The following is a 67,634-nucleotide window of genomic DNA, read 5'->3' as shown; positions in this document are numbered from 1 at the left end:
TTTTATAAGGTCTTAAACAAGAATAAATTCGCGCTTTTGTGAGGCTCGTAGGTGCGGAGTGGCAGGAGAAGCGCGCGTCTCGGCGCTTTTGTCAAAGAGCTGCGCCAAACGTCATTTTAAAACTTCAACAGCTGAAAAACACCCACTTTTGCTTTCGGTTTCGTTTATGGGTGGATTGGTGGATCGCGGTATATTTTATTTTATCGGGTCTGAAACAAGAATAAATTCGGTTGTTGTGAGCTCGTAGTGCGACTGCTAAAACGGAAGTCCGAAGCGGCGGGCTCGCCTGTCCAAAGAGTCTGTACGCAAATCGTTCAATCTTTCAAACTTCAACAGCTGAAAAACACCCACTTTTAGCTCCTTGGTTTGTTTCTAATAGGGTGGATTGTGTGCAATCGGCTGTATCTCAGTTTATTGATAAGAGGCTCTTAACCAAGAAAGAAAGCCGTCTGTTGTGACCCTAGTTTTGGGAGACCACTCGACTGAACGTGAGCGGAGAATTCTCTCTCGTCGTTCTCCTCTCTCTGTTCTTTGTGCCCAGATATACATTTTTAATAAGCCCTGACTCGACATGTAATATTTCAAATAGTGGTTAAGGCTTGGATTCCGAGAGCATAGATACAATATCATCTCGTTATTTATATGTAGTTTGTTAGAAACCGATTTTTCAAAAGTGAAATAAGGCGACTCCTCCGCTCCCTCAGTCCGGCAATTGGCGCAAGAAAAAAAAGAAATGTAGAGGCGCAATTTTTCCCGATGTAAGTGGGATCCTGTCTATGGGACTATTTCTGAATTATAAAAATTATGAAATAAATAAACTGTAGTCTGATCAGTATAAAAAAGATATAGCAACCAGCACATCGCCCTATCATCTCCCGCAGGTGTCTTGCCTGAGTTTGGGGCTTGTGGCTTAAAAGCCCTAGGTAGGAGGATACTGTTGGAATTCCTGTCTCAGAAGACGAATAATTAATAAAATAAATAAGAATCAACATAATAAAAATCAGTTTAAATAGTAGATAACAGTATGTTTGCTTGTGCCAGCCACAGACAAACAGAACTAGAATGTACAAGTTAGTGACTTAATCTTGATGTTGGCTTGCCGTGGGCCAAAAAGAGCCACTGTACTTGTGTGTCCAACCTTCCTGAGCTGCCTTTGGTGGTGGAAAAAAAAACTTCCAACAGTATTTTTCAATGGACCCTTGCTGTTTTTCTGTTCCAATAAAAAAGCCTTGGTATGACAACATTAGTTTCAACAGCTTTGGCTAGCTGTATGCGAAATAAGTCCATGGCCTTTTTCCCCCTGTTTGCTATTTTCCCAGTCCTCTAACTGAAGTGTTTGTAGGCAACCAACACAGAAGGTAAAAGAACAATGTGGGTTTAAGTCAAGGTGAAAAAGATATGAAAATAGATAAAGTAATATAGTTTCTTTTCTTTCACTTTTGTGTGATTTTAACTTGATGATAATATGTTGTCACATAAGTTTATTAAAATAAGAAAAAAAACGTAATGGGTACTTAGGGAGGATTTTTTGAAACAGTTTTTGCATAATACTATATTGGGCTTTATTAAAAGTTTATGAAAATTAGAATGCATGTATATTGGCCATTTTATATTTATGCACATAAAAAGTAACATAAAATGGGGGGAACATATTTAAAATCTTGTTTGAAACATTGAAATTACTTGAAAGTAAAATTTTCTATCCGGTGGCCCGCCATCGTGTGGAAACAAAAAAAAAAAAAAAAAACATTAGCATTGTGGCCTTCATTTTCTGAACAACATCATTACGAAAAGGGGGCCAAAATATTTTATGAATGATTACAAAATGGGAAAAAATGAATTAATGAGTTAAAAGTTCCACTGAAATAATATACCCCCCACATTAAAAAATCGAATGGGGCACTTTACTGAGCTTTTGAACTGTATCTTATTTCCTGCTTTAAGAGTTTATTTTTCAACTTACATTTTTAAGGAGTGATGAATGATAACTACGTGAGTTGCTAAATTGTACTTTTGGCAATATAATACATAAACTATATAAATGATGACATAAATTTACAACAGTTATTGTTTTCAGGAATAATATTTACTATTGACAATACAAAAAATAGAATATTACCAAAAAAAGCTGCCAAGACGAATGAAACGGCCCGGTCGTGCAGCTTTGAAGCCAAAATAGATTGACGAAATCGCGTTCATTTCATTCCTGGTCCACACTTCAACAGCTGAAAAACAGTCCCATTGTTTTAGGCTCTTAGTTTGTTCCTAATGGGTGGATTGTGTGCAATCGCCAGGTAATATTTTATTTTTAAAAAGGTCTGGGCAAATCATTCATTGCACAAAACCAAGAATAAATTCGTTTCTTGCGGAGCTAATTGTGTCAAAAAATACAGTCGTTTGTTGTGGGGCTCGTTGTGAAAGCCGCTGGCCGTCTCGGCGCTGTCACTTCAAAAAGAGCTGAGTTTCTCAAGTCACTCGCTGGAATATGTTAGTGGTGGTAAAAGGGCTGAACCCAAATAAACTTCAAAGCCCGCGCGGTCTCGGGGTCAAATAGATGAACGCAACAGCTGAAAAAACACCCACTTTTAGCTCTTTGGTTTGTTCTAATGGGTGGTTTGTGTGCAATCGCTGTAATATTTTTATTTTTATAAAGGTCTAAAAACAAGAATAAAATTCGTTTCTTGTTGAGCTCGTAGTAGTGCGAGTGCCAGGAGAAGCCGCGCCGTTCGCGCTGTCAAAAGTAGCTGACGACGCAAAATCCTTCATTTTCCACACTTCAACAGCTGAAAAACACCCACTTTTAGCTCTTAGTTTGTTCTAAATGGGTGGATTGTGTGCAATCGCTGTAATATTTTACTTTTAAAAGGTCTTAAACAGAATAAATTCGGTTTGTTGTGAGCTGTGTAGTGCGACTGCACGAGAAGCCGCGCGGGCTCGCGCTGTCAAAAAGAGCTGACGCAAATCGTTCATTTTCAAACTTCAACAGCTGAAAAACACCCACTTTTAGCTCTTGGTTTGTTCTAATGGGTGGAGTGTGTGCAATCGCTGTAATATTTTATTTTTAAAAGGTCTTAAACAAGAATAAATTCGGTTGTTGTGAGCTCGTATTGCGACTGCACGAGAAGCCGCGCCGTCTCGCGCTGTCAAAAGAGCTGACGCAAAATCCTTCATTTTCCACACTTCAGCAGCTGAAAAACACCCACTTTTAGCTCTTGGTTTGTTCTAATGGGTGGATTGTGTGCAATCGCTGTAATATTTTATTTTTAAATGGTCTTAAACAAGAATAAATTCGTTTCTTTGCGAGCTCGTTTTGTCATTGCACGAGAAGCCGCGCCGTCTCGCGCTGTCAAAAGAGCTGATGCAAATCGTTCATTTTCCACACTTCAACAGCTGAAAAACACCCACTTTTAGCTCTTGGTTTGTTCTAATGGGGTGGATTGTGTGCAATCGCTGTAATATTTTACTTTTAAAAGGTCTTAAACAAGAATAAATTCGGGTTGTTGTGAGCTCGTAGTGCGACTGCGAGTGCAGGAGAAGCCGCGCGGGCTCGCGCTGTCAAAAGAGGTGACGCAAATCGTTCATTTTCAAACTTCAACAGCTGAAAAACACCCACTTTTAGCTCTTGGTTTGTTCTAATGGGTGGATTGTGTGCAATCGCTGTAATATTTTATTTTTAAAGGACTTAAACAAGAATAAATTCGTTTGTTGTGAGCTTCGCTGTGAGACCACTCGCTGAACGGAGCGGTGAATTCTCTCTCGTCTTTCTCTCTGTTCTGTGGCCAGATATACATTTTTAATAAGCCCTGACCCCTGTAATATTCAAATATGTTGGTTTAGCTTGTCAGAGTGAAATAAATTCATGTATTTATATGTATTTTTAACCGATTTAAAAGTGAAACTAAGGCAGACTCCTCCCTCAGTCCCGGGAATTGCTCCTGTAGAGGCGCAATTTTTCTCAGATAATGGGAGTCTATGGGGAGATTTCTGATTTATAAAAATTAATAATAAATAAACTGTAAGTCTGATCAGTCTAAAAAGATATAGCAACCAGCACCGCTATATCCCGCAGGTGTCTGCCGAGTTTGGGGCTTGTGGCTTAAAAGCCCTAGGAGGAGATACGTTTGGAATTCTGTGTCAGAAGAATAATAATAATAAAAATAAAAATAAAAATAAAAATAAAAATAAGTTTAAATAGCATAACAGTATGTTGGCTTGTTGCCAAGCCAACATAACTAGAATGTAAAGTTAGTGAACTAACTTTGATGTTGGCTTGGCCTTGGGCCAAAAGAGCCACTGTACTTGTGTGTCCAACCTTCTTGAGCTGCCTTGGTGGAAAAAAAAAAAACTTCCAACTGTATTTTTCTATGGACCCTTGCTGTTTTCTGTTCCAATAAAAAGCCTAGGCTATGACAACAGCTTCAACAGGTTTGGCTAGCTGTATGCGAAAGAAGTCATGCCTTTTTTCCCCTGTTTGCTATTTCCCAGTCCTCTAACTGAAGTGTTGTAGGAAACAACACAGAAGGTAAAAGAAACAATGTGGTTTAAGTCAAGGTGAAAATAGATATGAAAATAGGTAAGTAATATAGTTTCTTTTCTTCACTTTATGTGTGATAACTTGAGAAATATGTTGTCAATACTATTAAAATAAGAAAAAAACGTAATGGTACTTTGGGGATTTAGAGTTTTTGCATAAATACTATATTGGGCTTTATTAAAGTTTATGAAAATAGAATGCATGTATATGCATTTTATATGTATGCACATAAATGGAACATTTTAAAATCTTTGAACAGATATTGAAGTATTTTCCATCCTGTGGCGCCATCGTGTGGACAACATTAGCATTGTGGCCTTTATTTCTGAACAACATCATTATGAAAGGGGCCAATATTTTATGAATGATTACAAATATTTAATGATTAGTTCACTGATAATATACCCACGTTAAAATCGAATTGACTGATTCTGTATCTTATTTCATGCTTTAAGAGTTTATTTTTCAATTTACATTTTTAAGCAGTGATGAATGATAACTATGTGAGTTGCTAAATTGTATTTTGTAATAATAATACATATACTATATAATGATGACAAAATTACAACAGTTATTGTTTTCATAATATTTACTATTGACAATACAAAATATAGACATACAAAAAAAAAAAAAGCAGCCAAGACGAATGATTTGTCCGTTCTTGCAGCGAAAAGCCAGAATCAGCGTCCTCTCTGTAACTCGAGAGATCGATGCAATGTCTTTTTTCTGGCCTAAGACAAAAAAAATATCTCACAAGCACTCATTTTTAATCTCTATAATATATTCTTCTAATTCTTTTGTACTGATTCGCTGGAGTGTTTTAATGTAAAAGGCTGTAGTTTCAGTATGTAGACCTTTTTCCCCATGCCAGTGTTGAAGTCTCGAGCCGTCAGAGAGTCTGCTGCAAATCATTCAATTTCACCATTTACCAGCTCACAAAAATCTGAATTTAGCCGATGGTGTGTTCTAATGGGTGGATTGTGTGCAATCGCTGTAATATTTTATTTTTAAAAGGTCTTAAACAGGAATGAACTCGTTTGTTGTGAGGTCGTTGTGAAGCCCCGCGGTCTCGCGTTGTCAAAATAGATGACGCAAATCCTTCATTTTCCACACTTCAAGAGCTGAAAAACACCCACTTTTAGCTCTTGGTTTGTTCTAATGGGTGGATTGTGTGCAATCGCTTTAATATTTTATTTTTATAAGGTCTTAAACAAGAATAAATTCGCTTGTTGTGAGCTCGTATTGCGACTGCACGAGAAGCCGCGCCGTCTCGCGCTGTCAAAAGAGCTGATGCAAAATCCTTCATTTTCCACATTTCAACAGCTGAAAAAAACACCCACTTTTAGCTCTTGGTTTGTTCTAATGGGTGGATTGTGTGCAATCGCTGTAATATTTTATTTTTAAATGGTCTTAAACAAGAATAAATTCGTTTCTTGCGAGCTCGTTGTGTCACTGCACGAGAAGCCGCTCCGTCTCGCGCTGTCAAAAGAGCTGACGCAAATCCTTCATTTTCCACGCTTCAACAGCTGAAAAACACCCACTTTTAGCTCTTGGTTTGTTCTAAGGGGGTGGTGGATTGTGTGCAATCGCTGTAATATTTTATTTTTATAAGGTCTTAAACAAGAATAAATTCGTTTCTTGTGAGCTCGTAGAGCGAGTGCAGGAGAAGCCGCGCCATCTCGCGCTGTCAAAAGAGCTGACGCAAATCGTTCATTTTCAAACTTCAACAGCTGAAAAACACCCACTTTTAGCTCTTGGTTTGTTCTAATGGGTTGATTGTGTTCAATCGCTGTAATATTTTATTTTTAAAGGTCTTAAACAAGAATAAATTTTGCTTCTTGTGAGCTCGTAGTGCGCGTGCAAGAGAAGCCGCGCCGTCTCGCGCTGTCAAAAGAGCTGACGCAAATCGTTCTTTTTCAAACTTCAACAGCTGAAAAACACCCACTTTTAGCTCTTGGTTTGTTCTAATGGGTTGATTGTGTGCAATCGCTGTAATATTTTATTTTTAAAGGTCTTAAACAAGAATAAATTTGCTTCTTGTGAGCTCGTAGTGCGAGTGCAGGAGAAGCCGCGCGGGCCTCGCGCTGTCAAAAGAGCTGACGCAAATCGTTCATTTTCAAACTTCAGCAGCTGAAAAACACCCTCTTTTACCTATTGGTTTGTTCTAATGGGTGGATTGTGTGCAATCGCTGTAATATTTTATTTTTAAAAGGTCTTAAACAAGAATATATTCGTTTGTTGTGAGCCCGCTGTTGAGACCACTCGCTGAACGGAGCGGTGAATTCTCTCTCGTCTTTCTCTCTGTTCTGTTGTCAGATATACATTTTTAATAAGCCCTGACCCCTGTAATACTCAAATATGTTGGTTTAGCTTGTCAGAGTGAAATAAATTCATGTATTTATATGTATTTTTAACCGATTTAAAAGTGAAACTAAGGCAGACTCCTCTCTCAGTCCCCGGGAATTGCTCCTGTAGAGGCGCAATTTTTCTCAGATAAATGGGAGTCTATGGGAGATTTCTGATTTATAAAAATTAATAATAAATAAACTGTAAGTCTGATCAGTCTAAAAAGATATAGCAACCAGCACCGCTATATCCCGCAGGTTTATGCCTAGTTTGGGGCTTGTGGCTTAAAAGCCCTAGGAGGAGATACGTTTGGAATTCTGTGTCAGAAGAATAATAATAATAAAAATAAAAATAAAAATAAAAATAAAAATAAAAATAAAAATAAGTTTAAATAGCATAACAGTATGTTGGCTTGTTGCCAAGCCAACATAAAAAAATAAAAATAAGTTTAAATAGCATAACAGTATGTTGGCTTGTTGCCAAGCCAACATAATAATAATCATAATCATAATCATAATATATAGAAAATAATTAATGATTAAAGAAAAATAGTTTTAGATTAACATGAGGTCAGTACTGTCACGGTCACACTTCATGTCACCCATTTACTGTAGTTTCTTATTTATTTGTATTTTTAACATAGCACTTTGCTCATGTTGTGCTTGTGCTTTAAGTGTATTTGGAGTTGGTGACGGCGTAAGAACAGTGAACTCAACATCGCAACAAGCTCCACCACTCTCAATATTAATTTAGAAACAGGAAATTGAATCATTACAGGCAGCATCATCTCTATTTATGCGGCTGTAATGTGTTTTCATCTTGACAGCCGCTGACAACCCATCTGCAAGCAGATGGTGAGACATAAGTGAGGACAACTGTAGTGTGAGCTCAGAAACAATCAAGACCACACAATAACACACACACACACACACACACACACACACACACACACACACACACACACACAGAGACAAACTCGCTCTGCTCAGCAACCACTCCTCAAGCTTCATTGGACGAGAACCAAATCAGGCAATAGAAGTTATTATTAGATCTCTTGATGTCAGTATTTTGATCAATTTTCCTAGGACAAACATCAATCAAAATCAGTTTCCCTGTAAGATTTGGCACTCCAGAGGCAAATTTGTGTAACATTTATTTTTTTATGTATCATCTTCAGCCCATAACTGTGACATGATTAAAGGGAGGGGGAAAAGCGCTTGAGTGCAACCACATATTTACTTAACCTGGCATTAATGAGAAGCTAAGGGAATTGAAGGAGCCGGCTGTTGCATTTTTCTTGATCGCGCTGTAGAGCTCACACGATTACCTTTCAAGTCTCTGAGACCTCCTACCTTCTCTCTGCACCCACACATGCTTGCAAGACACTCTCCACAGCTTGATTCTTTCCACCCTCTCCTCCTGGGCTTCTATCAGGTGAGTGTTTTAATCCTGAGGTAATTATGAGAGAAAGGAGAGGGAGAAAAAAACAAGAGTGCTAAAAGACAGATGGAGGAGGGCCTACGTCGAGCATACAGGCTGCTGCCTCCAACTCTGACATTTGTCGTGTTAGTGAAGGATGCAGTCGCTTGGGCTTTTCTAGAACTTAGCGCATTAATGAAATGATGACAAGAGAAGAAGAGGGCCGTGGAGGAGAGAAAGTCTAATCTCTGATGTGTTAATGCTGCTTATTCAAAGAAGCCTTCCATGTCCCAGATGTGGGATTTACATACGATAATTGGTGCTGTAACTAAGTCATATATTATCAGGAGAATTATTTTGTAGTGTTCTGAGTTGCGGCACATTTCTCTCTGCATTTGATAGATGTGATTGTTCTTCCTTTCACTCCAAACTAGTGTGGGAACTGTGCATTGTCAAACTCAAGGTTGTTGTTCCTCACCTTCATGTCCTCTGTTGTCACTGTTGCTATGGTTGTAGTGTGCCGCATATGCTGTCAAGATCACTTTTAGCCTAGTGCTGTGCTAATGAGAGTTTGGCTCTCTTCCGTAGAGATCCTTGGCGCTAGAGATGTTCACGCTGGCTCAAGGCCGAGGAGGTGTCGGCCAGAGACGTTCCAGTTCGAAGAGGGCTACCAGGTCTCAGAGCACATCAAAAAGACCCAGAGGACCTCGTAAAAGTCTGTGTAAAGCCAGGATGAACAGTGCTGCTCATAGCCTGGTAACAGTGGCAGGGGACCAGGAATGCACAACGCAGCAGGTAAACTTTTTATATACAGTATGTGACAAGACAAACATACCCTTTTTTTACAGCGATGCCATAGAAGAATCATTTTTGGTTCCCTAAAGAACCTATCAGTGAACAGTTCTTAAAAGAACCATTTTTTTCTTAGTGTGAACATTTAAAAAAATCTAAAGAAAATTTTTCCACCATGAAAAACCTTTTGTGGAATGGAAAGATTCCATGGATGTTAAGATTCTTAATGGAACCATCAATGGCAAGATAAGAACTTTTTATTTTTAAGAGTGTTATAACTCTTAAAAATAGTATAACCGGGGGTTTATAATAAGGAAAAACAAGCTTTAAAATAAGCAAGAATATTCTTATTGAATCAACTCCCAAACAATTTAATTATTTAATCAGTGTACACTTTCAATTCTTTATTTATATTGTTGTGGACAGTGTGATGCCTTGGAGTCAAAAAGGTAGAGAGCCACTATATTAGTGAGTTTTGTCCCAGAGCTCTGCATTGTTTCTACACTGAAATAAAAAAAATAAAAAAAGGAATATATTTTTGAAAATATATTTCTAAAAAGATAACAATAGTACATTGGTATGAATTTATTCACTATATTAATATTAATAATAATTGACATTGATGAAATGCTCTAGTCCTGATGTGCTTTTCATCACGATTCCTTTTAATGTCCATTTCAAACATGTCTGTTATACAGTCCAAAACACATTTGTTCCTGTGCACACAGCTCTATTGCTTGCCTTTTAAGGGATAAACCAGAAGATGTAAATCAAAAGAGATAACTGTTGTCTTGGAAACAGCTCCTTTAACCCCTTTTGTTAGAGAACAAATTAGATGCAGCAGCCCACATAACTGATTGTACAGTATTCGGTTTAACAAGTTCACTGTTGGCTCACATTCATATTTGCTGATTTAGTCTGCATGCTGATGTTGTGACATCACTGCATCCATTACCTGTCATCAAAGTGGCAGTGTTTCATAACTTTGATTTTACTGTTCATTTCTGTAATCTTGGTTTGGTTAATCTTAGCAGGTCTGTGCACGACCCGATGCTTCTGAGATGATCCCAGGACATATAAGCACTCACACTGCATCCTCTCTGACCACCTACAAGTCTGAACCAGGTTAAGAGGCCAATTATGATTTCCAAATAAGCTTCTTTCATGTTCAACTTGCAATAGAAATACACATAATGAGGACATTTCGTTGCAGATTAATCAGTCTAAATGACATTTTTCCTGGTTTCAGATAACGTTTATGCATATGCCTATGAAAACAGAAAACAGAAAAGCAGAAAGAAGAACAGATTGTCTCGAGAGGATCCGGACACCAGGTAGAATTTAAAAATGAAACATGAAAAAGCTAAAGGTTTACTGTGCTTGTTTGTAGGGCTGCACAATTTAGGCAAAAATGTTGTGATTAAATATCAATATGACTATAAATAATGATAATAATAGTCATTATTAATATTTTATTATTATTATTATGAAATTATTGATTATTATTATTGTTATTATTATTTTATTGTTTTTATTAATATGAAACAATAAGAGAAATAATACTAATGTTATATTATACTGTAAAATAAAAGTATTAAGAAAATATAATAATAATAATAATAATGATAAACATTTTCCATACTAATATTTATGGCTTAATATCTTCATTTTAAAACTCAATATCTATTAATATATTTTCAAACATTAAACCATTTGAGCATATATTTTGGTCAAAACTGCAGAGTGTGGTATCCTTTGTTGACAACAGCCGGTTTATAAATGGTTATGATTAAGTATGGTAAGATATAAGTGACCCAAACTCATATGCAACAGCATTTACTGTGAACTGAGCAGCTCTGAGAAACTCCTGTGTAAAAGAACACAGCACCACACTAAGCCATACACAATTTTGGTTTTATTTATATTAATTGTGCAGCCCTACAAGTAACATTTGAAATGTGCCTTTAAGGTTAAAAGGTAGATTTATTTTTTCCTACAGTGACAAAGAAGCCCCCGATGGTTCAAAGGTTCCAGTTGTGTGTCTTGAGCGACTCAAGATCCTAGTTTCACGACATCCACCACAGAACCATCAGGGCACAGACCTTACTTCTCATTCTGAGCCTGGACTCAAACCTGAAGAAACTGTCTTCAGGGTGCTAGAGAGAATGGTCACTTCTCAGGTATCATTTTAAAGTTGTTGAAATGCTTTTCTAGGTTTTATATAATCTCACAGTTAATAATATTAATGTCCTTTAAGGGAACTTTGGATAAGGAGTCAGTTCAGACAGAGGACAGTGTGTCGCCCACAGAGCAGCTATCACCAGAACATCTGCATAGCAGCGAGTCATCTAGCTCCCTTGAGGTTTCTCAGCCTCCTGCACAAGAATTTTGCAACATAAACCAAGAGTCCGTGGTACTAGCCATCTCCAATGATTCAGATCCCGTCTTACATCCAGACACTGAAGAAATACACTCCCCATCAGAACTCAGATCGGTGACAGGTTCTGATTTCCAAACTGAATTCATAAGAGAGGCTGAGCCGGGCTCGGATGCAGACGTGGAATCAGAACTCCTGCAGGAATCAGATCCGAGCTCTCAATCTGAACTGCAGGTCGAATTTGAATCGGATGTGGTTTCGGAGCAGCCTTCTGAATCGGTGCTCTCAGCTTCGGAACAAGAATTTGAATCAGATCCAGATTCCACAGCCGAAGTGACTCTGAATCTTGAACCGGAGTCTGAATGGGAAGCGGAGCAGCCGGTTCTTCCACCTGCTGCTGACTCCGAGACTGTATCAGAACCTGCCCTTGAACATCAATCTGCAGAGGAATGCCCTGAGATAGAGAATGAGGACTTCTGTGCGGTCTGTCTCATCGGAGGAGACCTTCTCTGCTGTGACCATTGCCCCAAGGTCTTTCACCTGTCATGCCATGTCCCTCCTCTCCATAGTTTCCCTATGTAAGCCATTCTCCCTCCTACTTCACATATCCACCTGTGTCTTTACTCACTGCTAAAACTAACCTTTATCATCTTGGGCTTCCACAGAGGTGACTGGATTTGCACCCTGTGCAGGGATGTGGAGCAGCCAGAGGTGGAATATGACTGTGAGAGTGACCAGATGTCCACAGCTTCGCTGGCATATGGGCTGTCGGCGTGTGACCAGAGGGTAAGTGAAGGGGATGCCCAGTCTCATCTGGCCTAGCTCTGACTAATCCTGTGACCTCAAAGGTCTGGGAGTCTAAATCCCAAAAAAAATCCTCCCTCAAGAGATTTACAATCTGTCTAATAGAAGTCAAATATCTGTTTTGATGGATGGCTTGTCTGTTTGATCACAGAAATGCGAGAAGCTGACGCTGCTGATCCTCAGCAACATTCTCAGTGCTCCGTTCCATGAGCCTGTCAGCCCTCTGGTAATTTTAAAATGAATGTCTTGTGATTTTATATTTGTAGATGATACTTTTATCTATCTTTCCATCTGTTCATTTTTTATCTTTATCTATTTATAGGCCCGTCATTATTATCAGATCATCAAGAAACCCATGGATTTGTCTGTCATTCGGAACAGGCTCAGCAGAACCGGCAACACACACTATTGTTCCCCGCAAGAGTTTGTTGCTGATGTCCTGCTCATGTTCAAAAACTGTGCCAAGTTCAACTACGTGAGTGAAATGCATTATTTTCTTAATCTACCTCCTCCTAGCCATTAGTGGTGAATATTTAATTTCATAACTGATTCACATTCAACCCACGTGCTGATGTAATGATTATGCATTACTTTTTTAATATCCTGTTTAATTTAGCTGAAATTAATTTTTTAATAGATAAGGTAAAAAAAAAAAAAACTAAACTCATTTGTGTTCATTTTGTGTATTTGCATTGTATAATAAATGATGTTCTGAATGTAAGTTTGGGAGGAGTTTGTTAATCTAATCCTGTCAATCAAATTACAAGAATATAAAGTGGCTACTCCTCCAAATCCATCTTTGTTTCTTGTACACTACATTACCAAAAGTGTGTGGCAGTGTAGCAGTGTCACATGACCCTTCAGAAATCATTCTAATATTCTGATCTGGTGCTCAATTATTTAACAATTATCATTGGTGTTCAATCAATCATTGTTTTTATTAAGCTGCTTAATATTTTTGTGGAAACTGATAAATTTTTTTGTTCTTCATGTTTTTAGCATGGACCTCACTATATTTAGTTAAATTTATGCTTATAAAATTAAAGCACATTTAAGATGTACTCTCTACATTTAATAACTTAATCTTGTGGAAAACAAGACAAAATTACTGATTAAGAATTTATTTTGTAGATACAGATGGACTTATCATCAAGATGGTAGGCCATTATCGGCATGTAGCAGGATCATGTACTTTAGTTAGATATACTATTAAATATGTATAGGAATATGCTCGGGCATATGGATGTCTCTAGATCTTAAGAGGTCAGAAATTGCAGATGCTGACAATGCTGCTTTTTCTCTCCAGTCGGACTCAGAGGTTGCTCAGGCAGGCCATAGTCTACAATCCTTTTTTACATCCAAACTGAAGGAGGTTTTCCCAGATCTGACCTGCCCTGTCCAGGAGGAGGAGGATTCAGACAATGAGGATTATGAGGAGCTGGAGAGAGCCATGGTGACTGGATTTCCCTGGCCTGAGAGAAAAGACCAGAGCCACAGGAAGAGGAAGAGGAGACACTCCCTCAACTGGAGGAGAAATCACTATTAGTTGTGCCTCTATATATATGTACAGAGACATTTGACCCACTTGCTCTGAGTTTTCCATCCTGGATGACTTGCTGTTAGTTTGTTTTTTTAAAGATTCATGTTGAAATACAGTATATGCTTTTTCTGAGGACTAATCTCACACATTATATCCTGTTAATGTGTCATGCTGTTATCTGTAGCTGTGGGTAGGTGTTGATATAAGCCTATATCTCCAGACTTCGCCTAAGGTCTTGCACAAGTATTTATTCCAATGCTTATACTTACATGAAACTGTACAATCAATTTGATAGCCGACTGGTTGCTGGCAACTGCTGTTTAGTAAATATATAGATAAGCAACATTCACTGGGAATATTATAAGATATAATTGCTTTAAATTTCCTTCCTCTTTTTATCCAAATATCCCTTGTAATGAGGTACCTTTTCCAGCTGTTTTACTGTGATGATTTTATTGACCTGTAGAGGGAGCACTTCATATAGCCTGTGGCAACAAATTAGTTCATATTGGACTTTTTCAGTGGCAGGAGGATGTGCGTAATGTGACTGAAACCCACAAACCCTTTTTAGAATTAAAGGGGGATAATATTAGGCTGTTGCTACACAACTGTGATGTTTTAAATTCATCTTTTAAATGCTCATTGACTAATGAGACAAAAAAGTCTTTTCACAGATGTATGGAACACTTTTTAGTCCAGCATGTTCCTCCATGTGGTTCACAAACAGGTTTGATATTTGTATGTTTTCTGAATTTTTTAATACTGGTCTTAATTGCTGAAATTGCTGTGCAGATCATGTTAGGTCGTCTTCTAATGCTATTAACTATCTTTAGCTGGATTGTATTTAGTCTTAAATATATATATATACTGTATGGTGTAAATATGCAATTCATACTTTGATGTTTCCTTCTGCTACACAAACAACATTGCTTGTCCCTAATGTTTTTAAAATCAGACTTGAAACGCACCTCATTTAAATATATAGTCAGTTATGGATGGAATGTTGCCGGTTGGACCTTCAAGACTTTGCAGAATTTAAATCAGAGCCTTACATATTGGTGCACTGAAGTCACTAAAGAAATATCTGAGTGATTTTTTTTTTCTGAAGGCCTTTCTAGCATTATCACCAATGGCCTGCCAGAAGTAAACTAATTTTATCGCAAATGAATCATGCAAGTAATTGCTTTTCCAAAAACAACTGTTAACTTCTAGCTTTGATTGAAATGTACAAAATAAGAGGTTAAAACTACATCTGGAAATTTTCAATATAATTCGCTGTGTCAACAAACCCTTCCTACTGCATCATTAATTTTCTTGTGACATTTACAATTTAAGGAAATTGGTATTAGCTCAGGTAGACATGCAACTTTTAAGCACTTAAAACCCTAAAGGCACATAGACAAAGCCATATGTACACAAAGCATATTTGTTGTAAAATAGATTTTTCAGAGTATGTTACTGATTTTTATAAGAGTTTGATGGGTTAACAGACTGAAACATTTCTAAAACCTTAGATAGGCATATAAACACATACTCATTTAACTTTTCAACAAGTTCAGCATCAAATAGCCTTAGAATTTGTGTAATTCTGTTACACAAAATGGTCCATTTATGGGTTCAGACAGCTCTGACACACTTATGACTCAACCTGGCAAGTTGTACACAAACATTAGGCCTCATTTGAAAACAGGTCTGTTCCAACTACATTTTCTAATTCAATTTTACTTGCAGGGCACTGATTAAAAATCCTTTTAACTTTTAAAGCATTACTTGTGGAAATAGAGTTTTAAAAACAAGAGAGTTACAGAACTGCAGTGTTGGTGTTGGTCTGAGTGGAGTATGTGACTCACTGGTGTTTCTTTTGTGAGCATGTGAACACTATAATAAGTATTGTGAGGGCTTTTTCCCACAGAGCAGAGACTTGCTAGAACTCCCTGAGATTCTTAAGGCTGTATTGTTGCATGTGGAGTTCTGACAGATTAATAAAGTCTGGCCATCCAACAGCACGGAGGCCATAAGCCAAGAAGAGGGCCCTGGATAATTTCGTTACAAGTGAAAACCTAGGATGACATCTCCACCGGCCAGGCTAAATCAAAATGAGGTTTTTCCACTTTGTGTTTGATATATGAAAACAAAATGCATATGTCTTCTGCTTGAGGGAAACAGGACACTTTTTAGTTCAATATTTGCAAGATAAAGATTCTGCAATCAAGGATGTTGCTTATGACATCAGTTTGATTAATGATTTGCTTTTTTTAAGATAGCAGTAGTTCAATTTCTAGACATTTTCTTTAGCGATATCTTCAATCAACACAGCATACAACATAATTTAAGTAAAAAAAAAAAAAAAAATTTAAATTCAAGCCCAAACTTAATAATTAAAATAATTCTGAGAATTGCACGGTAAGACAGTTTACAATGTGCTATGTTTGTCAGAAATACTAAATTATGAATAATTTGTTTCTTGCTGTAGTCTCACAGGCTCACATATGGGACAATCTTTCTCTAACCATTCCTTAAAATAAAAAGATATTAAGTGAGCTTTGATGCTATCTAAAAGGGTGATTATTTTCTTCAGTTTTCCTTTACAAATTGAGTTTCCCTGGAAAGGTACTGTGAATCTTAACCCCAGCAGACATTTCCTGGCTCATCTTAACTGACAGCTTCCTGATGACACTTAAATCAGATCAGTGTCTGGTCTGGGTCTCGGAGAATTCCCCCAATACCTGCAGGATTACACCCCTGATTGCCTTCTTAAAGATGGGGGATAAGAGCAGAGCCCCCACAAGGCCACACTAAACACAGACATGATGCAATAACTCTACTGGCAGCTTTTAAATCCCCCTTTCCTCTTCTTCTCATGAGATACTGTACAGCTGGCCTCATTCCCCCCGACCCCTTCAGCTTTGAGTACACATTTATAATGACTCCTAAAGGAGGTCATGATTTCTTGTAGTTTAATGTGCAATTTTTGCCCATTTTGTGTGCCTTTTGAAATAATTGATTGTGATTGGACATGGAACTGCATTTGAAATATGTAGATAATTACAAAAATCCATGCAAGTAAATAAGCGAAATGTTTCATAACATGTTGCAGTCTAATAGAATCAATATTTAGGCCTTTGCAAATGAGAAAGTTTATAGCCCTAACAAATGTTTTAAAACAGATAAAATATTGTGAAGTCTGATAGAACTTTAAATTGCATTCATCATGATTGATTCACATCTGTGTGCAACTTCCTTCTGTTTCATAATCATAATTGGTATACTTCCATTTCATAATCACATTTTTTTTTTCTTTCCTGTCAGTGATTGCTTGTTTTCAGGTCTTTGCAAGCTTTTTAACTTGAGCGACTTGAGTGATATTCTGTTTTTAAGCCTCACTGATTCCACAAAATTTGTTTATAGCTGTAATTTAATGAAATTCCACTCTGTCTAAATTGATATACTCAGTAGTGAAATGGACTAAGCCTGATATGTGGCACATATTTGTAGTGCCATACACATTTTGAGCTTTTGTATTTCCAAAGTGTCTGTGAGTCCTCAGATGACAAAAATCAAATGAAACATAACAGAATAATAATGGGACACTGCTGTGAACTCAGCTGAAGAATGAAAAGACCGAGAGAGAAAAAAAAGGTCTGCGGAAAAAAGACTCCCTGACCAGTGTAGCAGCCCATGAAATTGAAGTTTGGATGGCTGAACGTCTTTCAATTTTTGGAACTGTTCTGGAAAAGAGGGAAAATTGATTGCTGCTCTCCACTTTAAAAGGAATTGATCCCTGCAATCAAAATATGGATGACATTCTTGGCCCAGCTGTATGCTGGCACTGAGAACTTTGCTGTCGGGGCTAACATGTTCGCCCAGATAATTGAGAGACAGCATACTTGATACAAGACAGATTTGCCAACCACTTTAAATAAATGACCCAAACTTCAGTTTCAGTAAGACTACAGGTATGTATAATTTTATACTTCAAATGGGGACTTGCCTGAGAGGTTATACACCATCAGAAAAAAGGTACAAAAGCTGTCCTGTCACTGGCACAGTACCCTTTCAAAAGGTACACCTTTACCCCTAAATGGAGCATATTAGTACTTAAATAGTACATATTAGTACCTTTTAAAAAGGTACCACCCCAATGATGGCTTTTGTACCTTTATTTCTGAGAGCAACAAGCAACCAGAAGAGTAGGCTATGTACAGTAAGTGGAATGATCCAGAATCTCAGCATGATTTGATTCCTGATTATTTTACACTATATAAATAATCAAGTGAGTATTCTATTTAAGCTGAATTATTTTGTTTTGTTTTATAACTGTCAGTTGCTGCGGTGGGGGTTTTCACTGACCCTTTTAGTAGGTGGTGACAAGAGACCTTTTATTAGGTCTTTATTAGTCAATAAATAAATCAGAAAGTCATTCAGAAATGAAATATTATAATTGACAGAGTAAAATAAATGATATTGGCAGCTAGATTGTCTATGTTTGCTCCCCTATATTTAATTGTTTCATTAGAGATAAAGTCACAGTAGAGCAATTGCGTGTCTCTGAGCAACATTTGATGAGTCAAAGATTCAAAGACTCATTCATAAAGACAATTTCTTTCACCACCTACCGTCGCAATGATGTCTCTTGCAAAACGAGTCATTGAATAGTTCCACCAGTCCATTTGGACTGTGAACAGTGTTTCATTTAGTTTAATATTGCTTAAATCTAAATCAGAGTTTCTGATCAAAATCCGATCACAGAGCACTTTGGTTTAAATTCACAAAAGTAAAGTTCTTCACTTATCTGAACAACTTTTCAGTATCGAAGGGATGTTGAATTGACCTTGTGGCAGCTCAGCACTCTGTGAGTAGTGGGAGGGGAGATGGAAGAGAGGAACATCTGCGAGTACAACAGAAAGAGAGTAAGAGAGAGAGAGAGAGAGAGAGAGAGAAGGAGCGAGAGCGTGGCACCACTTTACCGAGAAGAGTAAATAATAAAGAGTTGTAGCTGGGACTGTCCAACTACTTGGACACAGAGAAGCACAGCAAACACCGGGCACCATCTACAACAATGAATGACATCAAACTAGCTCTGCTGGGCAGTGAGGGAGCAGGCAAATCTGGTGAGCACTCATCTTATACTCTATGCAGTGTGTACATTTTATATGCATATCTAAATATGTGTCTTTCATATTAACTTAAACCTTACAGCAACATGTGCCTGTTGCATGGTCCTCACATTTTGAGTTGGAAATGATCCATGTGTGAGCTGTACAGTAATATGTGTGAGTGCTTCACAATGCACTAAGACATTATGTCTGCCCTCTACAAACACTCAAAGCACTTTGTATATTGGAACAGATCAGTAGTGAGGTCATGGTTATACAAGTCATCTGAGAGGGAAATTGAAAGAGATGGTTGTGAGAGGCAAGTAATTGCTGAAATTGGGGAAAGATTATTTTTTGTTCCACTCAGCAGCATGGGAACATTTAGCCCTTGAGGCTGCATACCTGTGCTAATGATTATTAAGTGTTTGGGAAATGATGATTCTACGTCCCCTGAGACCAAAACTAGTTTAGTGAGGGTCCTAAATCAAGGTTCTGATCTGAATGGCCAGGGTGAAGACAGAACAGAACAACAAGGAAGGTCTATTGTTGTAAATTTGAGGGGTTTGTGAGGAATATTAAATCCTGACTGCTTAATGGTTTATAATTGGTTGGGGGAACTGAAAGTGGCTTTCACGAGGCTGCCGCGGAGTGTGTATTTATACACGGAAACTCAAGCCTTGACTACAATGAGCCAGCATAGCTTCATGGCTCAAATATTTAATATAGAACAGGTAGTGTGCTCATGGGGAAATTGTAACAGTTTTTCCTGTGCTAAATAAGCACCAGCATTCGCTGTAGACTGGCCAAGTTTTGATAAGGGGCTGTTCTTTGACCTTGTTCTCTCTCTTGCTATTTTAAATGGTCATACGAGTCATTTACCTCAAGGCTTAGGATGATCAATCTCAATAACTGACTGATCAATCATTTCCTCTCTCTTGTCATCAGCGGTTTTGGTGAGATTCTTGACCAAGCGATTCATAGGAGAATATGCGTCAAATACCAGTAAGTATAGTCTCACATACAGTCTCACATGTATTTTATTGATGCAAGAGTACTTCCTTTATATGCAATTGGACAGAAGTATGCATCTGAGTGCAAAAATGTATGAGTGAAATGAGTAAAAGGATTAAAATAACTAAAAAAAAAAAGAATACATTGAAACACAGCTTATTGCAAAAAAGTGAGAATCTCTTAGAGTACACTGCAAAATAGTTTTGCCATTTTATTATTTTTTTTTAAAAATATATTTACGATTGCTGTTTACAATTAACTGATTTATCATATGGCTTTCTCTTTAAAAACCTGTATTATTGTGGTGGTTTTCAGCACATTTTAAGGTACAAAGCAGATTTTGGTACTTCTAGCAGTTTAGTAAATTAACATAACTTGAAATAAAGTTGTAAATATACTGGCACCATTATGCCATCCTGTAATACCTGAAACATTGTCACTGTATATTTTACAGTGAATTTCTGGCAACCACAGATCCTTTTTTTTAACATAAATTTCGACAGTGTATTTTTTTGATTTGATGAGCTCTACAGAGATAGTGAAAATGCTGTCATGATTTACTTACCTCATGTCGTTCCAAACCTTTATGAGTTTATTTCTTACAATATTTATTTCATACAGTATAAGTCAATGGGATTCTGTTTTTACTCCTTTAGCTTTCATTATATGGACAAAAACATTCAAACGTTCTTCATAATACCTACTTTTGTAATCCACAGAAGAAAGTCATACAGGAAAGACATTTGGTGGAGTAAATGATTACACAATTTTCATCCCTAAATAATGATTTTTAAGATTGATTGTAAAAGGCTCAACTCTGTGTACATGCAGGGCTGGTCGTGTATGTTTCCTGTTGTCTAGTTCCTAAAAGTCTATTCCATCTAATCATGCCATGGATTTTTTGAGGCTCCCGGTAATCTCTGCACCTCTGATACAACTGCATGTGTATCACATCACATGCACTCAGTGTCTACTTTTATTCCCTTGAATTTTATACGAGCCTCTAAAAGTCTACCTTGATTTCAGGGGTCTGATTTTATGATGTGCACGTTTGTTTTAATACAAGGATTTTATCCAACATTGTTTGTTACAGACTCCTTATACCATAAAAGGCTCTCCATTGATGGAAGACAGTTGAACTTGGAAGTCTTTGATCCGTGCTCACAGGTATGTGTTTATTCTTTTTATAATGGCTACCCTGAGCTCATGGCTAGCGTTCATACAAACACTGCCATAGGCAAACATGCTCAGATATACCTGCTTCTTATGGGAAATGCATATTGTGTTCTGATGGGATTTATGGTCTTTCCCTGAAGCAGAGTATACAGTGCAGAGCCTTTGAAAACTGAGCCTCACATCTTACAGCTGCTGCATCTGGGAACTTTTACTTTGCCAGTTGTTGTTTTACTTTGATTTCCAAAATGGAAGTCATGAGATGGGCACCTTTCTACACTGTAACTAAACCCCTGTGTATATACAGTCAACCCATGTATGGCAGTCAATCACTGCATCCAAAACAAAAACTTCTGGTAGAGATATAGTCAGCTCTAAACAAATGAAATAACAATCCACTTTTCCATTTTGTCAGACGGGATTTTACATGAGCATGTTTTTTTTTGACTGGACCTCTGTGTGTCCCCACCCCCGCAGAGTGGAGAAAGCAGATGTATCCTAGAGGAACCACAGGACTGGGCTGATGGCTTTGTGGTGGTATACACCATCAGTGACCGTACGTCCTTCCTAAATGCCAAAAACATCCTGGCGCAGATCAAAGAGAGTCGTCGAGAGACCTGTAAAGGGTGAGTCAGAGTATCTCCAGTGACCTTTTGACCTTTGTCTGATGTTGACTGGAATAGGACGATGGAGTTTTAATGAATTAACGAGGACCATTTGCAGAACAGAGTGGAGGCTTCCTGCTTGGATCTGTGCACATCTGTAAAGGACAGACAGGGTCACATCAAATAATCAAAAGAACTGTAAGATTTCCAATGGTTTTGAAAACTGTATTATGACCAGCAGGCCAAAGCTTTCCATTTTAGTCCATCACATTTAAAGAGAAATGTAAAAGTCTGGATGGTTTAGGTTTCACTGGTTATTTGTCATTTGAAAGTCCTTTGAAACGATAATAAGTGAGCATGAAACTGGGCATCTGGAGCCTATTAGAACTCTGAAATGGGCAAGGAGATCACTCATGGGTGGTCAAAATCCAACATCCAAAATTCAAATCCAGCTTAAAATTTTGACACTTCAAAAATAGCAGCAAGTGGTTGTACTTGTAACTTGAAGTTTTAGCTTCGCAACAAATTTCCAACCACATTGTGACCATTTGATATTTTTTAACGTCAAATTGTTCCACTTTCTATGGTGTCAGCTGAGGAAAAATGTAGGCAATGCCATTGCCATTGTTCCAATTAGGACACACAGTGTGAGAAATTAATCTCAGTCTATGAACATGTTTAGATTCAATATGGATGTTACTATCTAATGTCACATTTACATATTCAACTATAAGAAGCAATTATAAATGTATTCCTAACCACTACTCAATTTACATCATATGGCCATGTTCTGATCACAAAGCAATTTTCTCTTGAAAGCAAATAATCAGATTTCATTTCAATAGGGAGGCTCCCATCTGCCTGGTGGGTAACAAGCAGGACTTATGTCACAGCCGCCAAGTGAGTGAAGAGGAGGGCCGCTCTCTTGCCCAGGAGAACAAATGCCTCTTCCAGGAGGTTTCAGCGGCTGAGAACTACCTGGAGATCTCCAACCTCTTCACAAAGCTCATCCGCCATGTGATGGAACAGTTTAAGCATAGAGGCGACCGCAGGCGGTACAGTGGCTCCAAATCCATGGCCAAGCTCATTAACAATGTCTTTGGCAAGAGGAGACAGTCTGTTTGAGTGCAGCACATGAAAAGCCTAGAAAAGAGCAATGAGTCAGTCTCCATTGAATCAGTAATGGAGATTTCACCCTGTTAAACCTGATGTTCTTGGAAATGTTTTATGTGTACGAATAGAAGTATGCTTTGATACATGGAGCAAATTCAAATTCAAACGACTATGAGAAATCCCACACAGCCGAGAACATCATATATAGCAGTGGTTCTCAAACTTTTTGACTGCTGACACAGTATCCCAATGACACATACTTCGCACTACCATCTTTGCATTTATTTGCATTATAAATAATTTTAGTTCAAGAGTTACCTTTATGGAATGTGTTTTCTTTAGAAAGCAAAATCTTTGCCTTATGTTTCTTTATTATTTCATAATTTTTCTTTTATCTCACCCAAAGCAACTTTTGTCTTAAAATTCATTTTTTGTTGACGTGTATACAGCTCATGATAATATTTTCAATATCTCTGAGAAGAATGGGTAAAGTTTGCAAATTGGTGAAGCTTTTACTTTTCTTTTGAAAGAGTAGCACACATTATTTCACTTGCTCTCTGAAAATGTTTTAATGGTATGAGACTGAGTTTGCGTCAAGGAATGCACAACAAAGTTGAGGTGTATTTCATATATCAAGATGCTGTGATGAGGTGTAAAATGCAGATAAATTACCTTTCTAACAAAAACCCATGGCAGAGAGAAGAAAATAAAACTCTCCTGCATTCCTTCTTTAGCATTCTCAGGGCCTCTTTTGAATAAAAACAGCCTTTCCCCATGCAATGTAGAGTTGCAGGAAGAGGTTTGTGGACCCTTGGGAATGACCCGTGTAAAAACACATTCTGGTTTATGTTAATCACAAAAACAAGGTAAAACAAACTAACAAAGAATGTTCCCAGAACTTTGGTTAATGTTTCTCTCAAAAAAGAGTTCTTCCAGCAATGGTAACAGAATGTTCGTTCAGAGTTATCTGGTCTTTACTAATGTTCTCAGAATTATTTTTATTTATACATCATTCATGGAATGTTTTATTTCTGAAACGTTTTAGTTGGACATTCATCTAACATTTTTAAAATGTTGCTACTTGTTTCAGCATATTCAGAGAACATTCACAAATAATGTTCTCATAATGTTTGGAAAACTATAAAATGGACTGATCCCTTGCTGTTCAAATAACAAAAATATTTTTTGATAGCTGGGATCGTGCAGATCACTTTGTTTAAAAGTTAGCAGTCTAGATTGGGAAAAGTACTGTATGTGAACTGTTAAATCACTTATACCCCATCATGTTTTCATGTCTCTTGAGTCAAGAGAAATGGTGGATGAGTGGATACAGTATGTCACTGTGGCACTGTATTTTTACAGCTACTGTGAAGATGCATGCTAAACAACACAAATCATATTAGAAGGGCATTGGTCCTGGAATATAATACAGTGCTGTTGTTGATAAATACCGGTGACATTTATGTGTGAGCCAGTTTACAATCATTGCCCCAATGTTTAGTGGCTCAAGGCCCTTGCAAGTGCTTGAATTTGTGTTTATGATACACTGCTTCACAATGGAGGGAAATGGGGAGTGTAATGAGACACAGCACCAGAAGGCATGAAAGACTTCCAAAAAAAAAAGAAAATTCAAAGAATCTCAGCAATATTAATAAATTGAGAGTTGTCGATGGAGAAAACAAAGGTAAAGTTCTTTTGTGCAAGGCTGCTTATCAGATGAAGGATGTATTAAACAGAATTTACTGCTGCTGCTAAAGTTACAAAATACAATACTGATTCTACTTTTCAGTTTATTGTTTAGGCACCAGTAATGTCATGCATAGTTCAGTAGTTTGTGAGATTAGCTTAAGCAGGTTATGTTTGTCTGTTTTTGCAAATTGTTTGAAGAGCAGCTTCATAATGCAGAATTCCACTTCATAATGTAGAGAACTTTTCTTACTATTGTAGTTAAGGTGGAATGTGTACCTTGATTTTTTAAAAATGTATTATCATGTTCACTAACCTAATAACCTACAAATAAAATGTTTTTTTTTTTTATTTATTTTTTTTAACTATTGCTATATTTCTTTTATAATGAATAAAGATATGTTTGCTTCTTAGATGGACATTCTATCATAACCGGATATGTTTACAATGAATCTTCTCTTACTGCGTCAAAAATGTTGATCTATACAATCTATTTCTGTCAAGTATAAATTGATTCTATTTTCACATGAGTGCAACTTATTAATTAACTCAGTTAATTGTCAATTTAGCCATTTCAGTGTTTTTTTAACTGATGGTTTGAATACCGGTTGTTTTAAATCACCTATAGATAGATGTGTAGGCCTACTCTTATATGCAGATTTTTTTTCAGTACATTTACTAAATTACCATTTGTTTTCTTACCATACTGACCTACAATAAAATGTACATATCTTGTAAATAGAAATGAATGTAAAGTTACTTTAAAGTTATGCAGTACATCACAAGCTTTAAAAATATACTTGTGTTATACCTTTAAAAAAAGCATTTCTTCAGAAGAATATGCCACTGCCAGACTTTCAGGAAAAATACCACACGCTTGTGCATGTGCCACTTTAAAATGAGATAAAACAAAGTCATGAACCTTACAGGAGCTCATGATCCACTAGATGGAGACAAACACCTAGTACTTCCTAACAGTCTTAACAATGATAAACTTTAACCATAAGCAAAATCTAAAAGAGAAGTACATTTTGTTACTGATCAATGCCAGCTTATTTTGACTGGTGAAAGTCATTGTTTAAATTGTTAAAAACAATACTTTATATAGCATAATATTCACAATTTAAACATCAAATCTAACTAAAAGCGTATTAAAGAATGTTCTGCAGTTATTTCAGTTGTAGAACGTGCATTTTCCGTGACAATCACGTCGTGTGCCCAGTATTTTTGTCGGCTGTTCAGATTCAGAACTGCTGATTCCTTAAACAGGATGAATGACTCATTTGAGTCAGTTCAATGAACTGGTCAAACCGGTTAGCATACCAGTTGGAATCATTCGACGCACTGAATCATTTGGATCGTTTTGTCGCTATTGTAAAACAATACGACGGAATACTTGCAACGTTGGATGAAGTGGAATATTTACCTACAATTATTTGAAATCAAATCTTCAAATTGATCCCGCGTGCCAGCGATGAAGATTATTAAGTTCAACGCCTGCTCGTGCAGCGTTTGAACATCTCATGAGTGCAGGCAAAGACATTTTGAAACGAAAAGAACTAACAGCATACGGAAGTACTTAGAGTACAAAAAGAAATAAAAATGCATTGCATATTGCATAAACATTGCAAATATCTTGGTACGCGAATAAGGTATTCAGCACAACAGTATACTGTATATCTCATATAAGTTACTGGGCTCAAGTAACGTAACTGATGAAAGGCTAGAAATGGCCCTGGTTGAGACATGACAATAATATGCTACTTATGATTAATGCTTCCAGTTATTGAATTTGTTCTTCACACAGTGTGCAGGTGTCTTGTGCTCGCCATGTCCCTCACACCACACCGTAGTTCGCCCTGCCTCTCTCTCTCGAGGGAGGAAAGTTTGGACAACTAGCTGCAAGTGTCACATCTCAAATTCTCCTGCATCAAGGATTTCGATGACCTGTATGAGGCGTCACAGCGGAAAATGCCTTGGCAAACGAAACAACTCATATGAAAGGCAAGTGTATATTTATAAAAGCAGGTTGTCTTCATGTCTCGTGAGCTTTCATTGAAGAGGAAGCGCGAGCTATGGCCAAGCGCTCTGTGTTGCCATGGCAACACGGTCCGGCGCTGCAGTGTAATTTTCATCTCACTAATGTGCACCTAAATAAATCTAATTCCACCATTTCTCGCGGAAAATACAATGGATATGTCTCTGTAGTCGCATAATTTGCGTAGAACCATTATGCTGAAAGCTTTATGTTACTTTAATTCTATTTTGGACCTCAAAAACGACTAAAACAATTCTGAGAAATGTTGCTTGGCTAACAACTATCCATTAAACGTGAGAAATAAGAAAAATCCACTAAAATAATACAGAAATAACTATTGAAAGTGAACTATATGCAGTTATGTATATTTGCATATATTTTAGCACACTCAGGATATGGTCACCTAGTGTAGTGGGTGTTTTGAAACATATGGGAGCAATAAAACATCTATTATTATGCAGGTTCTATGCCAGATAATTATATTTAGCTGGAACAGGTCATAGGGAGTTAATTGCTACTTGCACGAGATTTAAATAATTATTGGCTTTAAGCTGCTGAATATTGGTTGCAGTGGTTGTGCCAGCCTGCCGGATCTAATTTTGTCTTATAAAATAGGCTTTATGTTGCAAAGTGGAGAATGAACTAATATTTAGCATGGTGTCATTCTGTCATTCTGTAAGCAAATACGGTCAAATATATGGAATATATAGTTTTTAATAAGATCAAATTTTCATGACCTATAGGCTGTGTCTGAAAGTTGACAAAAGCTGTCTTCTCAGGCAGGGGCCTATAGGTCGGAAAGCATCCAGACATGCCTGAATTCATTGTTTGCATCACATCCTGTATATTAAAATGCCTTTATCTGGTTGGATTTTGAAGCTTGGATGTGTCCTTAATCTCTACCTGTGATAGTCCAGTTGGTATGGTGTGTGGGTTGCCAGTTGGTGGAAAGAATAAACGTGATAGAGCAACTGAAAGAAGTAAATTTATTTATAGGCTATATGTCAATGTTTTTATTTTATTGAACTTAGAGAAATAAGCACAATATGAAGCAGATACATGAAAATAGTTTTCTCTAAATATTTGCTTGGTTATCTCTAGAACTCATTTGATTTTCTTCTAGAACATTACAAATGATGTTTGGGTGCTTTGGAAGCCTGGCTGAAACCATTTTCCTTTAGGTATATTTATACACAAAATACTGCCTGTCATTGAATAAACAGCAGCAACGTAGCTTTTTTTCATTTTCGGACACAGGTACAATTTTTTTTACAAACAGAACTGGTCAAATATTTTCTGTCTACAAATAAAGGTTCTTTATCGGCATAGAGGTCCATGAAAAACCTTTAACATCCATGCAACCTTTCCATCTTGCAAGGTTTTTTCAAGGTTCTTTAGATAATTAAAGGGGGCATAACACAAACACATTTTTGCCAATCTCTTGTTAATCTTGAGTACCTATATAGTAGTATTACATCCTTCATATCTCTGAATAGTCTTTAGTTTTATCAGATTTCTAAAAGAAAGAGACAGCTTTACGATTCTCTCTGAAAACAACCGAGCTCCTGGAGACCGGTGCTAAAGAGTCACGAGCACTTATGTGGCGATTGCCAACAAAACTCAGAAATTTGCAGTTTTTTCAGTTACTCAGCGCCTGTGATTCCTGCTCATGACCGTGATATTTTATCGCTGGGACCAATCTATCTTTCGGTATAAAACATTCATCACCGAATTGACGGGAACAAACACACATGTGCGAAACTCCGTTGCTGTCTCGGAAAAACAAACTGCATCCACTGTTCCCTTAACGCTGGGTTCTTTGGGAAGCTGAATATGGTTATCTTTCCCTAACATCCAAAAACACACTTCTTCTTCTTCTTCTTTGTGTGTTTATTGGCAGATAGCAATCTTCAGCTCCTCCATCTACAGCCCAAGTCCCTCACAGCCCAGAGAATAATATAATAATGGCCTATCTATATCCCATTAATTAAACAAGTTCTATTTAGAAATTGTATTAATAAATTAACCACTTCTACAGGGTTCAAAAGCATCTTTAATATTACTTGATTACCTTTCTTTTTAACATCTTCAATAAGTTTAGGATGTTTTATTATTGATTTTAGTTCTGCTTTACTATACATTTATTTGCATATCTTGTCTGGTATCTGACTTTTTTGAATCCAGGCATAACAAAGCTGTACTTGAATCTGAGCATAAGAGTTTCAAAACCACACTTCTTTTGAGACATTCTTCTTGAGCAAGTCCTGTGCAGTGTTGCCGATGACTTCTGTAACCCGAATGAAGCATGTTGATGGGTGCGCAGCATGTGCGCTCGCTCTTCCTCTAGCTCTATTTGCTGTGTGCACGCGCTCTTCCGGAAGAAGTGCCCATAAAAAGAATTCCGTTCTTCATGACGTCACGAAGAGCCATGCTTGAAAAAAATTTTCCGAAACTTATTCGAATCTGGAAGAAGTGTATTTGGCACAGGAATGCACTTTAACAGTGTAAACAACTCAGAATGCAATAAGACCCCCACCCCCTCTTTAAAAATGTAATTAAAATATAAAAAATAGGTTCTATTAGGATTTTCTTACTGGAAGGTTTTTGGGGTTTTGGTCTTGGTTCTTCCAAAACATTGCTGCAAAAAAAAAAAAAAAAAAAAAAAAAAAAAAAAACATTTTGGAACCTTTATAGGTTTATTTTGACCTGGTATTTTCTCCTCTTACTGCTCTGGCCCTTATGTAATTAAAGGAGATTGTATTCATATAGAGTATTGTTATTGTAAAGTGCTGGGGATTAAACAGTATTTACACTGAGCACTTTTTATTTTAAACTAAAGTGTCACATAGCCTCAAGCGTTTCCCTCAAGTCTCTTGGCTTATGTGCTTCTCTGGCTGACGCTTGTTATTTCACACTGCCAGGCGTAACTTGAGTGCCCAGTGGTAGGCACTGCTTGAGTCTGCTCTGTAAGAGGAGACAGGTCTTTCTCAGGTGGTTTTTAGTTGCTGAGGCTCTCACTGATTTTCCTCCCCAGCAGGTAATGACACTTGGCCTGTAAGACTGAGGTCTCTCCTGACTGTGCACTGTCATATATTGATTATAAGATCAAGAAGCAGACACTGTCTGTGACTTGGCATTTACTTATTATACCCTGGCACCTGTCTGGTGATGTTTCTCACCCAGACTGTATGTCCAGTGAATCTGTTTCCTGTCCAGATATATTTATTTGTTTATTTTTTTTGTCAGTCTGACTAGGCTTGCACATAGAACAGACATTTTCTTTCAAGTGCTCTCAGAAAATCTGTCAATTGTTGGCAGGTTGTCAGTCACACTATCCTCATATATATACTTGTATCCCCTAATTCAGACATCTTCATCCCAGCTCCCTTCAATCATCAGCTACACATGGGAGCACGTCATCTTTTGGACAGCTCTTTCCTAGGATCATTTGTTATCACCAATGATCAGGGCTGCATGATTTAAAAAAAAAAAAAAATCATAATTTTTCTGATTAAAAACTTTTAAATGTGATTTTTAAAAAAAAGCTTCAGGTTATTTTATAATTTATAGTCATATTGATGTATAATCACAAAAAATGGTGAGTATGTATCAATATAACTATAATAATAATAATATTTTTTATTATTATTATTGTTTTTTTTTTAAATTTTATTATATTAATAAAAAATATTAAACAAAGAAATAGTACTATTTTACTGTATTGTATATTATACTACATTTTATATATTAAAATATTTTAGTATTGTATTGTAGTATTTCACTGTAAAAAACAAAATAGTATTTAAGAAAAAAAGAATACTAATGATAATAATATTGTAATAATAAAATAATAAAATAACAAAACAAAATTGTTGGTTGCCGGGGGGCTCAAGCCCCTGTCCCTTTAATCATCTTCAGTCACTGGAGGTCTGTGCACGTAATAGCTAAATACACAAGCCATATCATGATTTTGGTTTTATTTTGATTAATTGAAAAGATTTGTAGTTATTCTGACTGCCAGTTGAAAAAAAAATGCTACATATTTGTTTTTGCATACAACACAGTAATGCATGCCAGTCATTAGCACAGTGCCATGGTAAATGCTCATAAGGGTGTGCTTGCTTGCTTCCTTAAGCACTGCATCAAAGATACCGTTTGATGTGCTCTTGCTTATGTGGAATGTTTTGTGTCCTGTTGAGCTCCTCAAATATTTGCAGTCTGAAGAATTGTTAATCATTGCAATAGGTGAGTCATTAATGCAGATTATGCTGTGCATTGTCCTTTTACTTGAAGTTCACTATAAGTACTTTTGTTTCGCTGACATTCAAGGCTAGATTGTTGTTATAGCCCTACCCTCTAATGCAGAGGGTCCCTGTGTACTCATCATTATCACTGATTAACCCAATAATGGTGTTGTAGTCAGGAAATTTGATGATGGTGCTCTACTGTGTAGAGATGCAGTGAATGGTTGAATAATGAGTATAATTAGGGCTGAGGCAAAAGCCCTGTGGAGTGCTGGTCTTAATTATTTTCATGGATAAGGTGATGTTTCCCATCTTGACCACTTGGCTTCTGCCTTTTAAAAGCCCAGCACCCCGATATATTTACTCATATCCAATAGTTTTTAAGAGTATATTGATAGAATCACATTTGTATGTTAAATATGTTGATTACTGTATGTTGATTTGCTGTAGTGTTAATGGGAAACAGGGGACTTTTCCCTCATGACTCCTGCATGTTGTATTGTTTTGGAAATATCATTATTGCAAAAAAAGTAATTAAACTTGAAATGTCTATATTTAACAACATATTAACAATTAGGCAGTAAAGATATTATTTTTAAGTTTCACAAACATTAAGTGACCATAACAATTGCTTTATTTTGAGGTAAAGAAAATGAAAGTTATGATAACTTAATAATCATTAAGTGAGTTAAATGTTGATAATAATAATGATGAATTCAGTCTGTTAATTCTTTGATTCACAAGAATGATTCTAACTGGTAACTTGTGAGACTGTGAGTCTCTCTGAATGATTCATTTAAAGAACTGGCTCATAAGAGTCATTTGTTTGTGAACCAGGTTACACCGGTAGTTCTGTATGTATTTGCATTCATTTTACAAAGACAAAAACATGTAAATAGAAAGATGTGTTGTCTAGCTTATACTTTACCACACCACACTTTTAACATGCAGTCTCATCACATCATTTAAACTGATTATTTCTTTTGTTGCGAAATTTGGTGTCCTCTGGACTTATTTTATTTTGCCTTTGAAGAGCCTTGACCCTTCTCAACAACCAGTTGATATCCTGGTTTAGAGTGAGGTACAGTTTGAGACCTCCAAACCTCCTCCAACAAATAATATAGTCATGACATGTTGGTTTAGATTTTCAAGACAAGCCATATTTATATGCAATAAGTCATTTATAGGTTTACAGATATGATCCCTTCTGTAACATTTTTATGAGTTGTTGGACTATATTAAGTGGCAGTCCATTACAGACCTACACTTCATGTTAAACAGGAAAACATTATGTAGTATGACGAGGTGCACTCAGGTAAATTATGATTATGAGGTTAAATGATTTCAATAGTGTAAGCAGTCTGGACAAGCAAGGCACTCTATCACTTTGTAATGTAATTCCAAGCTTCATTAAGAGTTTGACATTTATCATTTTTCATCAAAGCACCTGTCAATGAATAATTAAGCTGCTGATGAGAAGAGTAAAATCTTTAGTAAGAGTAGAGCAGGAGACCACTGCTTCATGCAAGGTTTGATTTCAGTTTGCTTTGTGTAGCTCAGATTTAATGTAAAAATAGCAATCATTGACCTTCAAATAACATCCAACACATTTGTGAAACTATGGCATCCTTCGAGGATAAGCTTAAATATTTAATAATATTTCATGAATGCTTTAATAATATATTACATATTAAGTGCTAGGCTTCTGCAAATAATCTTCTTGGTCAAGTATTCACTGATAAATAATTTAAGTCATTCAAGTTATGCAGTACATTGTCATATCCCCATCATAATTTGTCTTAATACTGTATATTAGATTAAATAATAGTCACTATTTTTTAAACCTTTTTGTTTTCAATTTTTTTTTAAATATGTAAATTCTATTATAAAAAAAAAAAAACAGGCAATTTATTAAGAATTCAAACAAATTTCCAAAATGTAAACAACACACATTTTCCTGCCAATCTTGTTTTAATTGGAAATAATTTCTTTTTTCATGTGTTTTCAACTTCACTTTCTGTCATATTAGGCCTTTTTAATAGCCCTAGAACTATTTATACACAAACGTATTTCTATCATGACAGCTCTCTGAAAATTTTAGCATGGTAATGTATATGACAGTGTTAATGTATTTGGTCTTGGCAAATAGAACTGCTACGCTTCACAATTGCTGCTGCCAATACATACGTTGATACAGTGCTGTGAGTATTTAAGACATACTGCTGCTGCACAAATAACATATATATTAACCAGTAGCAGATCTATACAGGTGGAGCTGGGGAAGGTGGAGGGTGTGCTGTGAAATGTGTAGTGAATGCCAACCAGCCATTTAAATGTAAAGCAGCAAGTTCATTGGCTGCATATGCAACATGAACCAATCAGCTTGTGCCAAGTAGTTTAACACTGTGAATATCATCAGTTTGCGTTAACGACCCAACTGTGTCAACTAGAATTTCATGACAGAACTTTGCATGTATTTATTGACTGATTGATTTTTACAGAGCTTAAAAGGTACAGCGTAACATGAATGACTCAAGTCAAGTCCAAATAATTTTCAGAAGAACTTTTCTGACATTCAGATTTTAGCAAGAAGAGAAATAAGAAGAGGAGAGAGAGACAGCATGAGGGGAGGTAGGAAGAAAAGTACATGTGATAGAGAGAAAAGAGCAGAAGAGATCTGTTATATCTTTCTGTGTTCAGACATACCACTGTCACATTTAATTTGGGCTCAAGCCAAAGACACAATGTCTTCCACAGTCAGGAGAAATAATGCACATCTTAGTCCATAAACAATCAGTAAACAAGCACTAATGGGATTTTTACTGTTATGGCCAAGAAATGAAAAATGCAAGAGGATCAATTGTGGACATTCTATCAGCCACAATTACTTTCCTTTGAGTGCTTCCAGAAATCTGGCTATTTTAGAGTGAAGCTTATTACTAGGGCTGGGCAATATTCCCAAAAAATTTTCACTAACATTTTTCATTATCAGTCAATATCAATAATTATCACAATACATTTTTAAATATTTATTTCTTTCAAGTTTAAAGGCAGATCTTTTGCTGCTAAGTGAAACCAGACCATTAACTGTGGTTCTAAAATACTCTTTATCATCAAAACACGACAAACACTTCACGTTTTTGAATTCTTTACACTTTTTCAGTCATTTTTCCTTAACAAAATAATAAAAAATAATTAATAATATATTTTTAATAATAACAATAATTTCTTAATAGAAAAAATTATTTCTTAGTTTCTGCATTTTCTAATGAGTGATATTGTTTCAAATCATGAAACCGGTTTGTGTTGCCTGACTTTGGATGATGTATATCTTCAGCACAGTTTGAACTGTAGTGTAGGCTTTAATATTAAAAATGATAAATTTTTTTGGTCTCTTAGAACTGCACATTTGACAGTAGCTTGAGTTGACAGTACACTGTAAAAAAGGACTGTGAATTTAATGGTAAAAGACTGTAAAAATGCTACAGTAAAAATCTGTTATATGGTTTACAGTAAATTCCCCTACTATATATGGTGAAAAACTGTATTGGACATTACATGTAATTTTACAGAAGTATACCGTTTTTGGAAGTGAAAAATACTGTATAATTTACAGTGAATAGCCGTAAATTGACATTCCCAGAATTCCATGCGTTACATTTCAAATTTGATGTATTTTGGTTGAAATAACCATGTTTGTTTTTAGTTTTTTCTTATCACTTTTGTATATTAGGGTTGTGTGTTACACGTAATGTTGTTTAAAAAAGTGAAAAAAAAAGAGAATGTTTAATGAATGTTTATTGCATTATTTCAGTTTCATGTGTCTCACCATGATGGTGTTTAGTTTCTGTGTGAATGACACTGTGCACCTTCTATATGTGTTATTATTTAAAAGCCTCGGTTCATCATGTGACTTTCTCATCACCACCTGCATTTAGTGGTTATCAGTGTATTACAAAGGTACAAAACAGATTTCAGTACTTCAATAGGTTGGTATATCAACATTATATCAGTTAATGAAATGATGGTATTTTACTGTAAATTTAAGTTAAAACCTACGGTAAAATTCCGGCAACCACAGCTGCTGTTTTTTTTACTGTAAATTTTACGGATTTTTTTTTACAGTGTACTGTAGTAGTAGCTTGAGTTAGGATGCAGATGTAAATGTATGTTCATTAACAAAAACAGTAACATCTGTAAAAAAAATTGTAACAACTTTATATGATGAAATTTAATTATCCTGACTGTTTGAGTTTTATTGAAATTAACTATTGGTCTTTCATAGTAGCATACATTTAGATAATGATAACCACAGTTAATACCACACACACAGCACCTCAATACCATGGTAAAACTGTAACTATATTGTTTCTGGCCATTTGCATGAAAAACATTAAAATAGTCTAAATACATTTAGTAGGCTAAATTCACAAACGCTATGGCTTAATCGAAACATAAAAAACACAAAAAATCTGTATTTATTATCCTTTACTCCTTAAATACATTTAATACATGTCTACATTAATAATATAATAACATTCAATATGAATATCCCACAACAGATGCAGTGTTACTACAGCAAATCCAAGGTAAGTGATGGCGATCTGGTGAATGAAAAGCCTTCTCATGGTATCGTTGCACACAGTGTTTCTCCTGTTTGTCATCTGGCTTTAAAAAACTAGTTTAAATCACTGAGTTATTTGTGCTCTTTGCTGAATTCAAGTGCTTCACACTGGATCTCACTGGCAAAATCCCATTAAAATTAACCATAAAATGTATTTATGCAAGTTTAAATTGCAGAATGAGAGTTTAATTAATTATAATTTGCTCTCAGCAAGACCTCGGTAAGAAGCATCTTTTCAGCAGCACAAGAAAAACTTTAATGTTAATCAATATGTATTCAACATTAACCATGAGGAGAGTTCTTCCAATTTACCGTTCAGCCCTCTGATCTTAGCACTTTGGAAATAGGGGTTTTATGTAAATGTATGGATCAATTTTGTTTTGGCTCCTTCATATCTGAGTTTTGCAGTTGTTTTACCCAATATAAACCAGTGAAATGCTGATGCACCTTTTCATCAATGCCACTCAGTTTTTGAAGTTTAAGAGCTTTTTTGAAGAAGACTTCACAGTTCCTCTCTACTAACAAAGCACTTGTTCAGCAACATTTTACCATTTACCTCAGAACTATCTCTTTTACACATTCTCTTGCAATTGCAAAACCCAATGCTGCAAAAAGTGACAGCTTCTCAGTTCAGATGTCTCTGTGCCATGATCATTTTTCCCCATTTCCTAAACCTGTTTAGAGGGAACCCCATTGTGTTACACTTTGACCTCTGCTACTCTTATCACATAACTATTTGTGAGCTGATGGGAGTTTTCAGAATGTGTCACAATCAATTTGTTTAGCAGATAGATGGTCAGTAATAAGAGAGGCAGTGCTGTTATGAGAGGACCTGTCAGCAGGACTTGATAATGCCACTGAGAGAGGAGAGGTTAAAGACACTGCCTCCTCATTAATATTTAATCTCTTGTCTGTTTGGCGGATCCACTTCGCCGCTCCCTCTCATCACACCATGATTGCTTTACATTTAATTTGGCTCTGGAGCATGGTTTTAAGCTGAGTAAATTGTACTTAATGCTAGTGTGGAGACTTTAGACACTTTCTTTTAAAGTGAGAAGTGAATTGGAGAGTGACAGTTGAAGCCTAGCTAATAAAGGGTTACGGTTTAGACATTATACACGTAGATGCATGAACATGATGACAGACATTTACTCCTGCCTGAATATTTAATTAAATATCTTATTTGAAACTTTACAATTCATTGTAATATACAAGCTTTTGAGAGACTGGTCATTGTTAACTAATAATTACATATAAGAACTTGCATGCACAGAAAAGTTTCTACATTCAGAAAACTTTACACATAAGTTAACCTATTCTAATGTTGATGATTCTAAATGAGGAAGTCCTTGTCATATAAGGGTTTTTCATACAAGCTCTACTGTGCATTCAATCTTTGCAAACATGTCCTTTTTGTTTTCCTACTCTTTTAATTTTTTTAAAGACTTTTAAGATTTTTTTGTGTGATTTATTAATGGATCATTATTTGTGCATTTAAAAAAATTCACAGTTTTCGTGCAAAAATATGGGTGCATGCATGGGTAGTGATTGATACCCCAGTGTCGCTAATTATGATCTCTTTTTGTGAGGGTTTCCATGTTTGAAATTATGTTGTTGCTCTATATGTGCGAATAACTAAAATTGATTCATGTCACCCTTAGATGACACATACAAATGTTTCTGGAGCAGAAAAGAAAATGGCATCTCAATGGACTCGCACAAACAGTGCAGAGAAGAAGGTGCCTCACACTCGCATTGAGGATGAAACTGACATACAGGTAGAGTCCATATTGATCTACATGCAGTGCATGCTAAATTCCATATGAACATTCCCAACCAATTTTGCCTTGAATTTTTGTTCTTGCTGCGCAGAAGACATTATTTTGTTAGCCATCAGAAGGCTATGGCTTCAAATTAGTGGCAAAAGGCCATTTCTATCTTACAGAGCCATGGCCTTGCTTGCCCCAGCGTGACCTCAGTTCAATCTGGTAGCGCCCTCATCAGGCCTGGAGGGAAATTACACCTCTTTATGCTGTTGATTGCCCTCACCCTCTCAAGAGGTTTCTGACTGCTGTCTTTGCCAAATCCGCAGCAGGCAGTGCTCAGCCTTGCATGTGCAGAGATAATGATCAAGTTAATTAGACCTGAGATTGAATGAACTGCAGCAGCAACTTAATCATTTGTAACTTGATTAGAAATACTATATTCTCCCAAACTCCAGAGACTGGCAAACTTGAAAATGAAGTTCCACTTTAAGGATTCAGGTCTCAACTTAATGGAGTATAGAGAAGCTGAAAAACAAACCCACCCTCATTCTGACCCCATTAGTCAGAGCTGGAGCATTGTTTACTGTCACTATAGGAGAAGGAGTGTGTATGTAATACTTCACATAATGCATCCTCTTTATTTGGGTACCCAGAAAATCTATTCCTTTGGGAGTAAATTAGGTCAAGGCAACTTTGGCGTCGTCTGCGAAGCCACTCACATTGAGACGCAGAGGAAGTGGGCAATTAAGAAGGTGAACAAAGAGAAGGTAAGTGTTTGGTGGATATGTTTCAACTGTTGACAGAGGTGATTGATGGAGAGCCGCTCCCATGGTTGTCAAGGATGGGTCAAGTGTCACAAATGCTTTGTATCCATGCAGGCAGGCACTTCTGGTGTAAAACATCTGGAAAGAGAAGTGAGCATCATGAAACAAGTGAAACATGAACATATTATACATCTGGAGGAAGTTTTTGAAACACCAAAGGTGAGAACAAAAACACGATCTTCTGTTTCACACTCCTCTTTCCTTTAAAGTTCATTCAGCTGTGCTATTGTGAACTGAATCATACTACTGTGTATGCAGCTGGATTGTGTTTGACAGCAGTTTCTTGTTTGATGTCAGAAATGAGAATTGTACATACAGTATGTATGTTTGTGTGCCATTCACTAGAGGATGTACCTCGTGACTGAGCTTTGTGAAGGAGGCGATCTAAAAGATCTCCTACAGAAGAACAAGCACTTCACTGAGGAGGAGACCAGACACATCATCAAAAGCTTATCTGAAGCTATTGTTTATCTGCATAAAAAAGGTGATGCTTGCAAAACTCAATACACCTCCCCTGACATTCATAAGCAGATGGTTCTTATGAGCCTATGGTTGATGGTTCCTTACTCTGAAAACATACTACATATTATATTCTTCTATTTCAGTGGCCTTACCTTTAGAGAAATGCATTAAACAAAAACCCTAAAGCTTGAAAAATTGCTCACATCTTTGTTGTCATATACAATGGCTTTGATTTTTCCCCCCATCCGATAATTGCTGTGATGATTGCATCCGCATTAAGTTTCTCTGTCATTACGGAGAATCAGGCTTGTTTTAATAATGAGATAATAATGAACAACTGTCAGACAAAATATCAGCCCATTTTAATTGAGTCTGAGGGGTTTATTTGAAGATTCTTGCCGTTTTTTCTCTTTTCCTCTCCTTCTTGTGAAATCTGCAGTTAGAGGTAATTTAGGACATTGCTTTGCAATGAGACACCATTACATGGGGCTAATGAGTCATTAACAACGAGCAGGGGAGGAATACTGATTAATAGGTGTGTTTTTCAACAGTCCCCGGGTGCTAGTGTGTCTCACGTCTAGAGGAGCTAATGATTCCACTTACAGTGTGTATACAGGACTAGAGTGTTTTATGAGACTGCAGTATATTATCCTCACACGCTGATTATAATTTGATTATTTTCACATTTCTATTTAAGTGTGTACAGTTAATGTGTAAAGCAGTAATGAAGAATCATGATGTGTGTAGAATGGTAAGAAGAGGTGGGCCCTCTACTGTATTCTTGGTTCACATGAGAACTGATGGTATGAATTGCAATTTTAAGAAAACAGAGCAAAAAATTAACTAGAATTGAAGCATATTTAAAACTGTTACCATTCCAGTGCGTTGCATTTTTGCCATGCTCTCCTCTGTGTGAATAAAACGATCCCATCTCTCCCTTGCTCTGTTTCTTCTTTCTCTCTCTCAGACATTGTTCATCGTGACCTCAAACTGGAAAACATTCTTGTGAAGAGTTTTCTCCAAGGCAACGATAACGATATGGTCAATATCAAGGTGAGAGAGACGGTAAAAACTTCTGCACAGGCATGTGGTATGGCATTCAAACGCGGTGGGACCTCTGGACATTCTCGTCTGTTGATTAGTTCTCCCACTGTCCTCCTTGCCCAAACCTTTTAACTGCTTTTTAAATACTGTCTCATTACACCAGACCTCCTGCCTAACTCCTTTCATATCACATTCTCAAGGAAAATGAATCACAAGTGGCTTTTCTGAGACAAATTTCCAGCAGGGGCACAGCGTGGAGCAGAATAGAACGTTGACGGGAGCCGACTGAAACCACTACCTGGAGCGGAGGGTTGAATCAGGGCAGCGCTGTGTTATAAATCAGAGTAGAACGGGGGCTCAAAGACAGCACTGTCCTGGCACTGTATTAAAAGCTTTTATCTGGCAGAAGGTGGTCATCTCTCCTTGATATTAATCCTGCTCGCCCCCATGCACCCATGAAACGATATACACTCCTCATATATATTATTCATATGGCTCAAGGAGTGCATAGTCTGTGCGAGTGGGTGTACTGGCTGCTCTGTAGAAGTCTGTTTGGGCCATAAATAGTTTAATTGAGATCTAGAAGTGAAAGCCAGAAAGATACAGTGATCAAGTGCAGCATGTCTGTAGTTCATTACTTTCAACATTCCAGTAGATCACAATCTAATAATGAAAAATGGTAATAATTAAGAAGAGAAAGAAATGTTTTAGTGTGTCCTGTATGTGCTTTTGTTGAATATTGTTTGATTTTGAATAACATACTGTATCAAAGGCCTGTCCTGTCTCATCTCAGATCACAGATTTCGGACTCTCTGTGCAGAAGGGCGGTGTGGGCAGTGAAAACATGCTGCAGGCCACTTGCGGGACACCTATCTACATGGGTAATTCATACAGCCAAACGCATACATTCACATGTTCCATTTACTTGTGATTTGATGAATTACTATGCGGGTTGTTTAATAAATTGAATGAAGGGCTAATTAAAATGAGCAGTAAAGAGGAGATGACCTAATTTAAGTGATGTGCAGCTGAATAGTATTCGAGAAAGAGCAGATATCAGATATCAGACATTACATTGGCCTCAAACATCTTCCATTATTGACACATGGACTTACTCTTTCAGCGCCTGAGGTGGTTAATGGTCACCAGTACAGCCAACAGTGTGATTTGTGGAGCATTGGCGTCATCATGTACACACTGTAAGAAGATCTCCCATGTTGTTTTCCATCTTATGCCCACACACAGACTCGCATGGCTGACTTACACTTTGTGTGTATGTATGTGTTGTGTAATTCTTTACAGACTGTGTGGAGAGCCTCCTTTCATTTCCAGCTCCAAGGAAAGGCTTTCTGAGATGATTATGAAAGGAGAGCTCACTTTCTCTGGCCCTGTGTGGCACACCATTAGTGATGCAGGTTAGTACTGCCTCTGGTGCCCACACTGTTCTATTATGATTGCAGTTCAGCCAGTCTAGTAACTATTTTATGTTTTGTCTTGCAGCCAAAGCTGTAATACAGTGTTTGTTGAAAGTTGACCCAGCTCACCGCATCACAGCCAATGAGCTGCTAGATAACCCTTGGATTTCGGTAAGAGAGCTCAATTACTCTTAAAATGAGGTCATGAATATTATAGATTCAGAAATCATCTAATTAGCACTTTTCAGTTTGATGGATGACTAAATGGGGAACCTGCCAGAAAGAAAGACCTGAAAGACAGAAAATCTGTGTTCACAGGGGGACAGCTCCACCACTGTTACACATACGAATGTCTTAGAGATGATGCGTCAGTTCCGGAATGCTCCAGAGGATGAAGAGGGTGTGGCGATGAGTGAGGGACTGCAAAACCTCTCTCTCACTTTCTCTCAGAACAAAAGGTCTGGGCCGAGAACATCTCAGGAACTCTCAGTAACCCCAGCATCTCCTGAGGATGTCAGAGACAGCAGCAGTAGCAGCCAACACTCCACCCGAAACAAGAAGGTAAAAAAAAAACAATACAGTGTTGCAATGCAGTTCATACAAATACAAAAGTGAAACATTTCTGCATCATCATGCATTTAAAAAAAGCATTCAGTTGTTCATTGTATGATGAAAGACCAGTCAGATCAAATTTTCAAGAGCAGTCTGGACGAATCTCAATCCTTCATCACAGCCATAGGAATGGAAGTCCCTTTTTTAGTTCTAAAATAATAAAAGCTTTGATGCAGATCATCTGCTCACCATTTAATGTGTATATCACTACACCCACTGAGAATTCTGTTATCTTTTACTTGTTAGAGACAATACAATATCTAGTTAAAGGATACCACTTAATGAACGTAATAGAATGTATTTTTACTGAATGTTTGTGCCCTTATGTTTACATTTAGCAGATGCTAAATATCCAAAACCACTTACAAAAGAGGAACATAAGCAATTTGTTACAGAGCCATGAACAATATTCATAGTATACAATGCCAGGATTATTAGAAAGCTACATTATGGAGAGAAAAAAAAGGTTGAGCAGATGTGAAATGCAGAGAAGATTTTATTTTTATTTTTTTAAATAAATAATTCTTTTAATTTTATTATGAGGTGGACATTTTACAAAAGCACTAAGGCTGTGCTATACTGTGAAAATATTCACTGCTAATATATAATATTTGTATAATGACATCATTTAGCTGAGACAATATTCACAAGACAACAGTTTTAAATTTTTAGTTCAGTTTTTAGCCTGAATCAAGGTAAACAAACAAAGCTTATGTTGTCATTTGTGTCAGATTTTCTTGGGGAGCTGACATGTTGTTTTATTGTAACCTTGGCAAACAGTTAGCAAGCAGTTTTATGGAGTTTGGTATATGCCTATTTAAGCAGATAGGAGCTGCACTTGCATGATCAGAAATTCTAATATTGCTGACATGTGGACTGATTTGCTCGAAAGTCTTTGAAGGTAACTCAGGTTTTCATGTGTTATATATTTCATTCCTATAGCCTCTGAAGAAAAAACTATCAGCGTCCACCTCTAACGGTGTTAAGAAGAGTGCATCCGGTGCAAAGGCCTGCAGCACTCTCAATACATCCACTGCACAGGTCAGTCATTCACTTGATTGAGCTTCAGATTGGTTTGCATTTGATTTTCTTAAATATCTGTGCTTATTCAAAAGGAGATATTTTGTCTCCCAAAAGTTATGTGAAAGAAATCCAGCCTCCACGTTTTTTTTTTTTTTTTTTTTTTTTTAACTGCCTGTTCTCTGAACAGCCACTAGATGGTGCCAAGATAACCCTTTTCCTGCAGCTGTCATACAGCACTGTCCAGTAGTGACATGTTGCGCTTTTGTGAGATGAATGAGAGTGTTTTATCTCCACAGTCTCACACAGGTAACAAACCCCCAGCTCAGCCAAGCGCAAAAAGCTACAGCAAGGCCTCCCCTATCTCGGGATCCTGTCTCAAACCATCATCAACAGAAGCAGCCTCTGCAGTATCCAACTCAAGCAGGTGCGAAAGCTTGTCCCCACGTCCCTGCACCACTTCCATCCACCGTTCCACCAATCCAGCCTTTGGCTCCCGGGCTAAAAAACACAGCTAGACCTCGGCGGTGAGGCTGCTTGAGTAGTTGCGTTCAGTGCCAAAGGTGAGGAACTCCAGGGGGTCACTGCTGCTTTTGGCCCCGCTGGATAGCCTACACGAATAACTCTTTAAGCCAGAATAGTTTTACAGTGAAGCTGAAGTAAAACTGTACTTCCTCCAATGTGAATGTGTTTGCTTTTATGGATGGATCATAATAGTTATGTTGCCTTTTTTTATGAGGTAGACAGAGGCCTCCTCTTTTGAGGGTGAGCTACTAGATACTGTATTTTGGGGTTTAGTTGCTGTATTGTATTGACCTGAAACAGATTAACTCATCATGCCTATTCATGGCATCTAACATAAGGTGCATAAGTCATTTTTTGCACACACTGAAATGCTATTAGCTAATAAATTCTCTCGAGAATAAAGTATGTTTCATCATGAAGGACTGTGAAGAATGTATTGACTTTAACAGGGTTTAATAGCTTTTGCTCTGTGTTTGCAGTGGTAAATATGCAATAACAGAGTAATTTGATGCAATATTCAAACACAACATAGTTTATAGCACTTTTGACTAAAGCAAATGCCACAACAGTACATGTAAAAAATCTTGATGGACTATTCATTCTATGAATGTCTGCTGTTTCCTCTGCAGCTGTGCTTATCACACTGGTCATCTTTTGCCAAATAACATCAGGTGGCTGTTGTATGTGAATAGTTCTTTTTTTGTTATCCATTAAAAAGAACCCATCCAAAAACTTTTTGTCTTGATTTTCAGTGACTCTTGTATACAATATATGTGACCTTTTTTTCTTACCAATGTTATATGTGCAGAATGCTTGAATCACAAATAAATAAGTCAGGGGGCGAGGGGACTTTAATGTTAGCTGTATGCTATGACTGTGAGCGGTGGGGCGCCAAGTGGTTAGACACCATGAAGAGAGCAGGATTGGGAGTCAAAGTGCAGGGTCTCTAATCTTGTTGAGAGCAGCAGGGTATACTGTGAGTACTGCAGCACTCCAGCACCGACCGGTCTCTCTGCTGAAGAGAGAATAATCCCCAAGATGGATACAATATTAAAATAGCCAAGCAGAACTCACACAGACTGTATTACAATCCTCCTATTTGCATGTGGATGTGTGCGAGTGTGTCTTCGTGTTCATGGGGATTTCAGGGAGAATATTAAAGGCCCCATCCGTTTAACCCTCTTGAATGAATTATTACTTGTGCACTCATTTATCTTTTTAATTTGATCCTTTTATAGTAAAAGAAGTGATTGACTGCATTAATGTATAACTAGGTGCAACAAGGTAAAAACAAGGAAAAGCTTGTTTTATAATGAATATTGTCCAAAGGGCCTTGTTAGGAATGAGGCCTTGAGTGTGTTGTTTTTATAAGGTCATTACATAATTTGTGCATCAGTATGTTTATTTTCATAACAAATATTTTTGTGCACATTCATGAAGTGCCATACTTGTGCTAGAAGATTTAACAGAACGTTGCTATGAAACTAAAATAATGATCCATTATGGTAGCTGTGTATATAACAATAGACCATCGGGGTGAGATATTACCAGGATAACAAATTCTGTAGTTGATATGAAGATAATTTAGATCTTAAAATATAATATTTAAGCAATATAAATATTTTGATTGGTCAAACACCGGAACGTTTTACTGTTTGTATCACTCCCCATGTTTGTGTAAATTCCTAATTTCCTAATTCTGTTGTATTTATTTCATTTTTATTTATTTATTTTTTTTTAATACTTATTTTGGAACAAAATTACCATATTGTTTTATTAAATGTCAATTATAATATAGTTCAAAAGTTTTTAAAGTTTTTGAAATAAGTCTCTTGTGTATTAGTATTCTAATATTTAAAAAAAATTCCAGAAATATTGTTACAATTTAAAATATTTTTTTATTTTAATGTTTTAAAATCTAATTTATTCCTTTAATGGCAAAGGTGAATTTTCAGCAGCCATTAATCCAGACTTTAGTGTTACATGATTCTTCAGTAAACATTCTAATATTCTGATTTGATGTCCAATATAAATAAATATAAACAATGTTGAAAACAGTTGTACTGATTAATATTTTTGTGGAAACTATGATACACTTTTTATTCAGAATTGTAACATTTTTTGTAACACTTTTGTAACATAAAATGTATTTGTCACTTTTGCTCAATATAATGCAAACTTTCTGAATAAAAGTATGATTTTCTTAAAGAAATTAATGACCCTTAACTGTTTACAGAACCTTATAAAAGCAGTATCACACTTGCAATTGAACATTGTACTGAATCTCAGCATAGAAGCGTTTACCTCTGGCTAAGCTAGTAATCAGTACATGCTAAAAGCTAATATCAAGTAAGTGATATTTCAGACACAGCATGAACAGCTTTATTTTGTGTGTGTGTATTTTTGCTCCATCATTAAAAAAAGAAAAGAAAAAAGTTCCAAAAGAAGCCAAAGTAGTATCAGAAATTCTGTGTAGCAATCAGAAAAGGGACGACACAAACATTTAAGTTTTTACATACCACACTTGGTTCGTCCAATCAAAGTGAACTGGAACTATCATAAAAAAAAGAACTAAGCTCAGTGATTGTTCGGTCTCAGAGTTATAGAACTCTAAACCTTCAGAGCGGAGAGATACCACTGGATGGAGCTGTAGAAAACATGAAGCACTTTCACACTAGGAACAGAGATGAGTGTTGGATCACAATAGCTCCGTATTGAGTTTCCTGCATGTCTGGCTGTGGTCACTTTTGATGGATTGACCCATTAAATAATTATAGTGTATGACAGTGTTTATTACCCGTACACAATGAATCATATCCACAGCCTGATCCCAGCGATTGTACTACACCAAGATGGACTTTCGACTACCACTAGTTAAACTGATCCATTGATGAAAAAAAGGAAGATAACAATGATTTATATGCTTTAAGAAAATCTCAACCCCCCCAAGGCTGGGGAGTGAATTTGCATAAGGCATATTTGGAGAACCTCCTGTACAGCTAATGCCTTGTCAGTAGCAGGGATGGGATTTCAACATATGGCCCTCATTTTCTTGTGCCAGTCTTTTAATTCATTATATCAGTGAAGGGAGAGAGAGAGACAGAGAGCGAAATCTTCAAATTGAATTGTGCTGGTGGAATGTGACCTGCAGTAAATTACAGGAGTGCATCTGTAGGCCTCAGGGAGAGAGTGAAAGAAAGGAGAAATTTAGTAGATTAAAAAAACTGAGAGAAAAACTTGGTTGGAGTTTGGCTGGAGAAATGGCCCTGATATCTTCACATTCCTCTTGGCCAGCAAATCCACACTTTAGTTTGCTGTAAAACTTTTTTTTTTTTTTTCGGGAGATCTTTATCCCACAAACTTTTCTTCCAAAAAAAAAAAAAAAAAAAAAAGCCAGTGTGCACGCAGCAGGCATGGTAGCATGGCAGCTGAGAAAGGGGCGTTTGTTTGGGACAAGCCGTAGAGGCACAGAAAATTAGAAAGGCGGCCAGTTGGAACAAGGTGCTTGCCTTCCTCCTCCTCTGCAGTAGTGTAGCCTGACAGATGGGCACCGGGGAGGAGGAGAGGGGGGAATTAAAAACCGGTCGCCTCTTTTAGATCCTGGAGTTGCAGGCACTGAGGGATGCGGAGATGTGGCCCGCTGTGTGACTCCATGAGTTTGCAGGTGGTGCAGGAGGTGCTAATGTCACTTGAGGTTGAGGAATAGAAGGGAGAAGCGATTGTAAGTGCCCCCCTCTGGTCTCCCGCCCTCGTCAAACCCAGCATCTCCTCGTATAAGGAGTCGCATCTAAATAACCTTAATGGTGCTTCTCCTAATTAATCAGCTCATCTGCAGAGACCTGATACCTGCAGTCGAGTTCCTCCTAATGCACAGCATCCTCACCATGTCGCCCATGACATTGTAGTAATGAGCTAATGCAGCTACAATGTCACACCAACGGTGCAGGGACATTATCGGCAGGAGCTCATCTCACATGCTGATGTCCCTGATCCCCTTCAACGCAAAGCGGAGCCGGTGTGGCGTGTTAGGTGCTGACACAACCGCAGACGCGTTTCTTAAGAGGAGTAAACATCCGAAACAGATGGCATTTTCAAAGCAAGCTTCATCAATCTTTGTTGACACTATCCCTCTTTTTTTTTCTCCAAACTGCTCTTATTTGGGATATTTGCAATTATAATACATAAGCTCATTTGAATATCAAATTAATTAGCGAACACACTAGAGTAAATGCTTTTTTTTTTATAAGTCCTTGTTAAAAGTGAAAAGTTCTCAACTACGGTCGGATGGCGTGTTAATTTACAGTGATATCTAATCCCACGTCGCCAGACATAAAAGGCATTACTATACATATTTTAATGGGGAGGTGGTTGTTTTCCAAGCAATTTTCTGCTACAGTACATTCTTAATTTATTCATATTTAATTTATTGGTCTCTGCATACCCACTCAGCAAAACTAATCAACAGCATGTAACAGGCCTCTTAAAGATACAGCGCTCTTTGGCAGGCGGCGAAACACGAGTGGCCCTCATCTTTGAGAAGGCGCTCTGAACGCCGAGGACAGTGCCGAGACGCACGCATGAACTCTCCCAAGGAGACTGTTTGATTCCCACAGACAACCTTTTGATAATTGAAAGCGAGAGAGCGAGAGGAAAAAGGAGTGAGAAATGTGGCCAGCCTTGAATCACCTGAAATATTTCAATTTTGCGGGTGCTGACCATCAGCCCCTGCTGCCAGAATGTCATCCACAGAGGACTGCACACCTCCCCCTTCTCTTCCTCATCCCTCGTTCCCTCTCCGCAAACTCCTCTGCCCTTGAATCTGATTCGTTTTTTTCCTCTCACACTCGCTGCTTTGGCAATCATTTAACACAGTGTGACTTGAGTTCTTATCACCTGTTTGCACTGTATGCTCCAAATACCTATCGACCCATTGACGCAGTGGAAGGAGGGACTTGGGCAACCTTACACATGGAAATGATTTCAATTAATTACCATTTCCCTGGAGAAGGCCGAGTGGTGAGAAGAAGAGTGAGTGAGACAAAAGGTCTAAAGAATGGGAACATTCTTGTGGTGTGATGCACGCCAGGTGTAATGAGCACTGGAAATGTCATTTGACACGTTTCTGCTGCTATGAATCAATTTCTTTTTGAGCACTTAATTCTTATTTTGCCCGCATTTTGTGGAGAGGGTGTACTGACCAGATTTGGGGGGAGGGGGGTTATTGTGCAATATTTGAGGGCACCTGCAGGGTTACTGAAGAGGATGAAGAGGGGCGCTCTAATGAAATCGAGCATCAGACCTTCTATCATAGGAAAATCACTGCTGTCACCCTTATAGTAATTGGGGCATTTAATAGAGTGCTGTGATAAATCCAGCTCGATTACAAGGACTACTTCAGAGAAAAGCCCAGTCAAAAGTGTCTTGAGAGGCCATGACCAAGTCATATCCTTGTGGGTGATCAAATAAGGTTCTACTTGACCATAAAACACTGATAAAAGTCCATAACATTTTCTAACAGAAAGTTCGAAAGAGAAACTATATATCACTTGTCAGGGCTCTTCAATGAGTTTTTCTGCAGCAGTTCCATTTTCAGTTTTTATTTTCTACAGTGCATTTTTATATTTGCTAGAAATAATAATATTTTTATTTATGCATTTCTTTATTTAATTTAGTTTATTTATGGAATTTTTTTTTTTTTCCAGTGAGCTAATTCATCAGACTGATTTTTTTTTTTTTTTTTTTTTTACTGATTCATAAAAAGAACCGACTCATTTGTACGTGAATCAGACTTTGTTTGTTTATCCATGCATCCCATGATTAACATTTCCACTGAAAAGCAGTACAGGCAAATGTTTGCAACCTGTGGCACACTTGCGGTGTCATATCTAAAATATTTAAGTTATACCCATTAACATACTTGTTAACTGAATTTGTGAACTTATACAGTGTGACCTGTGTAGTCAGATTTACAAGCAAATGACTGTTGCGTTACATTCTTAAAAATAAAGGTTCCAACAAGGTTTTTTTTTTTTTTTTAAGCAATGCAATAGAAGATTTTTTTTTAGGTTCACAAAGAACCTCTCAAATAAAAGTTCTTAAAAAAAAAACTTAAAACATGTTCAAAGAATATTTCAATAAAAAAAAAAAAAAAAAAAAAAAAAAAAAAAACATTTTTCCACTACAAGGAACCTTTGTGGAATGGAAATGTTCATTGGATGTTAAAGATTCTTCATGGAACCTTTGACGCCAATAAAGAAACTTTGTTTTTTTAAAAGTGTAGGACTGAATTGTGTGTATCAGGTATAGTCGTTTTAACAGTGATAGTAGAATTCACTGTGACCATTTTAGGACTACTGCGTAAGAAGATTTATTACCCAGAGAACAAATATTCAGAAGAAGCCCACATGCACAAGCGCTATTGACAGCAAAAAATCAGACCCTCTTTGCCACATGCCAACAGCAATACCAAGTCATTTATATCAAAAGTCATGTGAGTGGAGGATTTTAATGTGTAAAAGTACCGTTTATGAGTGTGATAGGGTTTAACTCCTTCAGTCTAGTGCTATAGCATTACATAAATAGGATTATTCATAATGGGTCCATCTGTGGGGGGAAACTATTCATTGTTTGAAATTGTTTTTCCTCACTGATTTGATTGACAGAGCAATGTGTTTTAAAATAAGAACATTAAGATGTGTGAATATCTACATTATGTAACTGTGTACCAATCATACCAACATAATGATTGTCAGCTATGTCTGAGTAGATTATCAGCATGTGTTCTAGTTGCACCAGGGAGTCTTTCTGTTTTACAGAGAAGTAAACAGTTCCCCCAAATCAACTGATGTTGTTTGTGTGCAGCTGCCGTGTTGTTTTAAGTTCTTCGTTGTTTTCAATTTGTCAGATACTTGAGAGAAATATATTATAGTAAACTATAGTGAGAAAAGTAAAAACACATTTGTTGTGATCAAAGAGGGGAATATTTAATATGTTTAGGTTTGAAAAAGCAGATGATATTCAAGTCATGTCTTAGGGCTGTTTTAAAACTTTGTAGTAAAACAAAAAGGAACAAAAGGGGTTGACACTTAAAAAGGCTGCACCATTCTTTGAGTAAACCTAAAGTCATAGTAACACTCCTCATCATTTCCCATTCTCTTTGAAAGATTTAAACGCCCTCACAACAAATCCAACAGTTTGCATTAGCGCCAAACTAATCTCTGATCTCTCGCTTTTTTTCTCATCAGTTTGGGGTGGGGGAATATAGCTACATTAAATATGGATATAATGTCAAGAAAGATGTAATTGGGTTAGAATTAAGGATGGTGCCTTGTTCAGATTATCCATGTGAATACACAAGCTGAGAGCAAGAGCAACATGCACATCCTGTTAATTAATTGGAATAAAACTGAAAACACTAAAATAAGATTAAAATGCAACTTTGGAACATTAAATCCCTAAAATGGCGGGACTAAATGTCTAAAAGAAAAAACCTACCTCTGCCAGAGATGTAAGGGCTTTTCAGGATGCCATTTCTCTGATTTAAAAGAATTCCACTGTTGATTTTGGCTAAACCAAAAACTTCTCATACTTAGCTACATCTCTGGTTGCAAACCCATTTGCTCTTATTCTCGATGTATACAACTTTAGTAAAATAAATCCATGTTCACTCTCTAACACATTGTGAATCTGTTTCCAGAAGAATTCCTAATTTCCTCACTGGCTCAATCGGAATTGGTCTCACACGTGGGATATAGAGCCTAACACCGAGGCCCCTCTCACACCACTCTGGACCTGCTGAGATTGGTCTCTCTCCCCGTTGCATTATTACCCATTATCACTCGGACAGCCCTGTATAGGGTGACTGATAGAGAGATGACAGAGAAGACCTGAGCTGCAATAACGCATTATTAGCTTTTTCACAGCTACCTGGGCTGGATTTAGACTAGATATCCACAGGTTCTCTGAGGGCAGTCCATTGTCACAACAGCAGCTTTTTTTCCACCACTGGAGAAACGTCCACCTCACAACAGGCAAAGTGTTTATTTAGACAATGCTTTATTTGGCTTTTAGTCTGTGACTCAGACCACTTTGGAATTAAAAATAGGCATGTTTTGTGTTCTGTAGTGCACATTAAGCACTAACTAAAATTAGACATGCACTTATACACATACCATATGCTGCAATCCATTATGAAACCTTTCATAATTAGCGTTATATCACAATGTGGCCACAGCCACTAGGAAATTCCTTAAGGGACAATGCCTTTGAGGCCTGTCTCCACAACAGTGACATTTCGCTTACATGCACATTGCCCCTCTTCAATCTTTTTATGTAAAACACTTTTATGTCACTCACCTATAGATGGATGAACTTTGAGGAAATCAATAATATAGATATGTAATGTATCATAGCAGTCAACAAGACTGACATAAAAATGAATTCACTGTATGTGAATTCAACAACCGAATGTAATCATAATGAGGAAAAGTCGCAAAAGTGGGGGCTAAATTACCACTTGTGAAATATAGCTTGAGTGACCTTTTTCATTTTTCTATTACACAATCCACTTTATTAAGTGAGAATTCATTGAAAAAGTAGAGATGGTCCACTCTAGACCAACACATCACAGAATAAATACTTGCTACACTGTAGAAAGTCAGAAATATGCCCTCTGCCTTCTACATTCTTTGAGATGAACCATATTGGAAAAGGATTGTCTGATAAAGAATACAATATTTGTACCAAAGCTGGAGAGACAGTGGCATTTGACTGTGTGCTTTGTGGAAACCTGTGATATTGGAAGGATTGCTGGAGGTTTTAGTTCAGAATTGGAAACTCTAGGATACGTTTCAGCTTTTGATTGCATCATTCCACAGCTTAATGACTGAATGTGTGACACGGTGTGCCTGCTGTGAGGAGCGGGGAACAAGGAGCGAAGAACGAAGAGAATGCAGGAGAATCAAGATCAACAGTCTTTATTGACATCAAGGAATCACACATAGGACATGGGATTAACGTTCAAGACAGCACGCAGGACTCAGGAAACACAGGGCTTAAATACACATGGAAACTTATGAGGGAACACCTAGAAACAATGAACATGATCAGGGCAGGAACAGGAAGACCAAATAAGGGCATAAACATAACATGGAGCAAGTGGGGGAAGAAAACACACACAGACAGTCTAACGGGTGTGACATTACTCTCCCCTTCTGGAAGGCGCGTCCCGCGGCATAACAATTCTGGCGGAGGGGTTGTAGGCGCTCTGGAGGCCCCTCAGGACAGACACAGGATGGTAGGCCTCCAGAACGGTACCCATTCCGGGACCCATGGTGGATCAGGCAAAAGAATGTTGGGTTCAGAGGCCCTCCGCAGGCCAAACTCGGGAACTGGAGCCCTCCTTGGGCTGGACATGGAGATTGGAGCACTTTCTGTGCTAGACTCAGGGACTGGAGCCCTCTTTGGGCTAAACTCAGAGACTGGACCCCTCTCTGGGCAAAACTTGGGGACTGGAGCCCTCTCTGGGCTGGATTCGGGGGCTGGCCATCGGCGCGGCCGGCTGGCTTGACTGAGGAATGACCGGGGGGCTGGATAGGGCCGCAGCCGGCATGCTTGACTGAGGAATGGCTATACTTCGGAGCGGCTGGTGGGCTTGGGAATGCCACGGCCGGCAGGCTGGTTCTGGCTCGGGGCCGGACACTCTCTAGACACCGAAGGATCCTTTCCCTCCAGCTTAATGAGGGAACACCTGGAAACAATGAACATGATCAGGGCAGGAACAGGAAGACCAAATAAGGGGATAAACATAACATGGAGCATGTGGAGGGAAAACACACACAGACAGTCTAACGGGTGTGACAATGTGTTCATAACGACTCTTGGGTTTGTATTTCAATTTCTTTGTTCATTCAACAAATATACGAAAATCTATATGAGAGCTGAAAGATGATTTTAATAGTAAAAATATGATGCATTTATAAACAGTATATAAATATAGTAATATTGTAGTACGTTCATAGGTTTGGGATCTGTAAGATTTTATTGTTTTAGGAAGAAGTCCCTACACTTATCTGATCAAAAATGCAGTACAACACTACTATTAAAAAAAATATTATTAAGACCTTATCTTGGCCATACAGCCCTATTGAGCACTTGTCTCAGTGTTTAAACACAACCACAAATCCTATCATGAAGCACTCAAGAGAGGTATGGGCAAAGATTCACAAGATGCACAAATTATCACATTGTAGGCAACCATACTCTTCTTTATGGTATAATTCTGCTATCTGTGTCGGGAAATCACCCATATACTGGAAGAAATGGCATTTGAATGGCTTGTGTACTGTGACAGATTTGTTTGAGCAGGGTGTATTTCTGTCTTATAATAATCTTGTACAGAAGTATAATTTAAAGGGAAAAGACCATTTCTGGAAATATCTTCAAATTAGAAATTGTGTTTCCACAATAATAAAGCTCACAGACGGAAACCATATCTTGGACTTTCTAAAAACTGCCTCATCCCAAACAAAAAGCCTCTATATTCTACAGGACGGCTAACCATGTGTTCAGCAATGACTGCATTAATTTAAAGACAATATGGGAAAAGGACATTGGGACTGTAATTGGGGACGAAGAGTGGAAAATAATTTTGTCAAATACAGGTAAATTTGTAAGAGAAGCCAGAGGTCAATTAACACAGTATAAGATCATACACAGGTTTTTATTTGACACCTCTCAGACTCAATAGAATGGGTCTGACAAATAATAATGTTTGTTGGAAATGTCAAAAAGACAGAGGTACTTTTATTCATTGTATATGGGAATGTCCGCTTATTCAGCCTTTATGGTTACAAACTTTAAATATTCTGAGCAAATGGCTTGGAATTACAATACCATTATCACCAAGGCTGTGTCTACTGGGGGATAGGGAGCAATTGCCAAATATTACAAATGTAGAGTTTGCAGTGATCATGGTGGGGGTCTCGGTGACGGCCAGAGTCATCTTGAAAAACTGGAAGGCTCCCAAAACCCCAGAGTTAAAAGAATGGGTTAACATAATGACTAAGACAGCTTCATATGAAAGTTTGCTTAACAAACTACATAATAAGACCAAAGCAGGGGTCACTGTGGGTTTTTTTCCGGTTTGGGAGGATTTCTGGTCTTACGTGACGCTGTCTTTCCGTGTAACGCAATAATTTAGATTTTTTTTTTTTTTTTTTTATTAGTTTTTTTTTTTTTCAATCTCTGTTAGTCTCAGCCACTGTATTTATCCTGGTCATACATGCAGTATCTGTATAAATCTGTACTTTTTGTTTTGTATGATATTGTCATGTACCGAACAAAAACAATAAAATCTTGAATTATAAAAAAAAAAAAAAAAAAATATTATTACAATTTAAAATAATTGTTTTCTATTGTAAGATATTTTAAAATGTAATTTATTCCTTTGGTGGCAAAGCTGAATTTTCAGAAGCCAATACTCCAGTCTTCAGCGTCACATAATCCTTCAGAAATCACTCTGATTTGATGTTCAAGAAACACTTCTTATTATTATCAATGTTGGAAAACATTTCTGTGTGCTAAGTCTTTTTTTTTTTTTCAAGATTCTTTGATGAACAGAATGTTCAAAAGATCAGCAGTTTCAAGAAACAGAAATCTTTTGTAACATTCTAAATGTTTTTACTGTCTTTTTTGATCAGCCCGACCCCAAACTTTTGAACGGTAGTGTATATAAACACTTTTGCATTTATGAGCTCTCTCAAGCACAAGGTAAACAACAGCATCAGTTTCATCTCTTTTCAAGGACTTTTAGTTTTGACAAAGCCCACTCTTTCTGCTTTCTTCTCTGCTGCTGAGCAACCAGCATTCAGCTTTGATCCTGTAGCCTCAACCTCTTTTGAACCAACTACACACCACTAAAAAGTGGAAATATTTTCATACAACTCTTACATGGCACCTGTGTTTAAAGACTGAACCCTTGGAAGGCTTGTTGAATAAGGCAAGCCTGTTCTAGAAAGAGCAGGAAAAGTACACTACTGTACAAAATATAATAATTCTCAGCTCTGTAACCCTCTTATAAAAACCATGACATTTTGAATCATTCAGTCTAATCGATTCTTGCAGAGAGGGCTCTTTCTGTGTATGAGCAGCTGGGGTCAGACAGTGTAATTTGTAGATGGGCAGAAGGGCAGTAGATGAAGACCGGTGGCTGGGTATAAATGGCCTCAATGGAGTTGAGTTGATTTTACTTTCAGGCATGCAAGAAACCTGTAATAAAGCAATTAATACATCTCATGTGTACTCATTATCTATGTGCTCATTAAATCTTCAGTCACCTTTACCTTCACCTTTTCCATCTAGTTGTTCCTTTACCTCTTCTTGACATTCTAGACGGTTGATCTGGGTGTGAATACATATGGAAAGCCAAAAATGAAGCCATTCTTATCAGTAATGTTGTGCACATTTACAGTCTGGCTTTTTTATGAAGTCTGAGAGCAGCTCTGCCCTGTCCATCTCTACCAGATCTCTTTTTTCAAGGCATTTTTTTTCTTTTTCGCCCCTGCATGAATTGCTTTAGTTGATTATGTATAATTGAGGCAAATCTGAGAAGCAAGGCCAGCTCCTTCTCATCAGCGCAGGCGAGATGAAAAGGGTCCATCCAGGCACCCAACGTGGGGGGTCAGCTCAAATCAGATCACAGGGCTTTTCTTGCGTCTGGCAGCCGACACTTTTAAATGTTAATGGACAGGGTGAACAAAGCCGAAATGGGTCTGAAAACGCTAATTGTCCCTAATTCATGTAAATAGGTTTTTTAATGGAGGAATTAAGCATTTCAAATACGCAATAGCAGGCAATCAGGCCTTTCATTTGGTGAGGTGGCACAGGTGTAGTGGATTGAAATTCATCTTTCGCTGAAGGCGAGCTCATTTGTCACTTGGCTGTAACTGGTGACTGCCACATTGATGAAGAATGAGAGAATGGGCCAAGCAGAGCGCCACAGTCGTACCTGACATGTGAGGACACATGAAAGCACTGAAACAATGGAGAATGCGCTGCAATCTTTATGCTTTATATCTGTATCAGTTGGCTACATACAGCAAATCTCATACACGAAGGTGCGATACAAGTGAGAGCCATTGAGCTGCAAATTCAATTGACACTTCTCTTCACATTTGCAGCACAAACAGATCTTGCAATCCAGAGGACTAAGTAGACGTGGAAGGGCAAAAGTGTACAAAGGTTGCTATGAATCTCCTTTCAGCATATATTTCTATATAAACAAGCACTTAAAGGAGCTAGATCAAAAAGAGCAAATTCTCAATCATTTAGAGAAAGGAAGTATTATGTCACAGCTTACCTCCAACCTCAAGATTTCATATTTTATTCAAAGTTAAAGATAAAAATCTGCAATACCTATTATGAGAAGTGAAAGGTACGTTCACATACATAATCCTCACATGCAGACGCAGTTTTCATTCTCCCAATGGATTGAGATGTCACAAACAAGAGAATGGGAGCAGCTGCTAACTTATGGCTATGATCAACTCAAATAGAGGAGCAAGCGCAAGGTCATGTTCCATAGTGCTGTAACAAGGCCAGATAGAACGTTTTGTGGCATTGGACTCATGCCGTTAAGGGTATGAATCAAGAGTGAAACACACTGTCATAGACTTATTAGACAATACAAGGTAGATATTGGGGCTTTTAGATTATAAAAAGCCAAGGCCCAGCTGAGAGAGCAGGAACATATTCCTATTAGTGAACGAGGAAATAAATTCTTGTTTAAAAGGACAAATCAGATCGCAAACACTTTAGCCTGTACTCACAATGAATGATAATGAAAAAGCTGGGGTGGGCTTTTTCAGCTGTCTCAGAGAGAATGGCATTGTCTTACAAAAAAAAAAGGGAGGGAAATCAAAGAGCAGTTCATTTTTGTGCTGACCTTCAGAGCTCCTGGTGGACAGACAAGGGCACAAACAGATCGAGAATTAATTGGTGCACTTAACATTTTGTGATTATAAGGACCTCAGATCAATACACTATGCAAATAGCAGTATTGATGTGGGCGAAGAAACCCTGTTAATTGTGTTTGGCGACCAAACAAGGCCTCTGTTTCTATTCCATTATGGAACAGGAGGCATGGACGACATGGTTCCTCACTCTTTCCCTCTCGTCACCCTTTTTTTCTCCAAAGAAGTTGCAGAGTTTGATAGTCTTGTTTACATTCAACTTGGCCTTTTAGCAGCAGTCTTTGAAGAGGCCTGACACACATGGCTGTTGATGCAGCTGCTATGATCTTTTCCACAGCCCCTTTCCCCATCTCAGGTCATGGCACATCACACAAATGGCCCTCATCTTCGCCTTTATTATTTGCTCCAAGGAAGGGCTGCGGGGGGTTAAGACAGGAGAGCGCTTCCGTGGTGGGTCCGAGCCACACGCCGCACGGTGGAATCGAAAAACACTCCTTGCAGACAGCCATTCTAATGAATTAGTTTCAGCTTTATTGCAATGGACTGGATTTTCCACTCCCTGTTATTACAGTGCATCAACGATGCACTTTCATTTCAGATAAATACCAGTAATCCTGTTTGCAGGGCTGGGGATAGATGAAGTTAAATATAATTTAAGTAGAAACGGAAACAAGTGGAACAATGAAATTACTAATAGTGATATTTGAAATGATGCTATTATTATTATCATCATTATTATTGTAATTAGTAGTGCTTGTTTATTGGGCGAGTGCAGAGATGATGGCGAAGATGAATCAGGCATGTTTTTTAAATCACACTGTCTTAACAGAGATCTGCTGCACCGAAAACCCTCATAAATAATATTAGACATAAATAATGTTGTGCATGGCTTCCGGGAAATCATAGTGTAAAACGCACTGTGATAGAATGCTAGTGCTAATTACATGGGATTAATTAGCGAGACATTCTATGGCGTCACTGCGGAACTCATTCAACCTCTTTCGTGAGCCTGCTAAGTTGTTTTACCATTTACTGTGAAATCTGTGAACAAAACTCTAGTCCCTTATGACATTATGGCAGAGTAGTGATAAAATGTTCAAACATTAATACTGTGATCCTTTTACATTAGCCAGGCTTTTAACAAAGCAGAATTATTAATATTAAAATAGTTGTGTTCAATAATTGATAGACCACCCGAGTACATTCATTACAGGGGAGAATGAAAGCTCGTCAAAAGAGTACAGGTAAAGCCGCACAAACAGTGGAAACGACATGTTATTAGTGGTTTGTTAGCATGCTAATTGCCTTTAATTCCCTTTGGTTCTGGGCCGTGCTCATTTAAAGCATTAGCTCTAATCCTCTAGTGATGGAGGAGTGGCAGGGTGAGGAAGGACAGTCGCGTAGAGATGGAGAGAGTGGACAGGACCTGCCTGAGACATGTTTGTCAGACCATTAACTGCAATATACCTTGTGCTGTATTGGCGATGAGGGTGATTTAAACAGTAGACAGTTAGATGAGACACTCCAGACTTCAGACTTCAGGGTCAGATGGCTCTTAAGGTCATGTACAGCAGCCTATAGCACAAGACAAGGTGAAATTCAGCAATCTTAAGAATTAGCATAGTGCTGTTGTGACAGTCTTTATGCAACCAAAGACAATGGCAGTGAAGCTCGAAGTGACTGTGTAAACATATTTACGGTAAGTTGCATATTTTATCAAATCAAGAAGTGCATGAAATCAAAACACTAAACACGGCCTGCATACAGTACAGCACATGCACAACACACAAACAAATAAGGATGAACAATAGAGCTGTAAAAAGAGGAGCAATATGAACCAGAAAGCATTTTCCAAAAAGACTTTGTCAAGATTGAAGTCTCTAGTTAATAGTACAGGAGGACTCCTGAAATTTGAATCCATTTCTAGCCGAAAGCAACTGTCCATGAATTGAGAGCATTAGAGAAAAAATAGAAAGGTACAGTACATGTCATTTCTATAGGTGCTGAGACATGAGGAGGAGAGAATAGCCAATCTGTACTGTGTAATGGATATGTCAAGAGTCTCTAAATCATTGGTGTTCAGGGCAGAGAGACAAGTAAGCCAAACATAATGTCATCCCAGAGAAAGAAGAAGAAAATAAGAGAAGCACGAGTGAAAACAGGGACATTACAGAATGGAAATGAGAAAACAATAGGAACAGTTAAATCATAACGTGCACACAAAAGAACATGAATAATATGGCAATAAATAGAATCAAGCAAATGGTTTCTTTTCATGTGTCCTATCACTAAAGTGTGACTTCCCTGGCATCTTCCTTGTGTGCATTATGGAAATCAAGCAATGGTACTTTGCTGAACAATAACACATTGACTTTGAATCCTCTTACTTAAGGTTTGATTGCTTCTTGACGGTGGCTTTAAATGAATTGTGTTGAGGAGTGATAAAGAGCTTATTGTTAGAAGAAAAGCCCAGAGCAATGAAGAAAAGCTACAATTGGAGTGTCCAGACGATACAGGCTATTACGGTGAGGGAATGGTGTCCTTGACTGCCAGGACAGCTTAGAATTTTATTTCATCTTGTTTTGTTGGCTGCGAACTATGATGCGTGACTCTGGAGCTGGAGAGAGAAGGCAAAGCATAGAGCCGCTTAAGATCTCATTTACGTTGGGTGTATGCGGATGTGTTCATACTTGTGCGTGTGGGATGGCAGCTATGGAAGAAAATGTGAATGTGCAGTTTAATCCATTACAGTTGGTCATTTTATGTGGGTTTGCTCAGATGGACTGGCCTACATTCAGGCCAGAGAGGAGCAGAGAACACTAGAGCCCCTTTCACACTGCACGTTGGTCCGGGAAAATTGCCGGAGTGCCTTCTGTGTGAACACAAACACGTCCCGGGATTGATTCCGGGATCGATGCTGGGTTGGGGACCTAGTAACATTGCCAGGTTCAGTCCCAGAACGAGCTCTGTGTGAACAAAAGCCGGAACCAATGCCATAACGTATGTGTCGTAGTGATGACATAGTTATCGTGAGACTCTTTGAGCAGATGTTTTTAATAATATAACCCTGCAGTGCCAGAGGGGCTAGTCGGTGTTTTAAATGCAGAGTGGTGTTCGCCTAAAAAAATAACTAAAATAAAATAAACAGAAATGTGTGGAAACTGGACTGAAGCAGAGACCACGGAACACCTCAGTATCCGCACTGATGCTGAGAGCATTCGCCATCTCAGTGCAACGGTACGTGATGCGGTTGTGTAAATTAAAAACAAAATGCGTAAATCACAGGTAATTAGTAAGTGTTTGAAAAGTCAAATTAAAAAGTCTTTGCGGAATCTCAGTGTGAAAGGGGCTTAGCAGTCGTTGTTTATGCCAGTGGTTCTTAAACTCTGGGCTGCAAGATGTATTAATTAACTGTAATGAATCTGCATTTATAGTGTACTTCACATTTTTAATAATAATAATAATAATAATAATAATAATAATAATAAAAAAAACTGTACTTGCAGATAATATAATATTAGTAAAATAAAAGGCATCTTAAAGGATTAGTTCACCCAAAAATGAAAATTAGGCTGCGTTTTACTCACCGCCGAGGCATCCTAGATGTATATGACTTTCTTCTTTCAGACAAATCCAGTCGGAGTTATATCAAAAATTGTCTTTGATCTTTCAGGTTCTATCATTGCAGTCAGCGGGTGTTGAATTGCTTCAGTCCAAAAGAAGTGAAATAAAAAGCGCCTTCCATAAAAAAAAAAGTGTCTCACACGGCTCCGTGGGGTGAACAAAGGCCTCCTGTAGTGAATCGATGCGTTTTTGTAAGAAAAATATCCATATTCAGAACATAATAATTACTTTAATCTAGCTTGCGCCAACAGTTGTAAATGGAACAGATATGCTTTCATATCTGTTTTTAACACATAAATACAAGTAAAAGTACATTTTAATCATGTTTTAATTATCTTTTGCCATGCTTTTAAGAAGTACACTTATTATTAACATACTAAAGCACTTGTTAAATACTTTATTATAATTTTAAATGTAGTGTGTTACTCAATATTACAATTAAAGCTACTTTATGTTTTTTTTCTACCTTGAAATTTACATTTTATAATCATTCTGTTTGTACATTCTGATTTTTCTCTTGCATTCTCCCCCCAAACGTCTGTTCCAGGAGTAAATTTGGTGAGAGGATACAAAATTCCACGAAAATGGTGAATTGCCTTATGGCAGCAATAAATGCATATGTACAGCTATCCACTGTACTCAAGGGTGTGCTGTGGTTTCTGGTCCCCCTGAACAGCACATTGACTCAGGCTCCTGCGGCTAAGATATTATATTCAATACAACTAACTGGAATAGATTTTTCATTTAATTGTAAATAACATGCAATTAAGTGCTGGAAAACATTACATTCAGTTGACATTTAGGTATATTAAAGTATTATTTCTGTAATAAGTTTACTGAAGTATACTTTTTTACAAGGAAACAAACATCATTAATTGTTGCATTAGCATTTTTTTTTTTTATAAATATTTACAAAAAATGATAATGTTATAAAGTCTCATTTTAATAACTGACATGCAGTACAAGTATTTAGTCCAACATTTTAGAACAGTTGGCTTTACTTTTCTTTAGATAAAATAAGCTAAGTCTATGAAATTTTAATGAAAGAAGAACAAAACAACAGTTTGGCAATATTAAAGATAGGTAAAAGTGAGGTTATTTCAACACACGATTCAAACAAAGCATAATTTGTACACTTGAAAACCTAGGTAATTAGATTTAGCCAAATTCAGGATGTTTGGTGATCTGAAATGTTTGTTTGATCACATCAACAGTTAGCTTAAAACAGACAGCTTTCTTGCCAGTTCCTAGTTTGCTTGGCCACTTGATTTTGGTGGGCAAGAGTTTATTTAGAGGTTATCTTTGCTGCTGGTCAGTGACATGGAAGCATATACAATCAGCCAAACTCCGCTAGGGAACAGAATAAACGATAGAGCTTTTTCTGCAGTCTTTCATCAGCACTGAACCTGATTGTGGAGAAAACAGCTTGATCCATCAGTTTAAACGATTATGCTGCACTAAACACCGCTGCTAATTGGTCTTTAAGGGACAAAACTACCCTCAGCAACAGCCAAAGTGAACAGAGAGACAGAACTGTACACGGTAAAGCCTCACAGTACAACGCTGCGCTTTATTAAGGGCAACATTCCAATGAATTATGCAGAGCTTCAATATGAGTGGGCATGAGAAAAGGAGGCAGACAGCTCCTCTGAATCACAGATGCCAAGAGCCATTACTTTATGTATAAAGTATATGTCTAATAATTATCTCATGTCTTATATCTCATGCCTCTCCACACAGCGAAAATAATGATGTCACACTGAGGGGTTGAATCTGCAATTGGAGGAGAGAGATCTACAGTTAAGATTAGTTCTGGAGACCCAGATCACAAAAACACAGCCTGACTCATCCACTCTTGTGGACCAGAGGCAAAATGTTCTACAAGTCCCCAAAGCCTCTGTCCAACAATACCTCCTTGTATATTTAAAGGATTGCTTCACCCAAAAATCTAAATTGTGTCATTATTTAGTCACCCTCATGTTGTTTCAAGCTTAAAAGCAGTTACATTTAAAAGGATTTTCATAGTAACAGTTCATAACAACCACCAGTGTTTGGGTGAAATGCACAATATGTAATCAGATACTTTTTAACGGTTAACTTTTACAGTAACGCACTGTTAAAATGTCACTATAATATCCAAATTACTTTTTCAAATAATACATATTTCAAATAATTTACTAACCAATACAATACAAACCTCTCCCTTCCCAAAAAAAGTCATTGCATGCTTAAAAACAACAGAATACACACTTGTTCAGAATAACTTCTAATGTATCTCCCAGTGTATGAAAACGCATGGAAGTCTAAGGAAATATTTATATTTCATACTTTTCTCACTGCCCAGTGTGTGTGTGTGTGTGTGTGTGTGTGTGTGTGTGTGTGTGTGTGTGTGTGTGTGTGTGTGTGTAAGTGTGTCTATGTATAAAGTCTTCTGAATTCATACAGTAGCTTTCTGTGGCAAACAAACACAAATTAGTTGTTTACTTGATATGTGATCTCTGAAATGGACTGCAAAAGCTATATGGACTACAAAAATGGCGTGCCAGTTTGTCAGTGTGTGTTTTACAGAAGAAAACAAACAAACAAACAACAGCATTCAGGTTTGGAATAACATGAGGGTGAGTAAATAATGGCGGAATTTAGATTTTTGTTGAACTCTTTAAAAGGGTGAGGTTGTGATGGTTGGAGCATGGGGGTCCAAGGCAAAGCCAGACAAGGCAGCAGAAAAAACACTTTCATGAAACACTGTGAACAAATGGGATTTAACACACAAGAGGCACTGATGGCCTATTAATTCCGCTTTGGCCTGTTTCCAGACTGAGGCAGCCTTGCTCCTAATTCATGGCTAATTTCTATCAGAGGTATCAGGAGACCTTTTTTTTCTCCCTCTCCATCCAGGAAGGATGCATCCGCATAACTTTAATGGATTCATTTGAGGGCTTGGGCATGGAGACATTGATTGGCCTGCCTCAGAGGGTCCTGCCGCTAGTCGCTTGACATAGGCAGCAAATGAAATGTGACCTCGGGTAAACAGGGCTGAGCCACCAAGCCCCTGCGTAATCCATTAGCACAAAACCTTTTCCAATCTCATTTAATTAATGAAGTGATTTGAAAAATGGTTGCAATTACCAATGCTTGCAAATGAAAAAAAAGACAGACAACAATATAACAGCAAACAAATATCAAACGAGGCATAAAGGCATGGCGCCTGACACATAACAGTACCTACTTTAATCAAGTATTGAATGCAACGCTGAATGTCAAATCCTAGTTTCTGAAGCAATCCTAAGTGCAATATAAGTGCTAGTGAACAACCACAGTTAATGGATTTCAACATTTAGGTAGAAAGATAGGAAGTAAAAGATGTTCGTGTTCTGCTCCAGACAGGCATCTTGAATGAAGAACTAATGATTACTTTCAGAAAGTAGTTTGTATTTTAGTATCAGCTACTAAGAGCCATCATGAAAAAAGTCCACAAAACAACCTTGAACAACCTCAGTTTCACTGTTTTCCCCCTTCTGTGTTTTGTCAATGTCAACAAAAACAGTCAAAACAGCTCTGCAGGTGCATGTGTTCCACCACTTATTCCTCCAAATTGCATTCATTTATTTATTTTCAATTAATAATTTATGATGCAACACACAGAGCTATGCAAATGAACACTTTAATTTTAATGAGTTTTTAATGACTGAACTAAGAATTAGCAGCCGTTGTGATGTGCATGTAATTTGCTCTGAGTGGATTTGGAGCACTTCGGCACATTTTAAAGTTCAGCCAATAACTACACAAGCAGAGCCACATCCTTGGACTTATGAAGAGGAAATACGGCAGCAAGGCTGTCAAAACAGCAAAACATCTTTTCGGTGCATGACAAGTAGCGGTACAGAGCACAGACATAACCCAATAAGCAGGCCCCTCCTGTGAAATGACTTCGCATATAACAACTCCAGACAATAGGAAAGTCCGACCTCAGTGTTGAACATGTTGTAACGATTCCCATCGCTCAGGGAAAAGAGAAGGAGAGGGAGAAAAAGAGGCCTGGTGCTGTTGGACCCAAATGGCATTTGATAATGGCTTTTTTCAGCAAACTCAAAAGACATTGTTAAGATTTACATTTTCAAATATATGCTGACCTTTTTCCCCCTCCTCTTCTCAGTTGGCTTGTCATCAGGCTGTAATTGAATCGATATATTTCCTGATCAGGCCTGAGATTGAATAAGGTCACAGGAAGCCATGTGTGGACATTAAAAATCATTATTCTACTCAAATTGAGCAGAGATGGCATAGACCATTCAGGGTTCAAAATGAAATTCTATTAGAGTCTATTACACTTTTACAATTATAGAGACATTCCAATATTACATTGGGAAATGAAGTCATAATAAAAAGCCCAGGGGTGTATTACAAAGAAATGACCATACTATTTTTCTAGTTTGAATCCTTATTAAATTGATGAAGAGAACTTGGTGACTTTCCGGTCACTGATAAGTGACCTTGTTCATGAAAAATAGAGGAGTCCATTTCAACAGCTACCTTTTTTCTCCCTTCTTTTCCAAAGAGGTCCAAATGCATCCCCCCGAGTTACTCTCGTTAGGTCCCGATTTGACAAACTTCTGTTCAGACGCAAGATGAATGTCAGCATTTATTTTGATTCTCCTTACGGGCACAATCTAGTTCTATTATTTGCTGCCAGGAACAATTATGTCTTCAATTACGTTTAATTAAACATTTAATTTCGGTAAAGAAATGCCAGAGCCATATTGCTTCATGGACTTCTCTTAGTTGCTTAAAGGCTAATTGAATAGGAAAAGCACATTCGGTATAATGGAAGACAATGAGGAAATCGTGTTAGAGTGGCTCAACGGAAGAAAATTAAATAACAAATGTCAACAGCCAACTTTAGTTTCAACTTAAAATTAATGTCTATTGCTATCAAAGCTGACTTATTTAGATAAATTTCCACTTTAATTAGTTAGCTTATTGAAATCAATCATACTTTATCAGTAATCAACTTATCAGCTTCAGTAAAGAGAAATGAGCCCACTGAAAATGACTCCAGACGGCAGTACTGCATGTTTGTAAAAGGAGGATCAGTACTTTGTGTTTGCTGGCTTCAAATGTGAAGTAGTAACATAAAACTGTTTAATATCTACAAATGGGCAAAAGTGAAGACCTCCCTTGTTTTCACAGTGGTGCACCACTGTAAGTAATGTTCTTCTGGTCAATTAGTTGTGATGGTCACAAAGTCTGCAGTGTTCTCACGCTCCTTAACCCAATTAAATGATGGAGAACAGAGAAATACAAGCCACGTCAAATGACATGGCTCTGCAACCATTACTGCCACCGCAAATGGGGCTTTCATCTTAGGTGGAAAACAGCCATAGAAAATGTTCCGGTAGTCAGCCATTTCGGGCTTAACTCGGCAGAAAGCAAGGAATGCTAATGAAAAGAACATTTACACCTTCCTCCTCCACCCACAACTTCTTGAGGTTTCTCTACTTTCTTTTATCTGGGAGCATAAAAACCTCAGACTGGAACGTTTATGAAATACATAATGACAATCTGAATCAGTGGGTGGCTCCAATCTACAAGGATTAGTGGTTTTGATGTATTTCAATACGGGAAGGCGTACTTGTCGCCTTATTAAGAGCTTCAGAAGTCATCCCTGAAGAAATGAGAGGGGAGGGCTTGGTTCACTCTTCCATGGCTCTCACCAAGCAAATTAGGCCCTGCGATAATCTATTCAGGATGAAAAAAAGACAAGTAGAAGACACTCACACCGTCAAGTCTTTGGGGTTTGTCATGTCTCCTCACTTGTTTTTTTACCTCAAGGGCCTTCTATCTCTGCTCTGTCCTGCCACATACCCAGTATAATTTATTTTGTACATCAAACGACACTTCCTGTGCTATAGGGAGAATATACGGACTGTAGCTGCTGCGCTGATATTTGAGGGAACCTCATTTGCCTTTTTTCAAACAATAATGAATTGAATATCAGCATGTGAGTGCTCTGTATTTGTCATTACATTACAGTGCCATTTTACACAAGATAAAACTACAGTCATGAGGAAGTTCCAGTTAATGTTTAGTACTGTGTTGTGTGGAGTCTGGAGTGAATCACATTACAGTGTACTCGTTCAAAGCAGTCACCTACTTGGTAACAATAGCACATCATCACTCACTGCTGGAGTGTTTAAGAGTTTCTCAGCTATGATTTTACCATCTGACCCTCAACTTCACAGGAGGGCAACCAGTGATGTATGTCGTTTTTCCCTTTACCGAGCTCCTGCATTGGTGCAGATGAAATGAAAAACAGATTAGTAACCAGCCAGTGCCAGGAGGAGGTTTTGCTGGTTGCAATTGAGTTATGGGGCCTTTTCACACTTAATGAAAGAAAATTTAGCACTGCTGCTGATTACATACGCTCAAATCACCAAACAGGACAATCTAGCAGCCGCGGCTATAAAACACTTGATTTTAATCACAACCAAATAATTAGTAACCAAAAAGGAGGTAGGGATAACAAATGTTACTCAAGAGCAAGGAACTTTGACTTTGAACTGATATTTATACATCATTTACTTTTCAGCCTTTTTCTACACATTCTCATGAAAACATGTGAGGACATGTATGATATCATTGGATTTTGCGAATCCACGATCATACAAATTATTGCAAGTTCTTAGAGCATTTTTACAAAGTTATATGGTATCACAGGATTTTGCATACTGTGGTGGTAAAATGCTCTCATGAGAACTTGAACTAATTTGTATGACATCGCAAAATCCTATGATACTGTACAACTTTGCCTGGGAAGAAAATCTAAAAAAGTGGGGGTTTTTTGTACAATTACAAACATTTTTTATTTTATTTTTATTTTGTACAGCTAAACTCATAATGTTTCAAATGAATTAATGTGAATTCTAATGACAACTAGTTGGCCCTTTTAGCTTAGATAAAATATGATTTT

At 37.5% G+C, this 67,634-nt stretch overlaps 3 protein-coding genes across 6 annotated transcripts; all 3 read left to right on the top strand.

Moving 5' to 3' along the window:
- The first annotated feature begins 7,893 nt into the window (after positions 1-7,893).
- Positions 7,894-15,098, top strand: LOC109049618 (E3 ubiquitin-protein ligase TRIM33-like). Of its 2 annotated transcripts, none has more exons than XM_019067276.2 (9): positions 7,894-9,094; positions 10,126-10,216; positions 10,341-10,425; positions 11,091-11,271; positions 11,349-12,046; positions 12,134-12,254; positions 12,424-12,498; positions 12,595-12,747; positions 13,579-15,098. In XM_019067276.2, the coding sequence occupies exons 1-9, from the start codon at positions 8,906-8,908 to the stop codon at positions 13,816-13,818; spliced, it is 1,833 nt and encodes a 610-aa protein (XP_018922821.1). In that variant the 5' UTR covers positions 7,894-8,905; the 3' UTR covers positions 13,819-15,098. The 2 variants fall into 2 exon arrangements, with proteins under 2 accessions (XP_018922821.1, XP_018922820.1); XM_019067275.2 differs by having other exon boundaries at positions 7,899-9,094; positions 10,123-10,216.
- Positions 15,099-18,352: 3,254 nt separating this feature from the next.
- LOC109049643 (ras-related and estrogen-regulated growth inhibitor-like protein) lies at positions 18,353-24,944 on the top strand. The gene is made up of 5 exons (XM_042759987.1): positions 18,353-18,923; positions 19,854-19,910; positions 21,013-21,086; positions 21,570-21,718; positions 22,543-24,944. Exons 1-5 carry the CDS (start codon positions 18,872-18,874, stop codon positions 22,820-22,822), a joined length of 612 nt encoding a protein of 203 aa, XP_042615921.1. The 5' UTR covers positions 18,353-18,871; the 3' UTR covers positions 22,823-24,944.
- A 1,362-nt stretch (positions 24,945-26,306) lies between these two features.
- Positions 26,307-43,802, top strand: LOC109049626 (serine/threonine-protein kinase 33-like). 3 transcript variants are annotated; one of them, XM_042759986.1, is made up of 13 exons: positions 26,307-26,500; positions 37,064-37,180; positions 37,822-37,935; positions 38,047-38,151; positions 38,338-38,476; positions 39,422-39,507; positions 40,292-40,379; positions 40,622-40,697; positions 40,801-40,913; positions 40,999-41,084; positions 41,232-41,474; positions 42,468-42,566; positions 42,845-43,802. In XM_042759986.1, exons 2-13 carry the CDS (start codon positions 37,064-37,066, stop codon positions 43,061-43,063), a joined length of 1,485 nt encoding a protein of 494 aa, XP_042615920.1. In that variant the 5' UTR covers positions 26,307-26,500; the 3' UTR covers positions 43,064-43,802. The 3 variants fall into 3 exon arrangements, with proteins under 3 accessions (XP_042615920.1, XP_042615919.1, XP_042615918.1); XM_042759985.1 differs by lacking the exons at positions 26,307-26,500; positions 37,064-37,180 and having other exon boundaries at positions 37,216-37,935; positions 40,319-40,379; XM_042759984.1 differs by lacking the exons at positions 26,307-26,500; positions 37,064-37,180 and having other exon boundaries at positions 37,219-37,935.
- The last annotated feature ends 23,832 nt before the right edge of the window (positions 43,803-67,634 follow it).

This window comes from Cyprinus carpio, chromosome A7, assembly GCF_018340385.1.
Source record: "Cyprinus carpio isolate SPL01 chromosome A7, ASM1834038v1, whole genome shotgun sequence".
Classification (NCBI taxonomy): domain Eukaryota; kingdom Metazoa; phylum Chordata; class Actinopteri; order Cypriniformes; family Cyprinidae; genus Cyprinus; species Cyprinus carpio.
Note: the sequence above shows the minus strand (reverse complement) of the source record. Positions and strands in the feature narration are given on the sequence as shown.

Excerpts from the sequence above, each read along its gene's own strand:
- LOC109049618 (XM_019067275.2), top strand. The coding sequence starts at position 8,906 with ATGTTCACGCTGGCTCAAGGCCGAGGAGGTGTCGGCCAGAGACGTTCC. Across the intron at positions 11,272-11,348 it reads AGAGAATGGTCACTTCTCAG|GGAACTTTGGATAAGGAGTC; the intron begins GTATCATTTTAA and ends ATGTCCTTTAAG. Across the intron at positions 12,255-12,423 it reads TGTCGGCGTGTGACCAGAGG|AAATGCGAGAAGCTGACGCT; the intron begins GTAAGTGAAGGG and ends GTTTGATCACAG.
- LOC109049643 (XM_042759987.1), top strand. The coding sequence starts at position 18,872 with ATGAATGACATCAAACTAGCTCTGCTGGGCAGTGAGGGAGCAGGCAAA. Across the intron at positions 21,087-21,569 it reads TCTTTGATCCGTGCTCACAG|AGTGGAGAAAGCAGATGTAT; the intron begins GTATGTGTTTAT and ends CCACCCCCGCAG. Across the intron at positions 21,719-22,542 it reads CGTCGAGAGACCTGTAAAGG|GGAGGCTCCCATCTGCCTGG; the intron begins GTGAGTCAGAGT and ends TCATTTCAATAG.
- LOC109049626 (XM_042759984.1), top strand. The coding sequence starts at position 37,642 with ATGAAGTTCCACTTTAAGGATTCAGGTCTCAACTTAATGGAGTATAGA. Across the intron at positions 37,936-38,046 it reads AGAAGGTGAACAAAGAGAAG|GCAGGCACTTCTGGTGTAAA; the intron begins GTAAGTGTTTGG and ends GTATCCATGCAG. Across the intron at positions 39,508-40,291 it reads ACGATATGGTCAATATCAAG|ATCACAGATTTCGGACTCTC; the intron begins GTGAGAGAGACG and ends GTCTCATCTCAG.